The sequence below is a fragment of the Mustela lutreola genome, chromosome 3, assembly GCF_030435805.1.
Source record: "Mustela lutreola isolate mMusLut2 chromosome 3, mMusLut2.pri, whole genome shotgun sequence".
Taxonomy (NCBI): domain Eukaryota; kingdom Metazoa; phylum Chordata; class Mammalia; order Carnivora; family Mustelidae; genus Mustela; species Mustela lutreola.
Window position 1 is genome coordinate 183136598 of NC_081292.1, and position 51477 is coordinate 183188074.

At 53.2% G+C, this 51477-nt stretch overlaps 2 protein-coding genes and 2 long non-coding RNA genes across 11 annotated transcripts; 2 read left to right on the forward strand and 2 right to left on the reverse strand.

The window, feature by feature from the left end:
* Positions 1 to 1751: 1751 nt before the first annotated feature.
* On the reverse strand, positions 1752 to 15902 carry LOC131827467 (C-X-C chemokine receptor type 2). 3 transcript variants are annotated; one of them, XM_059168075.1, is made up of 3 exons: positions 15775 to 15902; positions 11534 to 11613; positions 1752 to 5026 (listed from the first exon to the last, which is right to left on the reverse strand). In XM_059168075.1, the coding sequence occupies exon 3, from the start codon at positions 4999 to 5001 to the stop codon at positions 3931 to 3933; it is 1071 nt and encodes a 356-aa protein (XP_059024058.1). In that variant the 5' UTR covers positions 5002 to 5026; positions 11534 to 11613; positions 15775 to 15902; the 3' UTR covers positions 1752 to 3930. The 3 variants fall into 3 exon arrangements, with proteins under 3 accessions (XP_059024058.1, XP_059024057.1, XP_059024056.1); XM_059168074.1 differs by lacking the exon at positions 15775 to 15902 and adding an exon at positions 11807 to 12272; XM_059168073.1 differs by lacking the exons at positions 11534 to 11613; positions 15775 to 15902 and adding exons at positions 8914 to 9122; positions 9830 to 10990.
* A 1006-nt stretch (positions 15903 to 16908) lies between these two features.
* RUFY4 (RUN and FYVE domain containing 4) lies at positions 16909 to 37528 on the reverse strand. 6 transcript variants are annotated; one of them, XM_059168091.1, is made up of 13 exons: positions 37227 to 37528; positions 35648 to 36441; positions 34353 to 34513; positions 34116 to 34222; positions 32564 to 32689; positions 32208 to 32314; positions 31718 to 31861; positions 31238 to 31307; positions 29740 to 30366; positions 29042 to 29148; positions 23228 to 23374; positions 18247 to 18357; positions 16909 to 17718 (listed from the first exon to the last, which is right to left on the reverse strand). In XM_059168091.1, exons 3-13 carry the CDS (start codon positions 34390 to 34392, stop codon positions 17616 to 17618), a joined length of 1689 nt encoding a protein of 562 aa, XP_059024074.1. In that variant the 5' UTR covers positions 34393 to 34513; positions 35648 to 36441; positions 37227 to 37528; the 3' UTR covers positions 16909 to 17615. The 6 variants fall into 6 exon arrangements, with proteins under 6 accessions (XP_059024074.1, XP_059024075.1, XP_059024073.1 ...); XM_059168092.1 differs by lacking the exon at positions 37227 to 37528 and having other exon boundaries at positions 35648 to 35778; positions 35979 to 36694; XM_059168090.1 differs by lacking the exon at positions 37227 to 37528 and having other exon boundaries at positions 34353 to 34491; positions 35648 to 36694.
* Positions 18208 to 27185, forward strand: LOC131827471 (uncharacterized). Its single transcript, XR_009352031.1, has 3 exons — positions 18208 to 18344; positions 25380 to 25434; positions 26778 to 27185. It is a non-coding gene; the product is annotated as an uncharacterized LOC131827471 (long non-coding RNA).
* LOC131827472 (uncharacterized) lies at positions 37100 to 51225 on the forward strand. The gene is made up of 3 exons (XR_009352032.1): positions 37100 to 37164; positions 49771 to 49928; positions 50296 to 51225. It is a non-coding gene; the product is annotated as an uncharacterized LOC131827472 (long non-coding RNA).
* The last annotated feature ends 252 nt before the right edge of the window (positions 51226 to 51477 follow it).

A 51477-nucleotide genomic window follows, 5' to 3' on the forward strand; every position in this document is an offset into this window, starting at 1 on the left:
CCCCCCGCGGGGGGTGGAGGGATGCTCTAGGTCTCCTCTGGCTCTGCCAGGGCAGGGTGGCCATTTTCCACATCGGTCAACACGGGATGAACGTCAACGTGACATGCCCCTCCTGGGGGTTACGTCTTCCTGTCACCCAGGAGACACTGGGGCTAATTTCGTGAGCAAAGGGAGCCCATTCCTGCACTGAGGAGGGACTGCGTCAAGGAAGATGTCATAAACTGGGGAAACGGAGCAACAAGACGGGGGGTTCATGTAAGGGGGGGAGGTAGCTCAGAAGCCAGAGGGGCAGGCTCAGACTGAGAAGGCAGATCTAGGCAGAACAGAGCTGGGCCCTGAATGTGGGACTTAGGCCTGGAAACATCAGAGGGAAGAAGGAAAGCAACAACTCGAAGACAGACCTTGGATTTGCCTCCTCCCAGTGATGTCTTGGTTGGTAGGTTTTTTGGTGCCAAAACTGTCTTTATGTGGGAGAAGAAGGGAGGGAGGGAGGAAGAGAGAGAGAGAGAGTAACAGTTTACACAAGTGCAGCTCCTAGGCTTATTTTATCTCCTCATTTCCCTTGAGAAACATGCTTCCTCTAGCCCTTGTTAGAGGAGCAAAGAGCAGAGCCCCAGAACCACAGCGACACTTGGTCTGGCCTCTTCCCACTGACAGTGATCTCAGAGAGCCATCTGGCCCATCAGCCCTGCCAGGTCAGAACACCTCCAGTCCCTCTGGCAACTGGGGTGTTCCCTCCAGTTAACACACGTTGGCCTGCTGAATCAGAAGCTGTTTGGAAGGCTTGGCCAGAGCAGCTCAGTCAAGCTTGAACCTGAGCTTAGCACAGTGCCTGGCAAACAATGAGCTCGAGACAAGGGATTATTAGGGCTGGATTAATCCTGTTTGCACTTTCATGAGTCAGGACTGGTAGTTACCTGTCCCTTGAGCACCCCAGCTCAGAGGTTTGCTCCTGCCTCCCTGGAGAGGTCTTTGGTCAGAGCCACAGCTGCTGTCTCTTTGATTTAGTGGTTGGAGAATTGTTAACAGGAAGGGGATCGGAGCCTGGTGACGTTTGGGGACTTCACCAGGGAGCCGTCGGACTCCCCTTGCTGTCCTACTTCCTTAGGGGGCTGCTCCGAGCCCAAACCCCTCCTGCCAAAGCCCCCGCAGGGACAAGGCCTGTGAACGGGAGCTCTGCCAGGGTAAGGCTCTGCCATGTCCCAGGGCTCTGGGAAGGCAGGTCTTCAGGAAATACTGCCCAACCAAGGCAGATCCTTGGTTTTGCCTGGATATCATGTCCCTATTCTGCAAGGTGTGCTTTTGATGGTCCTGCATGTCGGGTGTGTATGTGTGTGAGTGTGTTTTGAGTGGGAGAGAGAAGAGAGTGGAGACTCAAAGTAGGGTGGCTGGTTGAGCTCAGCAGAGCTGTCTGGCTTCCTGCTCCCCAATCCTGCTGATTTGGTAAAACACACTGACCCTTGGTACTCAGGACTCTGGTTTCACCCAAAGACACAAGAAACACTTTGTGATCCTGGGACACATCTCCTTCCATAACACATGTCCAGCGGCCACAGATTTGGGCTAGGGGTGAAGGAAGTAGAAAGGCTGGGTTCTCTCTCGATTTCAATCCTTGTCTCTCTCTGTGCACCCAGTAAGCAGAGAAGGGATTTAATTATTGTAAATAAATCTACATTCAGGACCTCTGCCCACCCTTGCCTGTAGCAGTTCAGATGCTTTTGATCACAAGTAATGAAATACACAACTCTAAGTGGCTTGTACAAAGAAAAAAAGACATTTAATTATCTACTCGAACAAGAAGTTACAGGTAGATGGTTCCACAAATGGTTCAATTGCTGAAATTTGTCGTTTGGGAACTAGTTGTTGTTTTTTTTCCTTTCCAGTAAGATACACACAACATAAAATTGACCTTTTTTTTTTTTTTTTTTTTTTTTTACCAGTTTTAAGTGTCCTGTTTAGTGGGATTAAGCACATTCCTACTGTCCTACCCCTATCACCACTATCCATCTCAGGAAACTTTTCATCGCCTCCAACTGAACTGTGTACCCATTAAACAACTACTTCTTACTTTCTCCTCTGCCTGGACCTGGTAACCACTGTTGGACTTCTTGTCTCTATGAGCTTGACTATTGTAGGTACTTCTAAAAAGTGGAATTATACACTATTTTTGCCCGGCTTCTTCCACTTCATATCATGTTTTCGGGGTTCATCCCTGTTGTAGCATATCCCAGAGACTCATTCATTTTTAAGACTGAACCATATTCCATCGCATGTATACCCCACATTTTTTTTGTCCATCATCCACTGATTGACATTGCGTGATTGTCACTTTTTGGCAACTGTGAATGATGCTGCCATGAACATTAGTGTACTGTTTGAGTCTCTGCTCTCAGTTCACTGCTTTCAGTGTACACTTAGACATGGAAGTGCTAGATCATACAGTAGTTCTGTTTCATCTTTTGAGGTGCTGTTTTCCACGGCAGCTGCACTACTTTACTTTTCCACCAACGGTGCACAAGCGTCCCACCACTTTTTCCATATCGTTGCTGACACTTGTTATTATCTGTCTTTGTTGTTGTTGTCATTGATGTTGAATTGTAAGAATTATTTGTGTATCGTGGAGAGTAAACTGTATAAAATTTGATTCAAAAATATTTTCTCCCATCCTATGATTTTCCTTTCCACTCTCTTGATCGTGTCCTTTGATGTACAAAGTTTTTAACATTGGGGAAATCCAATTATCTATTTATTCATTTCTTGCCCGCGCTTTTGGTGTCATATCCAAGGAATCACTGCCAAATCCAATGTTATAAAACTTTTCTTCTACGTTTCTAATAAACACTTAGTAGTTGAAGCTTTCCTGTGTAGGTTATGATCCATTTTGAGTTAACTTTTGTATATGGTATGAGGAAAAGGACTAGGTTCATTCCTGTGCATGTGGATAACTGGTTTGCCCAGCACCATGTGTTGAATAACTATCCTTTCTCCCATTGAATATTCTTGGTAACCCTTGTTGAAAATCATTGACCATTTCTGCTTGGGTCTCCTTCTGGGCTCTTTGTTCTCATCCACTCCATCTGCCCAAGTGTGTTGAGCACAATTTTTGCCTCTTTGTCACATCATATCCCACAACCATATTGGGAAGAACCATAAAGGCAAGAACCAAGGACATGTGGGTGTGTGTGCCTCTCTCTCTTTTTAAATCAGGAATACTTCCCAGGAGTCCCTGGACCCAGCAGACTTCCTCTTAGGCATTGGTGTCCTGAAGCCAGTTTGTACCTGCTTGTGAAAGCAGCCCATTCATTTCCTAAATTTTTGTGAGCTAGTTGCTAAACACATGAAAACCTTTGACATCGCCCTGGTGGGAACATGCTGATGCAGGCAACTTGGTAAATGCTACAAACCCTGACTTCTTTTCACCAGCACACTATTGCCCTGAAACCTTACTAGTCAGAAGTGGATGACAGGGCCTCTCCTAGCTAAGGGAGTCTGGGAAAGTGAGTGTCTGTCCTTCTTGGCCTCCCTCAAGGGAGGTGGGCTTTGCCAGCAAGCAAGAAAGGGAGAGTCAGGAAAGCAACGACTGCTGTTTGCCACTAATGGCTCCCCGTGGTAGGAACTTTCTGTCGTCACCTGAAAGGATGCCTTTCGAATGTCTTTAACTGCCCCAGACACCAGAGTGCTTGAGCTCAGTGCTAGGATGGACTGAGCTCTAGCAGCTGGCATAGGAAGTATAGGGAGGCGTGGGGAACGAGGGCAGGCTTTCTAAACCGTCCAATGGGCTTGAAAAGGACGTGGCCCCAGTAGCTTCCTGTAACCACAGCCGGGAGCTGCCTTGACACAGAGACTGGAAACAACCAGTGGACATGAGGCTCGGGATGGATGCCGACGGCGCGGGAGGTGCCCTGAGGCGCTCCAGCAGGGCCCAGGGGCTTAGAAGGTGGTAGAAGTGTTTGCTGAAGAAGAGCCAACAAAGGAAGGCCTGCCGTCCTTGGACAAATACTCCTTGCTGATGAGCCCGTGGAAGGCCATGATCTTGAGGAGTCCGTGGCGAAACTTCTGGCCGATGAAGGCGTAGATGAAGGGATTGAGGCAGCTGTGGAGGAAGCCCAGAATCTCGGTGGCATCCAGGGCCCGGCCGATGTCGTTGCGGCGCTCGCATGTCTCCGCGATCACCCGGAGCCTCATGAGGGTGTCTGCGACCAGGACCAGGTTGTAGGGCAGCCAGCAGAGCAGGAAGACGAGCACGACGGCGAAGATGACCCGCATGGCCCGGTGCTTCTGCCCCATGTGGGCCTGGAACAGCGTACGCAGGGTGAGTCCATAGCAGAACAGCATGACCGCCAAGGGCACGAGGAAGCCAAAGGTTTGGGGCAGGGCCCGCATCACTATCCGCAATCTCGTGGTATTGGCGCCCATGTCCTCATAGCAGACCGGGCTGGAGTAGGGGGGATTGATGGCCCTGCGGAAGATGAAGATGGGCAGGGACAGGATCAGGGACAGCGCCCAGATGCCTAAGCATATGAACTTGACCCAGTGCCGCTTCTGGGTCAGTGTGCGTGTGGCATGGACGATGGCCAGGTAGCGGTCCATGCTGATGCAGGCCAGCAGTAGGATACCACTGTAGAAGTTGACTTCCTTCAGGAGCGAGACCACCTTGCACAGGGGTGTGCCAAAGATCCAGCCTTTCGCCTTGGAGGCAGCCCAGATAGGCAAGGTCAGGGCGAAGAGCAGGTCGGCTATGGCCAAGTTCAGCAGGTAGACGTCAGTGACAGACTGGCTGAGCCGACTGTATAGGACAACCAGTATCACTAGGGAGTTTCCCAGCAGGCTCAGCACGAAGACCAGGGCGTAGATGACCACCACTGCATACTTGTTGATTTCCAGAGATTCTGGCCTGCATGGGGCAGAGCCTTCTGGAATGAAGGGCAGGTCTGTGCTGTAACTGTAATTTTCACCAAAGAGATCTTCCAAGCCGTAAGCCTCCCAGTCCACGTCTTCCATATTGGAGGCAAACTTAAGTCCTGGCCTAGAGAAGAGAGATGGGAGTTACTGCATGATACTCTCTCCCCAGATTCTAGCCTATTTGCCCATGAATCTCGGACAGGATTCTTTGCCTTGGCTTGTATATTACACGGAACCTTCACATTAGGAAATAGTTGTGGCTCTACGTTATGAGCCACATTTTGTGATAAATGGCACGTTGCACAAAACCTGTAGTTCCCTCAAAGCCAAAGAGGTTCTGAGCTCTCTCCATGACATCACCATCACCCAAAACATTGTTGAAATCCCAATCCCTACAGAACATATCTCAGATTCTTCAGTGGTGAGCCTCTCTGGCTAATGAAGCTGGATTTAATGTCAGAAATAGGAGGTGCCATTCAGTTCTTGATGTGGGAGATGAAGCAGGGTTTGACTGCTAGAGAAAGATAGAGGTTTGACTAGAAAGCTGAGGGAGGAGCCCCTCTGTCCCACTTTTGGGAAGTCATTAAAAGAAGTTTGTGGGAAAATAGATTTAGTGGTAACAGCAATACAGCTGCAGGATACTGGACCTAGAAGAAAGCTTATTTACAGCCCTGCATTTTTCTTTCCGGATGCAGGAGACCTGCTGTGGGAATATTTGTGCAGTCTGAAAAAAGTATATTAAAAATCCTAAGCAGGTGGCTGATTGATTCTCTAAGTGGGTGAAATGTGACAGACTGTCACAGCCGTGGACTGCCACGTGGAGGTGAGCAGAGAAATCCAGAGTGCTCGCAGCAGTGGGAGAGGCAGAAAAGACAGGTCGAGACAGGTGCAGGCAGTGGCACCTGTGCCATATCAGGAGGTGCAGATGGGTGGAGACACACTATCCTTGTTTTGGTGGCTTTTTCATTCTGGTGGGGACACTTTCTGTCATGCCAGTGAGTACCTTCATCCATCCCTCACTCCTCAGCACCCCCAGACGAAGTCCAGGTAAACCCGCTTCTGTTGGCTCGGCCCTTGTTTTGGGGATAGCCCAAAGCCTGCTTTCAGGGGAAGCTGCAGTCACTCTGAAATTTTACCCAGTTTTCAAAGAGGATGTAAATGAAAGTAAACCAGCTCCCAAGTGAGTTCCTTGTGAACCATAAGATGCATCAGTACTGTGCCATTTCTTTATGAAAAGGTATGACAGTCCTGGGACCACATGCAAGGAGGTAACCCATCTCAAAACGGAACCAGCGTTAAAGAGAAAAACACGAAGTACTAAGGCTCCAGAATAACTTCAATACTCAATAGGATCATCATTATAAAACAAGAGGGACAGTAACGCTGTTGATGAGGATGTGGGGGATGGGACCCTTCTTATATTACTCGTGGAGATGCGCCAGTGGAGCGGCTGCTTTGAACAGTTTGGCAGTTGTTCAAAATGTCGAACATAGTTACCAATGACCCAGCAATTTCACTTCTAGATACGTGCCCAGGAGAATGGAAAACCTATGTCCCCACAAAAACTTGTACACAAATGTTCACAGCAGCGTGACAGCCGAACAATGGGAACAATTCAAATGTACATCAACCGATAAATGGAGAAATTAATGGAGGTGCACACAGACCATAGGCTGTTATCCAACCAACGACAGGAATAAAGAATTGACATCTGCTGCGACGTGGATGAACCATGAAAACATTATTCCAGGCCAAAAAAAAAAAAAAAAAAGCCAGACATAAAAGGCTTCATACTGTACAGGTCCATGTATGTGAAATGTACAGGAGAGGCAAATCAGTAGAGACAGAAAGTAGATCTGGGTTGCCAGGTGCTGGAGGGAGGGGTTTCCTTCCAGGCTGATGAAAGTGTTCAGGAATTAGACAGTGGAAGGATTGTATAGCTTCACGCGAATACTAGGAACCACTAGTTGTACCCTGTGAATGGGTGACTTTTACAGAGTGTGAATTCCATCTCAATTAGAAAAAAATTAACCAAAGGGGGACACCTTTGAGAAGCAAACACAGATAGTAAAACAACCACATCAACAATGAAACTCTCCAAAAGCTTTTCTCTTTAGCAGAGGGAGGTCTGTCACTCTCAATCATATATAGCAAAGAAGAAAGCCGAATAGGGTTAGGAGAAACTGGAAAAGCAATGCCCTTTCCCCTGGAGGGACGGAATTCTTAGTCTAGGTGATTGTGGCCAGTTAAATCAGCTTCTAAGCCCATGGAGAGCATAGAGCAGACTCTGTGAACCTAGAAAGATCTGATGCATTTGGGGAATGTCTAGCCAGGGAGATAAAGTAATAATGGGAAAGGCCACCATACAACTTAGCCAGTGTTGTTGGCGAGACCTGTGACAAGTCACTAGTTCTGCCATCCCACGGTCAAGAGGTTGTTTATCCTAGGGTTCTGTCCAATGAAATCACAAGGTCAAGAATGGGTCACCTCTGGGAACAGATGATCAGAGATGCTCTCAAGGGAAGAAATGACCTAGAGAAGGCCCACTTTTAGCAGAGCATAATGGGACAGAGAGCTTGTGCCCATAGAGGACAGGCCCGTATTTAGGAACACTGACCGTGAGAAGGCAGGGCCAGGGCAGAAGGAGAAACTGCCCTAACAGGAGACAACAGCAGCCAAGCATACTTCACTGGTAAGTCCTCATTCTAAATAAGCCAGTGCTCAACTGTATGGGGGAGGGGCTGGAGATACACAGGGGAGCTCCCACTCCCAGACATGGAAGATCTGCTTGAGGGTCCAGAGGAAGACCCTGAAAGTCAGGACAGGAGGTGGAGAATTCCTGTCAGAATTCTGACAAGAGAAACAGGACAAGAAGAAGCAGGCAAGAGAAACAGGACAGGGCAGTGACCTCCAGCCACTGGGGAGACAATGCTTTGTGGATGCTTGTGGGTTTTTCAGCTTACCAGTCTCTAGAAAGGATGTGTTGACAGTCAAAGGGAGAAACTAAGGGAAGGGAGTTGATCTGTCTGAGGTCTGCTTTTTGCCTCGGAGGTACATGACCTCCCTGGAGTGTTAGAGATAGATATGATTAGTCCTGACTACAGATGAGAAGACAGGCACAGAGGAGCTCAGACGTCAGCCCATGGTCACAGAGCCTACAAATGCTACAGCCCGGATTCCATGTAGGTGTGGATCAACTTAGAATCTACAGACTTGCTTTATTAAAAAAAAAAAAAAAAGTCATACCTCCTATATTAAATATTTTTGAAATATATTTGTAAGTTAAGTTTTCAAGATCTCATGAAGTCAGACTGCATACAGTTTACTCCTATTGTTTGCTATTTTGTACATTGTTTTCTTATCTATTCAGTAGGGCCAGAACGAAAGAAATAGTTCTTGCAAGAATGATAAACAAAACACCCTTAAACTGGCTGACTCCCACCGACCTCCTGGTCATGTTCTCGGTGAACAAGCGGGAGATTCCCTCATTGAGTGAAATGGCAGGACCCTAATGACTCACGGTCATTCAGAAACTCCATGGATGGGATGATTCTAATTCATTTTATAAAAATGCTAAACAACGGAGACGTACAAGATCCCAAACATTGAAGGCAATCTTTTCAATCACAATAGAAAATTCAGGAATTTTAATACAATTCTAGCATGCTTTCTCTCTATAAATATAATCCACAATATTCGCATTTAATATAGGGAAGGGGGCCTGGATGATGTCTGGCCCTTCCTTGGACCCCATCCTAGTCAAAGCAGGGGAGCTGGCTGAGTCAGGAAGGGAAGGGGCTGGGCAGAGAGTTGCCCTAAGTGGTTGTTGGAGAGAGGAGTAAGGAAGAGGGGCAGGAGCTCTCCCTTTGGGGATCTAGGGAGGTCTTAAGAGGAAAGAAGCCCACCCCGGGGTGGGGAGAGATGTCTGGGGTCATTGGGGGCTGGGTGTCAAGGGGGTCAGAGAATAGAGACATTCTGGAAGGTGAGAAGGGTGGGTGTTCCAAGACTTACCAGGAGCCTGGGCCTTTCACCTGTGGGACCCGTCCAGGAGGGCAGATGTGTCTGACTGACAGGGCGGGGTGGTGAGAAGAGAGTGGAGGAAGTGAGCGGTGGATTACATTGCTCAACTCGAGGGTGGAGTCCTCAGGCTGCTGGATGCTTTTGATAACTTGAATAATTAATTCTCAGGTCAGCTCTTGGATGGCGAGTTATTTTCTGACCTGGTAGAGTTTCATATCGGTAAGGGACCTGTGGTGTTTTCTAGCCAATCTTTCCATTTCACAGAGGAGCAAACGGAGGCCCATGCCAAGGCAGCGGTTTAACCAGGACGGCATGGATTTCTCTCATCTTTGCCCTGGTCTCAGCAGACCCTGGCTCTTTCAGCAGCCTGGTCTGACTGTCCCCATACCCTAACTGCCTCGGGCTGCCCCCTGCTTGGGAGCCCCCCCCACCCCCCGCCGTCCTGCTTTTGAACAGTTCTCCCATCTCAAAGGAGAGCAGCTCATGAATATGAGAGAGATGGAACTTGGGCTTCTGGTGATCCTGGACCTAATGTCTCCTGTCCCCACCCCATGCACTCCCAGAGCCCTTTCTTGGCCTGTACACTTGGGATTGGGTGTGTATGGCTGGCCACTTTTGGAGCCAAGACCATCTCATTTGGAAAGAAAGGCTTTTGGTAAAAATTCACATCTTATCCAAGTCCAAACACATTTTCGAAAGCAGAGTTGAGTGACACTGAGAATGTACATTTGTTATTAATTACCGTGGAAAGGATAAATACAGGCAGAACAGTGAACACTGATTCACGGCTCCCTCCCAAGCTCCCTCTCCCTCCAGCAAACCATGCCTCTAGACCCTCCACTATGCCCCTTGACCCCTGCATCCCAGGACCCGTGGAGAGCTCGAAGCCTGTAACAAACTTGCTTACCCCTAGGAAAGAACCTTCAAGTCCAACTGTTTAGCAAACATTCTTTGTCACTTCTCTCTTTCCCATGCTGGAGAAGAATGCAGTGACTCCTGGCCCGGTGATGCTAAAACCAGGCAGAGGCTTGTTATACACAGAGAGAGGCACAGGAAAGCAGTGGTTAGAGACTGAGTGAGCCCAGCAACTCGGGGCCAGTGACTTTCCCTTTCCGAGTCTTGGTTTACTCATCTGTAAAATGAGGCCAGTGATAGCATCTAACCCACTGGGCTGTGCTGAGACTCAAACGAGGGATTACCCATAAAGCACTTAAGACATACAGCAAGCCTGATATTAGCGTTTGTTAGGGCGATCTTCGTCTCTGGAACAGTTTATCAACTAGTGCCGTGACTGTCTGTCCCACTACACCCCCCCCCCCCCCCAGGGAAGGAAAAGCAGTGGGTCTGCTTCCCGGGCAGACTTTGATGTACAGCCCCATCGGCTCTGGCCTGGATAACAAGAGTCATGTGAGCTACAGTGTTGGGTCCCTGCTAAGGTCCAGCTTCTGGGAAAAGTGCTTTTCGGAACTTGTGCACTGAGGGGCACTTGGCTGGCTCAGTCAGGGGAACATGCAACAACTCTTGATCTTGGGGTCTAGAGCCCCACCCTGGGTATAGAGATCAGTTAAAAATACGATCTTGATGGGGTACCTGGGTGGCTCAGTGGGTTAAAGCCTCTGCCTTCGGCTTAGGTCATGATCCCATGGTCCTGGGATGGAGCCCCACATGGGGCTTTCTGCTCAGCGGGGAGCCTGCTTCCCACTCTTTCTGTCTCTGCCTGCCTCTCTGCCTACTTGTGATCTCTGTCTGTCAAATTAAAAAAAAATCTTAAAAAAAAATACAATCTTGAACAAAAAGAATTGGTACATATTTAATCCTCATAACAAAGGCGTGAAGTGTGCACTTTCTGAATGAGGAAACCAGACTCTGGGAGTTAAGCAACCTCATCAGAGTGACACAGGGAACTGGCGTTTAAACAGTTTTTAAGAAATGTTGTTACCTGACCTCAAACTCTGTATTCTGTCCACTGTAACAAGGGGCTGGAGCCTAGTTTCAGCTTTCCGAGCTTGGTTAGGAACCTTTCAGTCCCAGACAACGGAATGAAAAGGTGTAGAAAGAGGAGCCCAGATCTGACATCTGCCCCCCCCCGCCCCGCCCCCCCACTGGCCCGCTTCTTGATATTCATTAGGTTGGTCTGGCACCTGCACGTGGATGGTGGGGTGAGTAGAATGGGCTGATGCCGTTGCTGGTGGTCAAGATGAGCTTGGACGAGTCAATTCTCGCTGGGCCTTGATGCAGTCTACTGGAAAATGAAGCGATCATTCTAGATCTGTATTGTCCAGCACGAGAGCCACTGGATATACATAGCTACTGAAACTGAGTTGAAAGAGAACGAAAAATGTAGTTCTTCGGTCATACTGGCCGCCTTTCAAGGGTTCAAGGCTCGCACGTGACAAGTGGCTACCATATTGGACAGTGCTGATATAGAACACCCCCGGGACTGCAGAAAGTTCTTTTGGGCCACACTGTCCAGGTGAAGATATCTTTCTCTTTAGCTCTATGTTCCTGCTCCTGCAGTCCAACCCATCAGTTCTCAGGGGACTCAGAGAGGAGAGTGAAATTCCACCAGACACGAGTCCCTGACGGCCCTCGCTCGGAACAGCTCACTTACCTGCTATTTGCCACGACAGTTGCTGTCGTATGAGTGGCTCCTGATTTCTTCCGGGGCTAGGGGCTTGGGAGCAGTCAGCACTGTTTGGCCGGAAAAAAAGTGAAGCAGCTTTAGAGGGAAACGTCTGACCTGGGGTCAGCAGGGTGAATTCCAGGAGGCCCACCGGGGAGGCGTCCCCTCAGAGAAGCAATGAGGTTGGTCCTAGGACTCTGACTCCAGGCCAAAGATCTGCCTGGAGATTTTGTGGTGAGCACTGGGGATTTTCACACTTACCTGTCTGAGGCTTTCTGGAGGAGCCTGCCAGGCTGAGGAGAGACTGAGCCTGCTCAGGCTATCTCTGAGCGTTTCCAACCTGCACATCCTTCTTTACAAGGAAGATGCAGGCAACCCCAGCCCCTGGTGAACAGACTTGCCTGCACTTGTTACACACTTTCTTCCTTCCTTCTAGGGTCAGCGTGAGAAGCATCCCTTCTTCTCTTTCTGGTGAATTCCTGCCCCGGCTGTGGGACACCCTGCCTCTCGCGTCCTTGAGGGGTCTGTCTCCTGGCCCTTCTGCCCCATCCGCCATCTCGTTCCCTGAGTTTGCTCATGTCTCTGTCACTCGCCCTCTGTCGTAGGACCCCTCCAGCTACTGTGCCCCCAGCGCTCTGCTCACGGTGGACTTCTAGAGAAAGTGGCTACTTCCCCCTCGCCTCCTCTCCTTCACTGCTCAGCCCACTGCTGCTAGCTCCCTTCCCGTCCCTCTGCTGAAACAGCTCTTGCCAACACTACCAACAACCTCAGGCCACGACGTCCAAAAAGCCCCTTTCTTAAATATATCTGCTGCCGAAGCAAGCACGCCCATTTCTTAAATAAAGCGGTTTTACGGTTATAACAACAAAGCCCACATACTGTAAAGAATAGAGGAACCACCAAAGGACCTGAAGTCGAACTGGAAGGACTCCTTTAAGTCCTTAGATTCACACACAGATCTTATGTCCATCTTTCCAGACTTTTCCACACATGCATGTATGGACATGCTTTCCTTCTTCTTCTTCTTAAAACAAATGATATGGAACTGATGATATCATTCTGCACTTCACCACGCTGTTATGGGCTGCACAGAGGTCCACCTTTCTTTTTTCCCTGACAACATACTAGTCCACGGGGCGGATGTATCATGATTGATCCGATAATTTCCTTGTGGATGAATATTTAAGTCTTGCTACGAGCATCTTTGGATGTACGTCTCTGGGAATTTGTATGATGGTTTGTGTGGCTTAAGTGTAATTTTGCTGGGTCATATCGGTGCCTCTTTAAATTTTGATAAGGCTGTATCTGCTAATGGTGACTACATGTATTGTGGTGGCGTAATGTACAGAACTGTCCAGTCACTGTGTTATATACCTGAAATTAATATAACATTGTGTATCCACTATGCTTCCATACGAAAAGACTGTATCGGGGCACCTGGGTGGCTCAGTGGTTAAGCATCTACCTTCGGCTCAGGTCATGATCCCAGGGTCCTGGGATCAAGCCCTGCCTGCCTTGGGCTCTCTGCTCGGCGGGGAGCCTGCTTCTCCCTCTCCCACTCCCCCTGCTTGTGCTCTCTCTCTGTCTCTCCCTCTAACAAATAAATAATAAAGTCTTGAAATTAAAAAAAAATTTAAAAAGAAAAAAAGAAAAGACCCTATCAATTTATTCTCCCACTGGCAATTCATAAAAGGGTCTGTTAGTTACCCTATCTACTCATACTATCTCACATTTGTCAATTATGTTAAAATGTTTTCTCCCAGCCTGCTGTATGCCTCGTAACTGTATTTATGGGGAAATGGTTATTGTTCAAGTCTCATTTGACCTCTGCAGTATTTAATCCCACTGACCTCATTCTCTTCCTATTTCTCCTGAACCTTGGTCTCATTTTGTGGCTGTAGTTCTCCATTCATCCCTCAAATCTGGATGTTCCCTGGATGTTCTCCAGAGGAGAGGACCAATGCAGGTCCTCTTCTTTCCCTGCCCTCACCAGGCCAGCCCATCTGTTCCCCAGGCTTCAGCCCCCACCCCATAAGTGCTGGGGTCTCCCCCACCTTCAGTGCCCGGCTTCCCTCCAAACTTCTCTTTGCAGCTCAAACTCCTTGTGCAGCCTGAGCCTCGTGCAGCCTCTCAACGTCTCCCCTGAGGTCCCACAGGTGCTGCAAGTAGGTCCACAAGGTGCAGCAGGTAGAAAGCTTGTCTCTGGGAATTCTGACCCCACCCTCCTAGCTGGGCTACTAGCCTACAGGAAACAGTCTGGCCCTGGCAGGCCCCTCACAGGAGGCTATCTCTTAGCATCTCTCTTGATTATCTGCCCCTTGCCATCTTCAAGGACAGTGTTAGGCAACACTTTATTCTCTCTTGCCTGAACTAAAGCAATACATGGGGGAGAGCTGTGGATTTCAGAGCTGGACTGCAGACCTTGGGCGAGTTACTCAGTCTCACGGGCCTCAGTTTCATCATCTGTAAAATGGGGCTACTGAAGCACCTACTGCATAGTGTTGTCATGTGGATTAAATGTGTCTGTATTGAAAGATTTTTTATTTGAGAGAGAGCGGTGCGCGCGCCAGCGAGCGTGCGCAGTTGCGGGGTGGGGGGAGGGGCGCGGAGGGCAGAGAGCGAGTCGAAATAATCTCTGCCTCAAGTCTTTCTACCCCAAACCATCCTCCACTCTGCTCTCAGAACAATCTTCCCGAAGCGTGAATTTGATCAGGCTCTTTTCCTTTACAAACCCTTCAAGGACCTGCACTGCCCTCAGGTAGAGCCTCCGCATGGGACCTTCTGTACCTACCTGGCCTTGTTCCAGGCCACACCTCCGGGACTCCTCAACCCCAACCACAGAGAACCAGGGGTGGCTCCCAAAGAGCCCTGTGGTTCCCCGCAGAGCCTGGCATGCCTTTCCCTCCCTGGGCTATGCTCGTTCCTACACTCTTGGTCTGGCCAACTCTTCTTTTTCCTTTAAGATTCCGCCTGGTCAAGACCGCCCCTGAGCCATGCAGCCCTCTCTCTGTGCGGTCTGCACAGCCCCACTCCCCCGGGGCATATCTCTATCATGGCTTCAGTTATGGGATTGGTAATCATCTCTGCTGCTCCTGCCTCCCCACTGTGACGTTCTTAAAAGTAGGGATTAAAAAAAAAAAATAAAAGTAGGGATTTTATATCTTTTATATGTAATACATAAAAACACATAAAAATAATATATAAATCGATGGTACACAATATAGAAAAATATATAAATATTATACATAAATAGGACTAATCTATGATAAAAATCTCTGAATCCCCAAACCAACCACAGTGTTTTCTGGCATGTCCTGGGGGCTTCATAGCATTCTGTCGAGCATGGAATGATTTGACAAAGTCGGGGAACTCGTGTACATTGGAGGATCTGAGTGACATCTGGTTTCAAGAAATAATGACCTTGTCCAAGTTTTCCAGCCTGGTAACAGCGAGGTCCCATCAAGCGCTGTGACCACAATCACGTTGGCTGACAGTCTCTGCACTCATGCAAGCTTCACCGCCCCCCCTCCCCATAAATTCTCCCAGGAATTTGAGGGAGTCTGTTGCAAGTGCCCCCCAGGTGCTCTTCTGGGTGCTGCTGGGCTAGACATGTGCTCTGGAGTCACTCCTATGTTCCATGCACGTCCCCATGCAGCACCAGGGGTGGCTATGGTGACTGTGGAAGCTTCTGCCAGGGGTCCCCAGTCCTCTAATGTCTGTGGAGCTTTTGCACTCTTCCTTGGACTTGGCGGGGACTCTTTGGGGTGGGGACAGTGCGGAGCTAGAGGCTGGACCTCAGCACTGTCCTTCCATCCCTCCCCAAATGGGGAGAAGGTCCGTTTTCCCCATTCCCAGCCCCCGATTTCCTTCAGATGAGTTCTGGTCCAGGAGCAGAACTCTTTGCCTCCTCTTTGAACATAGGTTTCTGCCAGGTCTCTCCTCTCCCTCTGTCTTAAGGCAGACATGAACTCGACACTGGAGTTCCACTAAAACATAATGTCTTCCACTAGAATATGAACTTTGCCCTAATACAAATTTCTGAGCAAATCAGACTTGCGGGAAGGGACTGCTGCCCCTTTGGGTAGGGCTGATTCTGTTGCCCTGATTGCTCTAGAGCTCTGGTCCTGTCCCCCTCCGCTCCCTCCCTGCCCCTCCGTTCCTCTGTTGCCCTAATTGCTCCAGAGCCCTGGTCCTGTCCCCCTCCACTCCCTCCGTTCCCTGCCCCTCACCTTGTTGCAGGCTTTACTAAGGAGAAGTTCTCACCAGCTCTCCAGGGCAGGAACTGCTATTGCAAAACTCTTGCTCCATGCAATGGTAATGGGAGGCAACTCTGAGTGGCCTTGACCCCAAAAGGCGGTGCACAGGCACTGGCCAGAGCCACAGGGTTGCCCAACCCTTGCAGAAGCTCTGACTGCCTGTGTGAGGCAGAGGGGATGGGGATAAGAGCACGCAGGGCTGCTTGGGGCCACAGAGTCTGCCCTGGAGCTCAGATAGGGCAGCTAATCCCCTTGATGGAGAGTGGGGCCCACGCTTCCTCTGAAATGGTATTAACATGGAATTTACTGAAGAATTCTCAGGCAGTCAGGGATATGACCTTGTACTGTGGAACTACACAAGCCCTTGTCAACCCTCTTTATTAAAATGTAGCTCTCTGAGGCTCAGTGGGTTAAAGCCTCTGCTTTCGGCTCAAGTCATGATTCTAGGGTCCTGGGATGGAGCCCCGTATGGTGGGGGGGAGACTCTGCTCAGCAGGGAGCCTGCTTCCCTTCCTCTCTCTCTGCCTGCCTCTCTGCCTACTTGTGATCTCTGTCAAATAAATAAATAAAATCTTAAAAAAAAATGTAGCTGACTGAGTACTGTGCAAAGAGAGTCACCTGGTCTCTGCCCCTCCGTCCAGGCACTCCCCATTTGGGACTGACCACAGTGGTTGGGAGGAAAGAAGACCGAGGGAGGCCCATGCAAGCCCTGTGTCCCGGCTCCGGGGAGCATCTGGGACTCCCAGCGCCCGCTGGTGGGAAGGGACGATGCGCAGCTTCTTTGGGAAACAACTCAGTTTTTAACAACAACTGTTAAAAGTTAAACATATACCATATCAATGATATGGACGTGGCCATATCAGTGCTGGGTGTTTCCCCAAGAGAAATAAAAACCGATGTCTGTACAAAGATTTGTATGCAGCTGATCGCAGGAAATGTATGTGTAACAGCCTCAAACTGGAAACAATCCAAATATCTGGCAACAGCTGAACATGTCAACAAAATTGTGGTCTCTCCATGCAGTGGAGTTCTACTTAACAGTAAACAGGGACTACGGAAAAACCCCAAAATAAGGACGCCGAGTGAAAGAAGGCAGACCATAGAGAATGCATGCCACATTCCGTTTATATAAAATTCCGGAAAACCAGTGTCTAATGGTAGAAAGTAGGTAAGGGTTTGCCTTGGGAGTGGGAGGGCGAGATTGGGAAGGAGAGCTTACAAAGGACATGAAGAAGGTCTGGGGCTGATGGATGTGCTCCTGAGTGTGAATATGGTGATGGTTTCATGGGTGGATATTAAAGTCAAAACCCATCCAGTTGTGCAATGTGTGTGAAGTGTGTTCAACGTCCATAGGACCTCAAGAAAGCTGTAAAAAAGGAAACCTTGCCAAAGCAGACCTTCAAAGCCGACTCCAGACAGGACACTGCTGCTTGAGGTGAGCAGTGGCTGGCGAGGTGGGCTGCCCAGACACGTCAGGGCCCAGGCGTCTTCTTCTCGGTCCAGGATGTTCTGAGCATGGAAGGCCTTCAGGGAGGCGGATGGCTGGCGCCCTCGCGGACAGGAGAAGCACGGACAGCTGTGGGCTTTGTCAAGCCGCCCCGCTCGTGGGTGGGGGGTGCAGGGCTCCAGCAGGCCTCCTCACTCCCGCCTCCTGCCGGCCAGCCGGCTGCTTCCGCTCTCAGGTGCGCACAAGGGCTGTCTGTCTTAGGTCATCACCTTCTAGAAGGCAGGACTGGTCAGACAAGAGGAATGGAAAGGGTGGAGGGGAGGGAGGTGACCGGAGTGGGGTGGGTGGCCCGTCCTGGGTGAGCCGGTCAGCTGGATTGAGCTTCTCCCTTCTCAGAGCAGGGAGGGCAGCGGCGTTCTCTCTTCTTGTAATCCACAGAGCAGGCATGGCAAACCAGGCCTCCGCAGAGCCTGGAGCAGAGGAAGGAAGAGTGGGGGGCTCCTGGGTGTGTGCGTGCAAGCGGAGCATGGGGTTTGCTCCTAGCTCCCAGCAGAGCAGCCCTGGGTCTGTCCAAGGAGGCCTGCCCTTTCCTAAAAGGTGTCTCAATGCTCCACCCCCTCCAGAGTCCTTTAAATCCAAACGACAGGGTCTCCTGCTCGCCCCCTCCCATGGTTAGCCCTGCCACCCTGTTCCCAGAAGAAGGTGAGGGGAGTAGCTTCCTCTGTTCAGATCTCCTCCCAGACCAGAAGCCTGTTCATCTGTCTCTTCTCGGAAGGATTGCACAGTCCCATCTTCCAGACACTGTTGCTTATCTGACCTCTTCCCACTGTTCTGGTTCATGTCCACGCTAACTGTTGTGTAAAGTGAGTGGCCAACATTAAGTGGTTCTCATAAACCCCCAGTTCCTGGGTCCCTCCCTTCTGAGCAGGGGCAGAGTACTGTGGGCTGGTGGAAATAGCACTTGTCCCGGAGCAAGACTTCTGTGCCCTCTCAGTTACCTGCACGGGTATCGCCGAGACAGCCGGCCAAAGATCTTGCTGCAGTCCACACAGCATCCGGGGGCCATGGAAGACAGCTGCTGGGCTTTCTGCCACAGGTCATCCTTCTCTCTGACGGGCGGGTTGGGGAGGGGGGGACACACAAAGCGATGGGAAGATGGAGAGACCAAGACGGGGAGAAAGAGAAATATGGAGACCAAGAAGAGATAGAGAGGGAGAGAGAGTCATCCAGAGACACATACAAAGGGAAAAAGAGAGAGAGAGACAGCAAAGCAGAAAGAGACATAGAAAATGAGAGGGAGACACAAAGGGACAGAAAGAGAGACGGTCAGAGAGAAAGGAGGTCAGGGAGATGGAGAGGGAGATAAAGAGAGGTAGATGGTGAGATAAATGTAGAGAGAGAGGGAAAGACCAAGAGAACAAGATGCAGAGACAGTCAGGGACACACACAGAGAGGGAGAGACAAATACAGAGAAAGACGGAGCGACAGAAAGAGACAGTGATAGAGAAAGACAGAAATGAAGAGACCATGAAAGACACACACACACAAGAGATGAGGGAGTCTGTAGTCTTTGGGAAGACAGATGGTGACACCCGGGTCCCCCTAGCCCCACATAGCCTTCATAGCCCACTTCCTCCAAGGAGACCCCAGCAGTTTCTTATAATGCTCCTAGCTTTCATTTGGCACTTGATACAAATCCTTCTGGTTACGTATGCTACACTCCGGCAAAACTATCCTCACTGTTTTTTTTTTTTTTTTTAAAGATTTAATTTATTTATTTGACTGAGATTACAGGTAGGCAGAGAAGCAGGCAGAGAGAGAGGAGGAAGCAGGCTCCCCGCTGAGCAGAGAGCCTGATGAGGGACTCGATCCCAGAACCCTGGGATCATGACCTGAGCCAAAGGCAGAGGCTTTAACCCACTGAGCCACACAGGCACCCCCTGTTTTTTTTTTAAAGGATGTTTAGGGGGCACCTGTGTTCATCAGTAGGTTAAGCTCCCACTCTTGGCTCAGGTCACGGTCTCAGGGTTTTGCAAGATTGAGCCCCGCCCCCAGCTCTGAGCAAGGTGTGGAGCCTGCTTCAGATTCTTTTTCTCTTTCCCTCTGCCCCTCCCCCTCTGTTTTCCTCTTCAGAAAAAAAATATTTTTTATTTTAATCAAAATGATTCATAAAATTCAATAGTACAGAAGAACTTATACCAGAAGGAAACAGACACCCTCCCTACTCCTTCTGATCTCAGTGACAAACCACTTCTTATACTTTTAGCTTTTTCTCCTTGATGTTACTTTCACACTTAAGTAATGTGCTCATATCCTCTCTCTTTGACACATCAAGAGAGAACACCTTACCTTGATGTCAGGGGGTTAGCTTAGTTAGTACCATCCCCACTGACTCCATCTCCTTCCTCTCCAGAATATCCCATTTCTGGGTCCTCTCTCACGATTGTAGTTTTCCAGAATATGCTCACACATTTATTTCTCACTCATCCTATGAAGCACAGATAGCATCCGGACTGCCATTCTGTAATATGATGATGCTAGCATCCCTTCCTCTTCGGGGGGCCTCCTCTTCTCCTCTCCTACTCATCTTTTCCTTCAACATCCAATATGGTAGCCACTAGGCCCATGTGGCTACTTTAATCTATATTTAATTTGACTAAAATGAACCACAAGTAGAACTTCAGTTCTTCAGTCCCACAAAACCCATGTGGAGTACTCAGTTGCTACACATGAGTGGTAGCTACCATATTCGACACGGCAGATAGCAAACATTTCCATCCTCACAGAAATTCTGTTGGATTCTATTCTATATGTAATATTGTTTAAGTGCTAATGGACATTTGTTCTGTAATTGCAGTTGTTTTCTGTGCTTGGTCTTTAGGTTAATTCCAACATTTAAAAAAAATCGATAAATAGTATTTACTGTATTAGACAACATATAAATATATTGCTTCAAGGACAGCTAAGATGTGTTCTACACATTTCCTTTCTTGGAAGTTTTCTGTTTTTCCAGGACTTTGCAATTGCCTTCCTTTGCTCCTTGCATGACATACCTTTCACATAGCCAAATTATTCCCTCCCCCCAACAAATTGTTCATCATATCAGTTATTCTGTTGATTCTCTTTCTCCCCAGAGACTTTCCTCCTGGGTCCTCAATACTTCTGCTGAAGTCTGTACTGACTGTTCCCTGGGCTTGCTGTCCTCTTGTCATCTTGGGGATTCCCTTTTCTTCTCTCCTGGGCTACCACGACTGTTCCCTAAATCCCACATCTTCTCCTTTCTTGGCTTACTTCCTTGTTTTTCTGAAGTACATCCTTAATTAACTTCCCAGGAAAGGCTGTGTGGGAGGTGCATTTTCTGTGACCTGTCTTTCTGAAAAATGTCTTTCCTGCATCACCTTCCCTACTGGCTTCATAGTTTGGCCGGACCTAGAATTCCAGGGCAAAAGCTATCTTTCCTCAGAACTTGAAAGTATGACTACATTGATGATTATTATTTTTTAAGTAGACTTCACATGTAGTGTGGAACCTAATGCAGGGCTTGACCTCGACCCTGAGATCAAGACCTGAGCCAAGATGAAGAGCTGCTTGACCTACCGAGCTACCCAGGCGCCATTGACCCCTAACATGTTTTTCTGTGTCCTACTTCTTTTATAAGTGATGTGTCTGAGTATATTGCCCTCATCTTTATTTCACTGAGATTTCACACACTGTATCTCAACATGCATTTCCCTTCCTTTCAATTGTTGTGCTGATTACTCAGTGACATCTTCTACATCTGGAGACCTGTGACCCCAAGAGCTGGGAAAGTCTCTCAGCTTTTTATCTGATAATATCCTTGATTTTATTTTGTCTTTCTTTGGAATTATTGTCAGTTGGAGAAGACAGTGAAACTCCTGGATTGATTCTTTATGTTTGCAATTGTTTCTCTCATGTATTCCATCTCTTCATGCCCTGTAAGCTATGCCCTGAGGGACTGCCTCCTTTTTCTTTTCCAGTCCTTATGAATTTAAAAAAAAAATGAGAGATATTTTTAATTTCCAAGAACATTTCTCACCTTTGGATGGTCACTTTCCACAGCACTGTGTTTCATGGGAGATGAATTTTTTTGGTTTGCTTATCTTTGTCTCCCCCCTTTATGTTCTAGATTCTTTTCAAACATCTGGGGATCTGGTTACCATTTCATGTTCAAGCTGCTGGAGCCTCAAGTAGTGGACAGGGCGGTTGGTTGGTTTATGGCTTCCCTTTAGAAAGGACTGGGCAGGGAGCTACTTGCCCCATGGACTATCGAATGTCAGAACACACTGCCCTTTCATTTGGCGGCATCAAACTTTTTTTAAAAGAAGGGCATTTTAATTATTTGCCTGAGAGATAGAACCCTCAGTGTTGACATTCTGCAGTCAGGGAGGCAGGCAGAAAGCAGGGTACACTGCTCTTTCTAATGACTTTATCAGTTATTTTTTCCTGATTTCTGTCACCCATGTCATTTCTGCCATCTACGTCCCTGGTGTTTCTGGGCCCTGAAGTTCTAACTTGGGATAAATCCAGTATCTACTTTTTCATCCATTTTCCAGTTTCTGGAAAGTAGCTGAAGTCTCTTCTCTGTTGTTGGCTCCTCTACCTTTCTGTTACAAGTTTTCTTGCTTTCTTTCTTTCTCTCTCTCTCTTTCTTTCTTTCTGATCATTCAAGTGAGATCTCAGGATGGAAAATATGTGATGCATTGTGTCATCTTCACCATCATCACCATGGTGTCATCATCACCATCTTGATGCAGAAGTCAGTGTCTAGGGCTTTCCACTGCCTCTTTTGGCTTAGGGCCAGATTTTCCATAACGCTTCTGCAAGGGACATTATACTGTGTAGCCTGGGATCTTGGGATGAGTTTCTTTAACATGAGGAAAAGCATTTTTCCCTCCTGATGCACTGGCGTATTTCCTTGGAATGCCTAGTGACGTTTAGTTAACTTTCTGTGTTTCCATTTTATATTCTGCTGCCAAGATGCTCAGAGTTAAATTTCAACCCTAACACTAATCCTAATATCTTGGGAGTATATATTTTTTTCTCTTTGATTTCATCTATTTTTCTTTAACAATCATATATATTATATATAATAATTATATATATGTGTATATATGTGTGTGTGCATATGTATGTGTGTGTGCATGTGTGTGTGTGTGTATATATGTCTTTTATTGTTGGCTACCTCAAATTGTTTTGTGAGCTATAAAGCTAACATTGTATGTCCCCCTTTCTCTAAGTTGACAGCTCCTTGAAGATCACTCCTTAAATTCTTGGTTTGTTCTTTCCAGGTTGACCTCTGCCTTCTCTCATCTTTAGTATCACTTGGATTTTGTGCCAGAGGATTTAGCCCTAGATGATCCCTCCATGACCTTCCGATTCTAATGGAAGCTGAGTCCAGTGGTACCCTGCTTCCTGAACTGGGTCAAAGTATAACATTAGCTCCCCACTGGCCTGAAAGGCAGAAACCAGGCTTTCCACAACTCCTCCATCCCCCAGTGTGTTAGTGGTTTGGAATTGATCCTGGTGAGCCCAGCCTCTGGAACCTAGGACAGATGACCCAGGATGGCCCACAGGCCTGGTGTATGGAAGCCCAGCAGGCAGTCAGGCACAGGATATATGCTTTGCTCTTAGTTAACCTCCCCTTTCTCTCAATTCCTTCTCTATCCCTGGGCTCCTTTCCTTTCCTCTAACTTTGTAGGTGTGTGTATGTGCGGGTGCATTGGAGTGGTGGTGTCCCTTAGAGCCAGAGGACTCTCTGTAATTTATATGCTGTGTGTCCTTGGTGGCCAAGTCTGCCTCTCTGACCTTTAGTTTTCTCATCTATAAAATGAGGAGAACAGCTGGGGTGGCCAAAAGATGAGTTAGCATACAGAGAAGGTTCAGAATTTTCATTCCCCAGTCTCCACATCCCAGGCCATCCCCCCTTCCACACCCCAGCCCCACCGTGTCCGCCCTTACTGAATCAGCTCCAGCACCCTCCTCTTCATGGCGCGGACCAGGTCCTGCTGCCCTCCGAGCTCCTCCTCATACATGGCATTCCTCCTCTCAGCCTCCTGCTGCTTCTGTTCAAGCTCTGTCTGCAGCTGGTCCCTCTCCTCCTGACACCTGGGCACAGAAGGAGGACTCAGTTCTCTGCGTTTGTGCCTGAGGTAGGCCAGGCCTCTGCCTGCTGGGGAGCTCTTGGGGGAAGCTGGTGGTGCCTCCCACAGCTGAGGTGTGCACACACACTGTACATGCCTCACACATGTACACATGTCAACCACACACACGCTCATGTATATACACACACTACACATGTACTCCCGCCTCTCACAATCCCCCTGTGCCACACTGCACATACACACACACACCACATACCACATACACTGTGTACAATCCCAACATGAACACTATGCCACACAACACACACCACACAAGTCACAATACACCACACATACTACACACATCACACACAACATATAACACACATATCACATACTACATGCTGGTAGCACACTCACACACATGGGGCAACACATCATAGATACACACAACACACTCACAACACAACACATCTATACCACATAATACACACATACCACATGCGTGTGACAGAACACACGCATACCGTGGGCCACACACACACCATACACACTGCACATATACACATTTACACCACACCACACACACACTCACATAGACACACATTCTCCACATCCCCACACCCTCCTGTGCCACACATGCTCACACACACACAACACACCATACCACACACACCAAATGGACACTGTTGGTGTCTGGGGCCCCAGGCTGGTTGGGCTGTGCCTAGCTGAGAACAATCATTGGGTTGGGGGGGGATTAGTGGTAGAGGACTTGGGGTGATTTTTAGCTATTAAAATATTTTGAAAAATTATGGTACATTGTCTTTTCAATTAAAAAAAGCAATATGAAACATATGGCTTTCATAAATTTTTGTTTCAGTTTGAGCTGGCATTGCCTCAGCTCTGTTCTGGCTTCTTCCTTTTGTCTTTGGTGGCTTCCTAGAAGATTTCTTCCAAGAAATGTGCTGGACTGGAAGTAAGAAGGTCCCAGCCCTTCCCTCCATCGCTCAGATAGGAGGGTGTTGCAAAGGCGGGTCCACACATCCTGTGACCTCAGATGTGTGTGTGTGTGTGTCTGTCTGTGCGTGGTGCCACCCTGGGCTTCAATGTGTTTGAAGCTTTGCTAGAGGCTTCACAATGAACTGAATTATGATTTTTTACAACACTGCTGAGTAGCAGGCCTCAGAAAGAGCCGGGTGGGCTGTGAGATCAAATCGATTACAGATACCCATGGAAATTCCAGCAGACCCGGCAGAAGGCTGTTCTTGTGCTCAGGGCCGTGTTTGGACTTTTAATGAACATTCTGGTCTCCAGTATCCTTACTTAGTACTGGCGTTTCGTTTTGTCGAGCTAGTTTACTTGCACGCGTTACAGTGTGTCTTTGAGGTGGGAGGGAACATTTATTAAGCACCTCCTGTGTGCCAGGGGCTGTTAGAAGGGGCATAGGAGCAGTGCCTATGGCTCTTGGTGGAGCTTAGAGTGTGTCTGGGGCAGTGGTCAAAGCAAGTGACAGGCCAGTGACACGGTGAAGCTAAGGGTATGACCGGCATATAGGAGAGGCGGGGACAGACTTGAGAGGGTGCTTGGGAAAGGCTCCCAAGATGAGGTGACCTTTGAGCAGTTCCAAAAGATGAGAATTCAGCCATGTAGAGCCAGTGAAAGGCACATGCAAAGGTCCGCAAGTTGGCAAGAGCTTGTCTTCTTTGAGGAACTGAAAGAAGACAAGGGAAGCTGGAATTTCATGAATGGTAGGAGGTGGGGGTGGGCAAGAGATGAGGTGGGAAGGAGACAGGGCCTGATCTCTGCTTCGCTGGCCCGAGAGGAGGGGGCTTCGACCTCAGTGCAATGGAAATCCACTGAAGTATTTCAAGTGGGGGTTGACAGACACTCCTGGTGCAGGAGGGGACACGGAGGAATTCAAGTCTATTGAACACCTACTACATGCTAGACCCTGAGCTCAGTGTTTTATAGCCTGGCTTCATTTAATTTTCACAAACGTATGGACAGGTAAGACTGTTATCATTTTACAGGAAAGAAAATAGAGCTTCAGAGAGGAAATCACACTGCTGAGGGCCACAAGGTTTGGTAAGTGGAGGGAGCAGAAATCTGGAGGCAGACCTGTCAGGCCATCAACTCTTTCTGCCTCCCCACACTTTTATCCAGGCAGGGCCCTGGTCACCAGTGGTTTATAGCACCAGAGTGGAGTGGGCAGTGGCTGGGAGCAAGGGATGGGTTATAAGCCCCTGGTGTGCCCCAGAGAAGCTCACTGGGGAGCGAGAGGAGGAGAAGTGTGATGTTTGCCTAATTCCCTATCTGAGGACCTCTTCCACTCACACCTGATCTTTTGCTTTGAGGTATTACCCGGGGACAGAGGAAACCCACCTGGTTGGCAGGATGGTCTCAGAGAGCATCAGAGCTGTAGGAGGAACTCGAGCACCATCTCCTTTTGCAAATCAGGGACTGGAGGCCAAACAGGGAAGGCCAGTTTCCTTCCCGGGAAAGTGGTTAGCCGGGAAGCGGTTATCGCATGCACCATAGCTCAGTTCCAAGTGTATTTTCTTGGCCCCTGGTTGGTCTGCTGGGGTCTGGTGCTTGGCTGGTCGGCTGTGTCTCCCCTGTGTGTCTAGCCTGGGGCTCTGCACCCAGGGGCCGCACCCCTGCCCACCTTTAGTCTATTCTCCACACCACAGACAGATCAATCCTGAAGCCCTGGCGACTCCCCACTTCCCGCTCAAGACTCTCCTCCAGCCTTCCAGAGCACATGAGAGTGTCCCTCTGCTCCAGCCCCACAGGGACTTTGCATCCTCGGGCCCCCTTCAGGAGCACTCCTGTCTCTATCCCTATTCCTGGACTGATGTTTTCCCACAGCCCCCATGATTAGCTGACATCCCATTTCCATTTGTTGAATTATCATCTGTCTCCCCGGCCCCAAACCCCGCCTATTCTGCTCACTGCTGTCACCCCGCTCACGGCCTCAGTAGAGGGACAACACTATTGCTGGCTGACTCAGTGGGCCCCACGGCACTTCTGTCTGGCGGTGGTGAGACAGCCCATCCCAGCTTGGTGCCCACAGCCCCCGGAGTGTGACATTCCTCCCAAGCTCCCTGGACCCCAGGCGGCAGGGGAGCACATCCTCCGTCCTCCTAGTGGCAGGAGCTTCTGTTCCTGCTGCCCGAGTTCTTACGACTTTCCAGCAGATCCCCAGCCCATGCCTCTCCCCTGAGCTCTACACCCTCCGTGCTGCCCAGCGGCTCCACTTGCCCGTCCGACTGGCGTCTCAAATTTACATGCTCTCGTCCCAGCTCCTGACTTTCCCCCTACAAGCCCGCCCTGCTAGGGCAAACTGTCAGCGGGGACTCTGGACTCCGAGCTCGTCAGGCCGGAAAACAAGAATCATTCCTGATGCCTGTCTTTCTCTCTCCCACCAGGAAGCCAGGCCTCACTGTGGCTCCAGAATCCTGCAGCTTCTCTGCACCTCCATTGCCAAAGAACATCCGGGGGTTTCACCGTGCTCCCCTTCTTCATCAGCGCTCTTGCTTCCTTACAGCTTAGCCCCATGGAGCAGCAGCCTCCAGCCCCTGAGAGCACAGATCAGTCTGGAATAGGCAGGTCTATGGGGACAGATGAATGCTTGCCTAGAGCTGGCAGGTTGGGAGAAAATGGCAGTGACTGCTCATGGTACGGGATTTCTCTTTGCGGTGATGAAAATGTCCTAAACCATGGTGATCGAGGCACAATTTTATGAATACACAAAACCCCACTGAACTGTTTAAAAAAAAAAAAAAAGCAAACATACTTAACATTAAAGCCAAAAGTCAATTCTTGTCCCTTCTCTACTCAGGACTCTCAGCGGTTCCTGTCTCACTCTGAGTGCAAGCGAAGGTCCTCTGGATGACCTGTGAGGGTCTCCTGTTACCTGACTGACTTGCCCCTCCCTCCTCTCCCTCCTTCACTCCACTGGGCCTCTGTGATGTTCTGATGACCTGCTACGGCCATTCCTACCCCAGGGCTCTTGCTCTTGCTGTTCCACTGCCTGGAACGTTCTTCTACCACATATGCACATGGCTTATTCCTCACTTCCTTCAGGTCTTCGATCAAGCATCACTTTTTCACGGAGGCCCTCCCTGGCCATGCTGCCATATTTAACCTATACCCCTTGACACTCCCACCTCCTTTCTCTGCTTGACTTTCTTCCTTCTTAGGACTTGTCGCATCTGACACGATGCAATTAACTTGCTTATCGTGTTTACCATTGGCTTTCCCCGACTAGAAGGGACGTTCCCCAGGAACAGGGATTTGGTCTGTGTTGTCTGCAAGAGGATTTCTGATATGCTACAACAGGGCTGGCACCGAGTAGGCAATCTGAGTGTCTGTGGGATAATGGCTAGGATAACAGGTGGCAGGATAGTGGGCTATGAGACAGGGGCTCCCCCAGCTGAGGGAGCAGCCTGGGCCTGGTGGTCTCTTTGGGATCTCCCAGCGGCTCCCTCCAGCCCATCGTGATTCCCAGAGAAGGCTCCTGGGTGGGCAAGGCCCCTGGGTTCGCCTAGGGCCTGGGTCACAGGAATCTTTCCTGACCAAACTGCCAAGCTCAGCCAAGCATCCGGCGGGAGAAGCCCAGGGAGGGGTGCCTTTTGGGGTTGGTTTTTGGGCCCGCAGCCTCTCTCAGCCTTTTAAGCAGAGAGTCTGTCAAGCGGCCTGTGATTCAGTCTGAAGCACAACTACCCAGGCTCCAATGGGGTTTGGGCTGGCACCTCCCAAGGTGGGTGTCGGCCACACGTGAGAGACAGAGCCGGGTGGGCACACGGAGGCACACAGAGACCACAGGAGACAGACACAGAGACTGAGTCAGACCCAGGAAGACCTTTGCATGGCGGAAATATTTTTAAAATTCTGAAAGAGAAACTCAGACATGGAGAGAGTGTGCTCTGGGCTCTTGAGGTTAATAGCATGACGGAAAGTGGGAGAAGCTGGATGGTGAGAGGGGGCCGAGCGGGAGAGGCGGGGGGACTGAAATAAACACAGGCACTCAAAACAGGGCCTGAGGGTCCGTGTGTAAGCCGTCCGGTGCTGCAGTCGGCTGTTGGGGTGCGGACCTCAGCTCCTCTACTAAGTGGTGACATTGGGTGAATTGTGCAGCACCTTTGAGACTCAGTTGCCCTATCTATAAAATGGGGATTCTTAGAGAACCTACTTCATAGGTTAGGAGGGAACGCCTAGAACGGTGCCAGGGACCTAGTAAGTGCTCCGTAGGTGATAGTTATGATGACGATTGTGACTCACGAGGGTGAAGGAGAGGCTGGAACAGGGAGCAGGAAAATGAGAGGAGGGTATGGAGGGAAGATGGAGAGCAGGGAAGGAGACTGGCTTGAAAAGAGCGGAGTGGCAGCAGAGGGGCAGAGGGGAGCGTGGGAGGGGAGGGAGGGGCAGGAGGCATTCACCTCTCCTGCAGGCTCTCGGGGAGGCCAGCGAGGGAGGGGCCGGCAGGGCTGGGGGCCAGTGGGAGCTCCCCAAGGAGCCCCAGGAGTTATGCCCCGCAAACCTCGCCCTCCTGAGCCTGTGCCCCGCGCGAGAGCCACTCAGAAGGCGCTTCCCAAAGTGACCACGAGGGGGCGAGCAGGAGCCAGGGAGAGCCGCCGGTCCTGCGGACCTCCGGGCCAGGCCTGTTTGCGCCCACAGTTGCCAAGGTTACCTGCTGAACTGCTCCTGCAGTGTCTTCAGCTCCCCTTCCTGCTCCTTCAGCAGCTGCTCCTGGTGCCGGGCCTGCTCCTTGGTCTTCCGGAGCTCACGTCTCAGGCTCTTGGGGGTGGGAAGTAAAGGAAGGGGAAGGGAGGCTGAGGGAGGAGGGCGGAGATGCCAGCTCCGGGTCTGACCTCACGACATCTCCGGAGACCCCAGGCCGGACGAGACAGCCCTTGGGTGGAGGGCGGGACTGGGCGCAGCACCCGGAGCTGAGACGCCAGGCTCTGCCCCTGGGTGAGCCTGGGGCCATTTCTTCCTTGGCTGAGGGATGAGAGTTACAGAAGTCAAGGGGCATGAAGACCCCGCCCGGCTAGAGAGGAGGCCGAAGGAAAGCTTGAACTCAGTCTTGGTGATCTCCGGGAGAAGCAAGTACAACGAGGGCCGCTAGGCGGCTGTCCCGGCGGAGAGCTGCTGGGGAGGGGTCTCAGACTCAAGTGCCCGCAAGGGGCCAGGCACGTAGGACTGATGAATGAAGTGGCCCTGGCGAGAGCTCACAGCAAGAAGACCCCCTCGAAGAATAATCATCCTGTGCGGACCAGTCAGAATTGATCCGCACAGGATGCCCCTCCCATCACCACTGATGACTCCCACCTGGGGGGCTGGGTTGGGGGAGGAGAAAAGGCAGGTACAGCGCTCAGCAGCTCTCACCTTGACCACATCCTGCAAGGCCACTTCTGCCGGCTCCTTCCTCCTGGTCACACTGGTCACTCCCCTTTCCTCTTGCTGTCTCTCTGGGGTGGAGTTTTCCTTTGTTCCCAGGTCCGGTAGGACCCCAGGCATCCCCCCAATGCTAGATGCCTTCCACTTCTGCCAGCTCCCTGACATTGTGTCCTCTATTGTCCCTGTGGGGCTGGAGGCCAGCAGCCTGTGGACATCACCCCACTCTGTTTCCCCTTTGTGGGTCCCCTCTGCACCGGGCAGAACCCCTCTTCCCTCAGCCTCTGTCCCTATCACCTCCTTCGGAGCTCTGTTGGTCCCTTCCCCCTGTCCCTGGCTACTGGAGGTTGAATTCTCCAGGCAGACCCCAGTTCTTGGGGCTCCCTTCTCCTGGGCTGGCTGAAGCTCCTTCCCCTCCGGTTCCCGCATGCTCCGTGGGGGCCCGAGGCTCTTGGGATCTTCTCTCTCCTTTTCCACGAAGGGAAGAAGATGCTTGGGTTGCCAGGCCCCGGGAAGTCCAGCTAACCCATCTTCCCTGGGCGCAGCTTGCAGACCAGCTTGGCTAGTGTGTGGCTCTTCTGGCTGGGCTCCTGTGGGGTCTCCATATGTGGCTGGGATCTGCAGAGAAGCCCCCAAATCACCCCCAGTTACCAGCACCCCAGGTGGATCCGGGGGCTGAGTTCCTCTCTGGTCAGGGAGCAGTGATGCCTCTCAGTGTTCTTTCCTTTCCTCCCCACCCTGACCTGCGAGTTCTTCCCACCCTCTCCTCTCCTCCTTCCTGCCCCCTGAACTTCTCTGTGTTTCAGTTTTCTTGCCTGTGAAATGGGAGTAATAACACCTGCCCCATAGGGGCAGGTGTTAGAGACCCACAGCGGCCGAGAGTCCCCTCTCTCAAGCAGCCTTCTGTGTGCTCCCGTGTTCTTCTGCGCATGTCTGCATCACCTCACTTAACGGGCTGTGTTATGAGAGGTTCCCCCTTCTGGCCAAAGGCTGAGTCCTCCTGGTACCTGTTCCTGGTGCCTGGAAGCTAAGGGGTGGCAGAGTAAGACTGGGGAATGACAATAGCCACAAGCCACCACTTCCTGAACATGTGGCCTGGGGCCTTGCTCTGGGCTACACATGGTCTGTCTCAACTGTCTCAACGCTCCCGCAGAATCACCTTCAAGGCAAGGCAAGTACTTTGCCAAAGACCTTGGTTATTAGCGGCAGAGCTAGGATTTGAACCCAGAAACCTGGCTCTTCAGTTGCTCCCTTGGCAAACTGAACTGAGAAGTTTGCCCATTGTTCGACGGAGGCCTTCCTACTTACTTCTAGTTATCTAGCAGAGCGCTTCCCCTGACCCTGGGTCCCCTGCCTCCCACGGATGGTGCCAACGGTCTCCTTCTCTCTCCTTGATATCTGTCTGTCTGTCTGCTTGGTTACTGCTCATCCTGGGAGGCCCAACAGAGATGTAGAGCAGGCGATTTGGAATGAAGTTGGGCAGAGGCACCTGCTTTGGGGAATCTTTGGTCTTTTTGGGTCTTCTTCCCTGGGTCCGTCTGGGACTGGAGTGACAGGACCTGTGGAGAAAGGGCGGGGCGGGGGTGGCCGGGGGCCTCTCTCTGGTAGCAGTTGAACCACCCGGGCACCGCAGCACCCCTCCCGCCCTCATGGCCAACTCCGGCTCAGCTCGGCTCTCTCTATCCCTGCCCTACCCACCACTCATCCTCACGTCCCCCTGGGGTTCATCCTTCTGACCGCCCCCCCCCCCCCGGCATCCAGCGGCTCCTTAAGAGTGTGTACTGTGCGCAGCCTCACGGGACATGAGGGGCTTACCCCAGGAAAACAGAAGGCTGGGGAGGGGGGCATCAGGGGCTCAGACAGCAAGAAGGGAAGGCTAGCAGGCCGAGTTTGGAGCTTGCTTGGGGTGGGTGGTGGTCAACTGGCAGTAAGGCCCTAGAAAGAGGAGGCCTCCCTCCCCACCACTCACTCTGAGAACATGGGCCAGGCTTCATCCAGGTTCGGCCACTGCAGGTCCAGGTCGAAGGCCACCCCATTGAGAGCATAGAGAGAGTCCAGGAGGTCTTCCCGGAGCTCGGGGCACACCAGGGGGCTCCGGGGGCCATACCAGTCCCTGTGGTAATGGCGACCAGCGCCTTTGGCCTTTGGCTTTGGTACTATTGCTGCCCCCTGGACCCCCGAGAATCTGCTGTCCACCACATGGCATGATTCCCACGGTTGGGTTGAGGCCCTCGGGGAGCAGGTGGCTTGAGTATCATGGTGCTCCTGGGACTCTTGTGTTCCAACCACCCCCTCCATTTGCCCTTTCTTCATTACTTTTCCTTCATGGCTCTCGTTTTAGTTGTCCTTGACATTAACACATCCATCCGGGTGCGGCAGTGGGCGGGGGAGGGGCACGTTTCACGGGGAGGACAGTGGGCTTAGTGGGAGTCAGGAGGAGCATGTGCCGCGAACCCTACCTGGTGACCTCTGGGTTCAGGAGGCAGAGCTGCAGGGACTCGGCCAGCTGTCCCTGGGCCAGGCAGAAGCGGATGAAGGCACGGCCTTTTGCCAGAGGTGTCTTTGACTGCAGAGTGCATAGCAGGTGAATAGTGGTGGGGGGCGGGGTGGACAGCCCTCTGCTAGGAGAAGGAAGGGAACTCAGCCAGCACAGAGGCCAGCCGGGAGCTTGTACTGTCTTGGGAGCAGAGACGTGGTTGCAGGGATACTGAGGGTGGGGCTAACGAGACCTGAGGACCAGGTGAGCAGTCTGTGGTCAGCAGAGCAGAGATGGGTGGGAAGGGGGCCTCTGGAGGTCATCCCTGGCCCTGGATACCTTGTCCTGGGCGAGGATGAAGCGGGCCGGCTCCGTGCTACCCCGCTGTCGCCACAGGGTGGCGCAGAGGAAGTCCCAGTAATCCTTCCGAGGCCTCAGGAAGCTCTTCTGCTCTTTCTGGTCAAACTGGTAGTGGGATGAGGGACAGGAAAGCATAGAAATGTTTCCCTCCCGCCCCGCACCCACCTTGTATCCCAGCACACAGAGAGAGGACAGGGCTACTGTGGGCAGACCTGGCTTGGCCCTTACTGGCCGTGTGACCTCAAGCAAGGTGCTGGACCTCTCTGAGCCTTTGGTATTCTAGTCATGCACTCCAGTAACACTTGTGGAGCACTTATTTTGTGCCGGGCTTCGTTCTGTGCCCTGGGAATTCAGCAGTGGACAAGCTGCTCGCATGGGCTTACACTTGGTAGTAGAGACAGACAATGAACAAATCGAATAAGTAAAACATATGTTATGGCAGTACTGACTACTAAGGAGAAAAATAAAGGAGGGAAGGGGACCTGAAAGTATGTGGTGTGCGCACACATGTATGTATGTGTGGTGTGTGATGTCTGTGAGTGTGTCATGTGTATGTGTGGAGTGTATGCCTGAGTGTCTGTGATTTAGGGTATGTGTGCGTATGTTAAAAATTTGGATTTGAGGGGTCCCTGGGTCGCTCAGTCGGTTAAGCATCTGCCTTCCGCTGAGGTCATGATCACGGGGTCCTGGGATGGAGCCCCACGTGAGGCTCCCTGATCAGTTCTCCCCTCTCCCTCTGCTGCCTCTTCCTCTGCCACCGCTCCCCTGCTTGTGCTCTTCTCCCCCTTCTCCCAAATCTGAAAAAATTTGGATTAGAGAAACTAGAGAGAACTTCACTAAGGAACTGTGACTCAAGCCCAGATCTGAAGGAAATGAGTTGTGCCATCCACATTTCTGAGGAACGAGCAGTCTAGGCAGAGGGCATCGCAAGTGCAAAGGCCCTGAGGTGGGTGAGTTCCTGGCATGCTTGAGGAAGATCAAGGAGTCCAACGTGACTGGAGTGTAGCAGATGAGGGGTAGACCGGCAGGAGATCGACACATGCACCAGACACACCTCATGCCTACATATATGTACACTCACACCACATGTGCATCACACACAGAGACACACACAGGCTGTGAGTGTGTGTGCATCCGTGGGGGTGGCAGGGTCATCAGGCACCTCAAGGGGCTAGAATGAGAATGTAATAAGGTGGGACAGGAGGAAGGCTTAGCCTGGCCCATGGTAAGTACTAAGTAAAACGGCCAGCAGCAGGAAGGCCAGCCCAAGGATATTTTGCCTCTGAAACTTCAGTCCTCAGAGCTGGGTGACCGCCCTGCCCCACCCGTCCCCACCTGGCCCCAGCTGGGCCCCCACTTACTTCCGAGGCTATGGTGTCAACCCCCAAGAGTGAGGTCAGATGTCAAGAAGGGCTTGCTGACTCTGAGTGGGCTGAAACTAGTCAGTGGCTCTTCCTCAGTATCTGGGAAAACCCTCCTGGCTATCTGGGCCCAAAGAGAGGGGGTGGGAGGGGGGCAGGGAGGGGGTCACCTGCAGGAGCAGCTCCAGGCAGCCACAGAGTGTGTGCAGCTCAGCACTGGCATCTGTCACTGGCCGCTGCGGGCCCCGGTAGCCCTGGAGGATGGCCGAGACAGCAGCTGGAGGGGGTGGGGGCGGGAGGATGGTGGACATCAGGCTCCGGGTCGTGGGGGCTCTGACAGAGGGGCTCCCAAGACCCCTCCCTTCTCCCCCAACTCAAGCCCAGAAAATTTCTCCAGATGCACTCACCTTTCAGGTTTCTGGTGAGGACGGCCCCCTCCTCCGCCATGAGGATTTCAGAATGATGGGATTCCTCGTGGTTCTGGGAGATCAACCCGGAAAGGAGCCCCTTCCTGGATGGCTCCTTACCCAGGGGAGGAATCACAGCCTGGACCAGAAATGGGATATATCTAGGGACACACAGTGAGTTCACAGGTAGGAGAAACACTCCAGCTCTTCCTTGTAGGCTGGCGTGGGAACGTGATCGTGTGGCCCCCATGAATGGGGGTAGTTCCTGGGTATCAGGCGCCATGCTCCATGCCTGACATCGTTGTCTTACTCAGTCCCCATAATAATCTAGGAGGTCTGTAACTCCATTCGATACAAGATGAAAGGGGGGCTCAGACAGACAGAGAAGTCTTTGATCCGATATCACAAAGCTCTAAGCTGAGAAGCTAGAGTTGAGTTCGAACTCTGGACTGTGCGCCCTCACACGGGGCGACTTGGCATGAGCAGCCCCGTTCATGCTCCTGTGTGAGGACACTGGGCTGAGGGAGAGTCACTCCTGTTCCCCACAGGGAGCTTGTTGGAGCAGTCATCTGCCTTGAGACACACATTCATCCTTTCCGGGCCCCCAGCTGAGTGGAAAATGTGTGTTCTTTGAGGAAAGGGAGTTAGAAGTAAAATGAGACCCTAGAGCTGGGGCTGTGCCAGAATATAACCCACAGGGTATGTGTGGGAGCAGGGCAGCTGGTTTTAATCCCGTGGTCCTCTCCCAGGGGAACTGCAGCCTGTTGTTCCCTCAGTGGGTCCTGGGGCTCAGAGAGGAACCCTGGGGCTGCTGGGGTCCGGTGGCTTATCCTGATGTAACCTGGAGGAAAGGCCGGGCATGGGAAACCCACATGCCCTGCCTCCCAGGCTGAAGTTGCTGGAACCCAGGGGTGGGTGGGAAGGAAGAAGCAGGGGACACAGTGGAGGGGGAGGGAGTGAGAAAAAAAGGTAAATGAGGGAGGCTGCATGAGGATGGTGTTCAGGAGACACTGAGCTGGGAGTTAAGAGACCTGGGTCTCCATCCTGATCCTGCTACTAACTCACTGTGTGACCTTTTGCTTTTGCTTTTCCTGGGCATCAGTTTCCCCACCTGTAGACCCAAGGGCAGACTGAGGGTCTCTGTGTCCCCTTCTGGTCCACTCTACACAATCCATGAGCACTTAGATGGGCCTCCTCAGCTCCCTCTTCTCTGTCTAGGAGCCTCTGCCCCACGCCCCACCCCTGGTATTGCCCCCTTTCTCCAGCCTCCCCCAGACTCCCTCCCAGCTCCTCACCTGGGAAGGCCTGGAGAGCCGGCACTGCAGACTGAGCCTGTCCCTTGTGACTGCAGGTCCTGCACCTCCTTTCCCGGAATGCTGCCCGGGAAGTGACTCAGGCCCAGCCCAGCACTCTGGAGGGGGAAACCCTGCTCAGAGCAGGAGGAGCACAGAACATGGTGGGTGGGGGGAGAGGGGGGAGAGGCAGGGCCCAGGGTGCCAGGGCAGAATGGGTGAACTGGCGGGTGGTACCCTTCAGGCAGACCCCGTGCTAGAGTCACTCCTTGGCCACACACCAGCTCACTCTGAGGGACAGCAGCAATTGCCCCCCTGCAAGTTCCCTTGTTACCTTCCCCTTGTTACCACGGTCACTTGCTCTTGTCTTTCTTCCTTGTCCCCACCAGGCGGCACCAAGAGGCTGGGATTGCCCTTCCTCCGGCTCCTCTGCCAGGCTTCAGTCTCTCGGTGGAAGTCTGGTGCAGGTGGGGACCCTGTCCTCCCCATCGCCCTGTCCTCCTCCCCACCTTAGTCTCTCCGGGTCCCCAGTGCCATACTGCCCGACCCGCCCCCTCTCCCCCAAGAATGGAAGTGAAACCACTGCGAAGGCTTGGATCCAGGACCCGGCCAGCTGGGTGTCCCTGGGGCCGTGGCCCTTCCACCCTGGCTGGGCTCCGCCTCCTTGAGGCTGGGGTCTTTCCACCTCCTGGTCCCCGTTTTTCTAGGCTGGGGTGCCCCGAGGGCGGGTCCTGGGGGCTGAGAACAGAGGAGCAGGTTCCCTCGCAGACTCCGGTTTTCAAGACCTCAGCAACCGCCTGTAAACAGTGGCACACGCAGTGGCCGAGCCCGGCTCTGCCCTCCCGCCGCCCCTTCCTGCGCGTCTCTGCCTCTCTGGGACTTGGTGTCCCCGCGCAGAGGCCTCGTTCCCCAGCCCCCAGCCCCCGTCCCCCGGGTCCCCGCGTCCGCGGTCTCTTCCTCGCTCTCTCTTCTTATCTGCTTCCTGCCTCCCGCGTCGCGCCGTCGGTCTTTTTCTCGCGCTCCCAGACTCTGCGGGTCGCCGCCCCGGGCTGCGAGCCCCCGCCGCCGCCGCCCCCGCCCCTCCCCGCGCCCCTCGGGCTTCCTCCGCCCCCGGCTGCGCCCGGGCGCCCGCGTCCCGGCCCCTCGCCCGGCCCGCACTCCCCGGCTGGCTGGCGGCGCGGGTCCAGGACGCTCCCGGCGCGGCCGCGCGGAGGGCCTCGCCGCTTACCCCCTCCGACGTGCGGGGCGCCCCCCGGCCGCGCGCTGGCCAGGGCCGGGGGGGGGCCGGCTCCCCACACACCCCCCTCCCAGCTCCCCGCCCCGCGCCCGCGTCCCCGCCCCCGGCCCGCCGGGCGCCCGGCCGGATGGGCTGCACCGTGAGCCTGGTGTGCTGCGAGGCGCTGGAGCCCGGGCCCCCCTGCGGCCCCCAGCCCCCGGGGAGCCCCCCGGCCTCGGCGCCGGTCGAGCGCTGGGAGCCCGGGGCTTCCGGGCGCGCCGAAAGCGGGCGGCTGCCGCTTCAGGTAGGACGCCGCGGGGCGGCCGGGGGGAGCGGGTGGCGGTGGCCAGGCAGAGCCCGGCTTACCTGAGACAGGTAGGGAGCCGCGCCGGGCAAGCGCCCGTCAGCCCGAAGCCGGGGCCCATGGCCCCGGGGCGTGGAGGGGGTGGAGGCGCGGGTCGGGCCGCTACCGGGTGAGGAGGCCCGAGCTGAGCCGAGATCCCTCCTGAGTCTCTCGTGTCCTTGGAAGAGACGAATGTAGGATCGTCACTTAAAAGGGCAAATGGTTCAGGTCAGTTTTAGGGCCGGGCTGGGAATGCTGGAGAAAGGCTCTGAAAGAATTTATTTCCCCTGAGCTGGTCCAGAGTTGACCGTGGGTCCCAGGGTAGCTGTGGCGGTTGTCGCCCACCTCTATAGGCAGGAGGGAGGGGCCTTCTGAACCCGGGAAAGCCCTACCAGAGCAAGGACTGACCTAAAGATGATCTGGGGAGCTGGACCCCCCCTCCGACACCAGCCCCCTTTTCTCTGTTTCCGGTAAGTCTGGGCACCTTGCGAATGGGCAGCAGACCCAGAGGGTTAGGGATTGGCCCAGGCTGGGAGGTGGGCGTTTGTTCTGTTTGCCGGGGAACCACTATATGTGGGCACTAGATTTCTCCAAGGAGGAAGTGGAGGACAAGGAGACATTTGGGGTCACTAGGTAGGACTAGGTAACTTTGCTCTAGGCTACCTGCTTAATCCCAACTTACCTGCCGGCCTGGGGCTGGGAAGTTTCCAGCCTCCTCAGATTTGTTTTGCTGCTCTGGGTTTGGATTATGCTGGGGTCTTACATCCTACCACCTGAGGCACACGGAGTTCGGGCAACACAGTGTACCAGTGGGGCAGAGTACTTGTCCCGACCTTGTGGTGGTGGTGCAGGTGTGATTAGGATGGGAGCCTGAATTAGCTTAGTGCCCCAGGGTAGGGTGAGGCCTCTGGGGGTCAGCTGGGTATCCCAGACTATGGCTTCTCAGTCCTCACAAAGGGGGCAGAGAGTCTGGAGAGTGAAAGTGACCTGGCCCAACACCCTCAGGTCAGGCCCTTCGAGAGGTCATCAGGACTTCTCCTCTGACCCAGAGCCTCAAGAACCCGCTCTGTCCTTGGAGGTTTCAGGCAGACGTGAGTTCACAGTCTCCCTACCTCATCTGTTCCTATCTCAGACCTTTCTTCACTTGGCTTTCTCTGTCTCCCTACCTCTGCACTTGTGATGCGGGTGGCTGTGGACTAGGGACCAGGTGGGCCACTAGGCAGGGACAGGGACAGGTAGTCGGGTTTGGCATCTCTCCTGAGGAAGAAGCCAGAGGCAGTGGATGTGGGTGATCAAGGAGAAGGGAGGAGTGGGAAGAGGAGTGAGTGCGTGGGTGTGTGAGAGCCACAGGGACAGGGATGGGGACAAGTGTCTGTCTGCATTCGGATGAGCTGGTTTCTGAGCGGCCTCTTGAGAGGGCCTGGCGCTCGCCCATGACTCACTCCCTCCTTCGTCTGCGGGATGAAACCCCATCCCAGCCTCGGCCTGGCCTGTGGTGCGTGCTACTCTCCTGGCCCTGGCTCCAGTGGGGGACGCTGCCCCTGGCTGCTCTCTCCCCTCACCAGCGCACCCCCTCCCCCTTTATACCGCAGGTCTCAGGAGACCCAGGACAGAACAGCCAGGCAGCCTCTCAGCCTCTCGCTCCCTGGCCTGGCTCGGTTGGAGGAGGAGGCGTTTACCACGTTCTTGTGGCAGATAAACATCTCTTGGGCTCTCAGCTCCCCTCAGGAGTCAGGGCTTAGAAGTTACTCGGCCTCTGGGATCCTAGCCAGGGCACTCCCACTGACATTGTGCCACCGACATGTCACCGTTGCTGCCACTAAGCGTGTTCCCCTGTTCTCCTCCAACAGGACTGCTAAGCTTCTCTTCTCAGGCCATAGGCTCCTATGGCTTCCTCCGCCCACAGCCCGCTCCGCCCACCTGGGGCAGCCCCCTCCCATCCAGGTCACATTGCCCTCTTGCCCCCCCTCCCCAACAGGGCTGCCCCAGCTTAGTCCCTGAAGCAGGCTGTCCTCTGCTCAGAGCACACTGCCTTCTTCTTTCTGGCGGCCTGCTTGATCCTCCCAGGCTCTGTGGCCCACGCTGCTCTCCCCCTCCATCCCCAATTTGTGGCCTGCTCATGCCTGCTCTGGGGAGACCTGCGCACTTTGCCTCCCTGGCCTCAGAGCCCCAGCTCTGGGGTTTTGGGGCTTGGAAGTATAGGCTCTTCACCCCTCAGGTGGCCCCCTCAGGGGCGCATGATCGCCCTATGTCCTGAGCTCTCTTTGGTTCTACACATCAGCCAGCCGACCTTGGGAGAAGGGAAGGTGGGGTTTGGCACCCCTCCTAAGCATTCCCGCCAAGCCTTCTCTGACCTGGGTGCCAAGGGGCCTGGAGGGCATCTCCAGGTGCCAGCCTCGCCTCCTCGCTTTCTGCCGTAGCCCGAGACAAGTGGGTGCTTGTCCGCTGGTGGCAGGAGCCAAGAGGAGGAGACTTTGGGCTTCTTCTGCCTTCTGTCTTGAAAAACCAGCCCCCTGGGGTCATTTGCTGTGGCTTCTCCCCAATTGCCTAGGAGCCCCGTTGAGTTTAGGATTTCCCCAGGAGGTCATGTCCTGCAGCCTCCCTTGTGTTCCTATTGTGGGGTCCTACACCCCTGATGGAAGTTCTTGAACCCCCTCTGCTATGGGTTGAATTACTTCCTGTTTCTCTCTAGTTATCTATGATCATAGACACCCCCCACAAAGGCGAAAAGGATCTTGATTAGTGGTTCTGAACTGTTTGCAGTCATAGATCCCTTTAAGAATCTGACGAAAGCTATGGATGTTCTTGCTAAGGAAATGTGCACGGGTATGTGAACACACACACACACACACACACACACACACACACAAATGTCATATACCTCTTCAAGCCTACCTAGGGCCCCGCTGCATCTCATGCCTGCATTTCACAATGAGGACACTGAACCCAGAGAGAAATGACTTGCCCAAGGCCACAAAACAAGTAAGTGGCAGAGTGAGGACCATGACCCAGGTGTCCTGACCCCCAACAAGTGGAAGTTTTGTTTCCAGAGGCAACCTGGCCTTTTCCAAAGGCTGTCTGCCAAGGCCTGGCCATTTATGTGTTCAACTAGAATTTTTCTGGGGGCAGTTTGAGGGAGTATTTATTACCTTAGCTTTTAACTGAGTTTATTTCATTGTAGGTTAATGTACCTTTAAAAATTTATTTATTTATTTTTAAAGATTTTATTTATTTATTTGACAGGTAGAGACACAGAGAGAGAGGGAGCACAAGCAGGGGGAGTGGGAGAAGGAGAAGGAGAAGTAGGCTTCCCGCTGAGCAGGGAGCCTCATGCGGGGCTCGATCCCAGGACCCTTGGACCATGACCTGAGCTGAAGGCAGCAGCTCAACCAACTGAGACACGGAGGTGCCCCCCAAATTTACTTTTATTGAGATACATTTGACATGTGATACTGTATAAGCCAAAAGTGTACAAGGCATTGATGTAATACATTTATACTTTGCCATGTGATTACTGCTGGAATCTCAGCTGCCACATTTACAAGTCACATCGTTTTTTTGTGGGTTTTTTTTTTTTTTTTTGGTAGTGGGAACAATTAAGTCCTTTAGTCAACATGCATTTTTAAGCACCTGCTCTAAGAAGCCAGGCATTGAGCTAGGAGCTGGGGATGGAGCAGGAAAGCAGACAGTCCCTGTTCTTGCCTTCAGAGATGGTGTCAGTCCGGCGGGACAGACAGAATAGAGCGGAAACAAATAGTTGGCGACTAAATGCGGTACTGGAAACAGTGCCATGGGAGAGAAGTAAGGGTGTCATGGGAGCCAGTGGAGGGGTCAGATCTCCACTGGGAAGGTGGAGAAAGTGGTGTGTAAGTGAGGAGACCAAGTGCAAGCAGAAGGTAGGGAAGAGAAGCATCCCAAAGGGTGGGAACAGCGCAGTTGAAGGTCCCGAGATGAAGAGGTATGAGCCCTTATAGGATTTGACAGAGACTTTCTCTGGCTGCTCCTGGCTCTCCATGAACCCTGCACTCCATGCACTGTGGATATGGATTGGAAACAGTGAGGCGCAAAGCCAGGAGACCTGCCTGGAGTAGGCGGTTGCAGTCATCTGGGTGAGAGGGTGGCGGTTTAGGTTAGGCGGCTGGCCACAGGGAGGGCTTAGGGGAGTGAGGCCAAGCCTGAGTCAGGAGAGAAAGGACAAGGACAGGAGGTGGAGAGGGGCTGGGAATGGGTGGGTGCCAGGCAGAGATGTGTATGAACCTGACCCCTTTATTTTCAGTGCAGCTGCTAAGCCTTCATCAGGCACTTCTCCATTTCAGTTTAGTATTTTATTAATATGAAGTGTTTCATAAATACAGAAAAGCACATGAATTTTCCCAGACCAAACATGCCCATGTGCCCATGACCCAGTGCTCAGCCAGCAATGGGTTGTTACATCTGGAAGCCTTTCCCCATGCCCCCTGCCAGTGACTAATCCCCCTCTGAGGCTTCTTGGCTATCCTGACTTCTAACAACACAGATTTGCCTGTTGTGGAGCTTCTTATAAATGGAGCATGTCCTCTGGGTTATTTCGTGCCTGATTTCTTTCTTCTTCTTCTTCTTCTTCTTTTTTTTAAAGATTTTATTTATTTGACAGAGGAGAGATCACAAGTAGGCAGAGAGGCAGTCAGAGAGAGGAAGAAGCAGGCTCCCTGCTGAGCAGAGAGCCGGATGCAGGGCTCTATCCCAGGACCCTGAGACCATGACCCGAGCTGAAGGCAGAGGCTTAGCCCACTGAGCCACCCAGGCGCCCCTTGTGCCTGATTTCTTTTGCTCAACATTAGGGTTGTGAATTTCATCCTTCGTCTTACACCTGCTTGGAGGTGTTCCTTCTCATTGTCAGACACCATTCCACCAGGTGAAGAGACACAATTTATTTATCAGTTCTGCTACTGACAGGCCTTTGGGGGTGTTTCTGGTTTGGGGCTATTGTAAACAGCTCTGCTGTGAACATTTATTTTTTTAAGATTTTATTTATTTATTTGACAGAGAGAGAGGTCACAAGTAGGCAGAGAGAGAGGGGGAAGCAGGCTTCCTGCTGAGCAGAGAGCCCAGGACCCTGAGATCATGACCCCAGCCGAAGGCAAAGGCTTAACCCACTGAGCCACCCAGGTGCCCCTGCTGTGAACATTTTTGTGCCTGTCTTTTGGTTGTGCTTTCTGGCGGGCTGATTCATTCCTCTGTTTTGATGAGTGTCTCTGGAAGACCCCAGCATCCCAAGAATCAGAGGCATCATTCTACAAAGGGAGCACTTCAGGCATTTTGGGGAAGGGGAGATTCTCCAGCACCCTAATATGTTCCCGTCTCAAGATGAGGCTCAGGTAGGAGGAGAATGGGGAAGAAGCTCTGGAGGCCTGCACTGGAGTAGGGGTGGGTGGAAGTCCGCTGACCACATCTCTGGACTTACCTACTGTCTAGGGGCAGGTCTGGGTCCCTGGTGGGTCAGGAGGGTATGAAGCCGAGGATGGGCCATGCCTCCAACCGTCCCTCCTTCCCAAAGGGCAGGAAGCCAGTCACTGCCTCCCTGTTTGATGTATGAACTTGCCAAGGGCCCCTGGCACCAGGACTGAGTGTGGTGCCAAGGGCAGGCAAGCTACAGCAGCCCCTGGAGGGGCAGCAACCTGTGGGTGGGAAGCAGAGGCTGCTGTCTGCAGAAAAGCCAAGTGGTGGGGAGCAAAGGGAACATAGACAATGTCCAGGGTTCGGTCCCCCTGCTGACTGTCCTAGCTCTGGTCCCTAAGTTGACCCCCTCCCCACTGGACACAACAGCCCTGACATTTTGAGCCAGCCCCTCTCTCTCCCAGCCTGAAAAGTCCTAGGGCCCCCGAGCAGAGGCTGGGTCTCCAAACCCACCCTGGGATAAGGGATGGAGGACTTCGGCCTTACTGTTTCTTCCTGACTTAGGTTGTGAGAGCGGTAGGGTACTTCTGGTGATACCTCGTCACAAAGCTCTCTGTTTCCCCAGGAAATCGGGGAGCCAGGGCTTTTTATTTTTTTATTTTATTTATTTTTAAAAATTCTATTTATTGATTTGTCAGAGAGAAAGAACACAAGCAGAGGGAGAAACAGTTTCCCCACTGAGCAGGGCGCCAGATGCAGGATTCTATCGGGGGCCCTGGGATCATGACCTGAGCTGAGAGCAGACGCCCAACCGACCGAGCCACCCTGGTGTCCCAAGGAGCCAGTGTTTTTATTTATTTTTTATATTTTGTTAAATATTTTATTTTATTTTTAAAAGATTTTATTTATTTATTTGACAGAGAGATTACAAGTAAGCAGAGAGGCAGGCAGAGAGAGAGAGGGGACGCAGGCTCCCTGCTGAGCAGAGATTCCCAATTCGGGGCTCGCTCCCAGGACCCTGAGATCAGGACCCAAGCCGAAGGCAGAGACTTAACCTACTGAGCCTCCCAGGTGCCCCGGAGCCAGTGATTTTAGACCAGAGTCCAGTTCTTGAGAGCTTGGTATCCTAGGTACGTAGCAGAGGGTGGGCTCAATAAGGGTTGCCCAGCGGAAGGACGGCTGCATGTGAGACTGGAACAGACAGAGACCCCAGAGAGGCGAGAGAACCCAGGGGGAGGCTGGGCACAGGGTCTGGCCGTGGGCAGGTGTGGCCTGCTGTGCTGGGTGGGCTGTCCTGCTTGGGAAGCTGAGACCCCTGCTCCACCTTGGGGCTCTCCCTGGGCCTGAGCTCCTCTGGGCACCCCCTGGATGGGCATGGGTGTGGGGAGGGGATGGGACTGAGGATGGGACCACCGGGGTCAAGTTCAGCCATTGTCAGCAGTCCACTGATGGTGGCCTTTTCGAGGCTTGGAGCGAGTGGAAGGGAGTAAGACCCTGTGACCTGCCCAGCCTTCGTCCTCGTGCCCATTGCCTTTCTTCTCTGCCACTCACCTGCCTGCTGCCAAGTCCTGAGGACACACACTAGTCTTCCCCAGTAAGACCTCACCCTCCGTTTAGAGGCCCAGGTTGGGGGGCAGGGGGAAGATGCACTGGAAGGCCTGAATAAGCTGCCCCCTGGTTTAGAGCAGGAGTGGCCTAGTTTGCCTGGGGCAGTCTAGAAAGCCCTCCCAGAGGAGGTGACATGTTGACCTGGGTCCTACAGGGTGAGTAGGACCTCTCTCTCACTGACAGAGAGGGGAGGAAGGCTCAGGGGCATGAAAGTGTGTGGGAGCTCAGGGAGCTGGAGCATAGGGTGGGAAGGGAGAGGCTGCATCAGAAGCTGGAAAAGAGGTAGGTCAGCGAGGGCAGGGCCTTGAATGCCAAGCTAAAGAGTTTGGACTTCAGACTTAATGTGGGTCATAAAAAGCCCCTGGAAGGTTTAGCGGTCTGTGTGTAGGGAGCGGGTGGAGTCTGTGTTTTAAAATATCTCCGGCACAGTGTGGGAGATGGATGAGAGGTGGGTGCGGGATGCCTGGAGCCGGTGATGGGTCTTTCCCCTGTGGCTGAACCAGATGGGGATCTGCGTGTGTGCACCTGTGTGCGTGTGTGTGTGTGTGTGTGTGTGTGTGTATGCGTGCATGCATGTGTGTGTGTAGACGGGTGCCCTTGGAAGCTGGTTCCCCTTCTTTATCCCTGAGTTCACCTCTGCCAACCCCTTCATCCCCTAACTAATAGCCTCGAGAACTCTGGTCTGGCGGGCCAGGGGTTAAGCTGGGAACTCACCTGGAGGGCATACAGCTGGCTCTTGGCCATGTCCCTTTGGCTCACTTTTACCTTCTGCCCAGCCCAGACATCACTCCCACGGAGGCCGGGCAGGGGACAGGCCTGGCTTTGTTGGGACCCTGAGACCTGGCCGGGCTAGGCCTGCCGGCTCTGCCCGGGAAGGGATGGAGGGCGAGGAATGGCGGGGGTGGGGAGAGATGGAGATTGCAGGGACTGGGTGCTGCCAGGAGTCCCTTGGCTGACACCTCGGGCACACCCCAGTCACATGCCCAAGGGGGGTGCTTTGGGACAGGGTGGCAAGGATGGCAAGAAATGAACGGGGTTGGAAAAGGCTCCAGAGCCACCTTCTCCTTCCTCTTTTGCTCCCTGTGGTCCCCGGGCCTCGTCCTCGCCCTGGGGAGAGAAGGTGCTCTCGCTTGTGGGAATCAGGACCCTTTGGGGGGAGCCATTGTGCCTTCTTTTTCTCTCCGCGTGTCTGTCTTGCCCACTTCTCAGGAGTCGCGGTTCCCTTTTCTACCCTCTTTTTTTCCCCGGAAGGCAGAAAACAGGAGGGCTGGCACCTCTTTCCTAGGGGACGCAGTGTGAGGTGGTGGGTGGTGACCCAGGGGACTTTGGGGCGAAACTGTTGTCAGCTTTGGGCTTTGTCACTTCAGGGCTGTGCATCGCTGAGCACGTTATATAACCTCTCTGTGCCTCGATACCCTCTGCTGCCTCAGAAGCACTTAGAACAGTTTGGGGCTTGTTGTTGTCCCTTAACGAAGGGTAGCTGTTGTTGCTGTTATGGCTACTGAGTGGTTGTGTGAGTCTGGGTCCTCCGGGAAACAAGATGTCAGTAAAGGTGTGAAGATTTTATTAGGGGAAATGGCTGAGCGAAAGGAAGGAGCCACGGAAGGCTGGGAGAGCCTTCAGATGGCCACGCAAGTCCGAGCCTGAGTGAAGGGGAGCCCGAGTGAGCCCGGTGGGACGGAAGTGTCCTCGCCCTCGGTGCACGCCGGAGCCAGGCTGACAGGGGATCCATGAACCCAGGTTGGCCGGAAGTCTTGGGTCTGTCAAGAACAAGGCTGACAGAGCTGCCCTAGCCCTCCAAGAACGGCGGCCTCCTCTGGCGGCTTGGCCCTGGTGAGCGGTGAGCGAGCACCGGTAGTGATTTCAGAGTGCTCAGCTGGGGCCTTGGGGCCTTGGCTGGTCCTGCTCCCTCTGGCAGGACGACTGAAAGGTGCATTCCTGTGGCTGCCACAGGGCCTGGAGACCAGGAGGAGGAAAGGCCTTTGGTCCTGGGGGATCTGGGGCGGCTGTTGAGAGGGGTGGAGGGGAAGGACCCGTAGGTGTGGCAGGAGGCAGCAGACTGGGGCCCAGGCTGTCTTGCTTCCTCCCAGGCCTGGGCCTGCTGAGTCTGGCCTCAGGCTGGATTCTGGCTGTTGAGTTACTTGTCCTAGTCACAGGAAATGGATGCCCTTCTCTGAGGGCAGAGGGATGACCCCGCTGGCCTTTGGTATGACCCTCTGGTTCCCCTCCCCATCTTTCCTTTGTGCTTGGGGGTGTCTCGGTGCTGAGGAGGGAACTGAGGCATGGGCACCTCAGGCCTGTGAGAGCCTACCCTGGGGTGGGGGGCATTCCAGACTCTGTGTTTTGCTGTTCTCTTCTCCCCGCCCCTCCCCCCAACAGAGCCATCCATCCCAAAGTTCATCTTGGGGAGGATGGGCAGCCTGACACCAGGCCTGACACTACCCATGGGTGTCCTGGGGCTGGGGTGGGGAGGTGGGGTGGCTGGCTGGGGCCGGCCTGTGGCTAGTCAGAGCAGGGGGCAGGGGTGTGGAGAGCGCCAGCCCTGACACTACCCTTGGGTGTCCTCAGGGGCTGGCTTGGGGCTGGCTGGGCTGGCCTGAGCAGGGGGCATGGGTGCAGAGAGTGTGTGCCAAGCTGCGACACCATTAGGGGAATGAAGTTGGAGCAGGAGCGAGCTGGGCACTGAGCTGAGGCCATCTGTAGGAGGTCGGAGCAGGCCCAGCTTGGCCAGACTGCCCCCCCCCCCGCTACCCCCCACCCCACCCCGTGGGCTCTCTGCCTTTGCAGCTGCTGGCAGACTGCATTGAGATGCCCGAGCCACCCAGACGGCCTCTTGAACCCCAGCCACTCAATATGCTAAGCAGGGCTAATTTATTCCTTTGCCTCTTAATGGAATTGCACAAAGACAGCAGGGGGTGAGCAGGGTGGAGGTAGCCCTGGGGTGGGGGTGGGGGGTTCTTCGCTGGTTCTTCTGCATTCTGAGGCAAGACCCCTGGGCTCCCTGCAGGACTCCACACTGCCTTTTCCAAGGCTGCAATCCAGACAGGAAGCCCTGTAGCCCCGGGAGCCTGGATGGGAGCAGAGATGGGGGTCAGGCAGCTGGGCGAATCCTTGCTTACCGATTTTTAGCAGGGTGCCCTGGAAAAGCTGCTTGGTGCCCCTGAGCCTTCACTTCCTCTCCCGTGAGAATGGGCGCACAGAGCCCACCTCGCCTGGCTGTTCTGCAGGGCTGGCCGCACAGTCTGTGCCAAGCCCTGGGACACAGTGGGCAGGCTGGTCCAGCCTGTCCACACTCTGTTCTTGTTGGCATCTCCTGTCGCTCCTTGGTCACCAGCTGCAGTCCTGAATCCTGAGGTCAGCTGCGGATGGGTGTTGGGGGAGGGGCGGTTCTGGGAGCTCTGCTCTGGGTACAGGGATTGGGTGAGGGGCAGGGACGGGAGCGTAGAACACTACAATGAGGAAATGAGGGAGGGTTTGTGGTAGAAAAGCATGAGCCCAGGGCATGGGCTCCTCTTGTCACCAGTCTGGGCTCTGTCCCTCATAACTTTGTGAGCTCAGTTTCCTCATCTGGGAAATGGGAATGATGGCACTTGCTTCACAGGGTTAGCCGGGAGATTGGGGCGGCTGATGTGCGTCAAGCTCCTAGCACACAGGAGGTCCCCAGTAAACATCAGTGTCCTTCCCCTGGAAGGAGGCTTTGGGATCATCTGGTTGACCCCTTCCCTCGCTGCCAGAAGCCTCCCCTGGGAACTGCTTTCGGAAAGAAGAAAACAGGAGTAGGAATGAAGGGGAGCCCTGGGCTTGGGACCTCTGACTTGTCTGGCAGGTCAGAGGTCACTGGGTGATCATGATAATCAATGCTCTTAAAGACAGCCTCACGTGATGCTCCCAACAACCCTGGAAAGATGTGAGCCGGCACCATTAGCCTCTTTCAGAGATGGGGAAGTTGAGGCCCTGGGAGGTGACTTGTCAATGGCCCCGCTGCTGTTAGTGTAGTCAGGACATGAGCCAGGAACCTTAAGACCTCTTGTGCACATGGCCTCTCTCCTGCTTCTTACCTGTTCTTCTGAGTAGGACAGCTCCTCTCCGCCCCCAGTAGGACGGGTTTGGGGTGTGCAGTAGGAGCAAAGGAAAAGGTTCAGCTTGTTTCCTCTGGCCTCTTTGGGTCAAGAAGCTATGATCTTGCTTGACTGATCAGTCCTTCTCCTGGGACCCCTCACCCCCATGCAGGTCTGGCCTTCAGCCCTGAAGAAGGTATCCACCCTTCTCCAGCTAGACCCAAGGCAGCCTAGGGAAGGGGGAGGGAGATGGGGTGGTCTGCGGTCCTGCCCCCTTCTCTGGGGATAGGGTAGGCTTAGGCTTATTGCCCCCTCACTTAAGCTGGGCAAGGAAGCCCGGCTACCTCTCTCTCAATGTCTTCAGCAGGTTAGTACTTCTGACTGCCTCCTCCAGGAAGCCACTTTGGGCCCTAGCTTTCTCCCTGCCCCTTGAGCCAATGCCCCCTCCCCAGCAAGCTCTTCTGTGGCCTCTTGTGGCTATGAGAACAGCCCTCATTTTGCTTCCCAGACCCACTGATGGGCATTTCCAGCTCTGGGGTCTCCCCTTCCCTCCTGCTTCCCCCAATTTTCTCCCCTTCCGGGAGCCAGAGGCCCTTTGTGAAGCTCTTTATGTGGATTTGAGCTTCCAAGGCTGGGCAGGGGGGACAAAGGGACACCCCTCTCGCCCCTCTCCATTGTCCCATCACTTCCCAGGAGGCTGCACGTGTGCGTGGGTACCTGTGTGTGTGTGTGTGCGTGCATGCGTTCCAGTCCATGTCTGAGCTTGGTGACTTTTATATGTAACGTGGGTGTAGGGCGGAATCTTGAATCAGGGATGCCGAGCAGTCTTGGGGCCTCTCCTCCAAGGCTGAGAGGCCCTGGTAGGTGGAAGGAGATTGGGTGCTTTTGAGAGGGTGTGTGGCCTGAGGACAAGACTGTCCCCAGGAACCGGTGCTGTCCTCCCCGCCCCCCACGTCCCAACCTCTACCCAGCTGTTTCTCTTGTCATTTGTCTCTTTGTCTGTCTCTCGCTCCCTGTCCTGCCCCTTCTCTGTCCTCCTAGCTCACTCGGTCCATGCCCATCCCCATGCCCATCCCTCGCTCTCAGCCTGGCCTCTGCCTCCTTTGGCACAGCCCCCTGTCCCCGAGGAGAACAAGGCAGACCCCACTCTCCGTCCCTGGATGGCAGCTCCAGGGAGGCCTGTCACCTACTGCCTTCCCAGTCTCCTGTGCTTTTCTGGACTTCTGCCCCCAGCTCAGCCCTCTCTGGCCCTGACTCCTGCCCTGGGCTCTGCTCTTCAGCCCCTCCCTCAGGCCACGGGTGTCTCCTCCCAGGCGTGCCATTCCCACAGCCTCAGCCCTGGCTCCCCTTTACCCTGGCTAGCCTAATGTCCCCACAGCCGAGAATAACTCTGGGTGGCTGGCCACCCGCTGGGGACTGGCTAAAAATGGACCCATGCTTGGGGTGCTTTCAGAACAGTCTGGGGTGAAGGCAGGATCCACCCTGCAGGTCCCTCATCGTCTCCTTGGGGGACATATTCTGCCAGGGCTCCGGGGCCTCCCCACCACCCTGCTGCAGCCAGAAGACTGGTTGGAGGGCCATGGGCCCCAGCGACATCTGGGAGAGACTTTCCGGTGCTGGTGGGTGACACGTGGGCAGAGGGACGTGCACTGAGTGCTGGGATCCACCCGGGATTCCTCGCTGGTAAGTGTCAGGGGCCCGGGCTTGAACCCAAGTGGGTGGCCTCTGGCCCTCTCCAGCCCTTGGAGACCCTTGTCTCTTCCTGGCCTCTTGGGTTCCTCCCTGGGTCTGAGTCTTCATTTCATCTGGTCTCCAGACCACTCCCATCATGGACTCTGGGGCTCTGAGGGGGGTGCAGAGCTTCTCGGAGAGGAGAGCCTGGCCGGCTGCCTGCGTGTGCAGAGTGGGGAAGGGGCAGGTATGGGCCAGTGCCTAGTGAGGGCCTCAGTCTGGGCTCTGGACTTTTCAGTTAATTCCCAAGAGCTTTTTGCTTTGTTTTCTGAATATTCTTTTTATTCTTTGTTTTTTGCCTCCTGTTCTTGTTTCATAGATGTACCTTCTTCTCTGGCCTCTGTGAATGCCAATAACTTGATCTGAAGTGTTCTTCTCCCTGCGCCCCACCTGTTTCCTCCAAGTGGCTCCAAGTGGCTCTGTGTCTCTAGTTCTTCCCTTGTAAGCTTTCCCTGCAGCCTGGGTTCTCGCCTTGTATTTCAAACGGGAACCTAATGGGTGGATGCTTTGCTCTGAGGGTGGGAATGGACCCACAAGTGCCTGGCTTTTGGGTACCTGGCTGGGTGGCTGCACTGGGGAGCCTTCTGTCTGTATCTGGGTTCCTCCTTCTGGGCTTGTCAGGTCCAGGTCTGGCTACCTCATGCTCTGCAAACACTTAACTCCCCTTTTCCCACCAGTACTCACACCCGCAGCTGTGCCTCACGGCCCCCAGGCCAGGGCCCGCTGTTTTATCCTCTCCAGGTTCTAAACCTCCTGCCTTCCACTGGGGGAAGGTGGGGTCAGAGAGAGGATCTGGAAACCAACCGCTTCTCCAATGTCCTACCTATCTTCTAATTTAAGTTCACATTCGTCCCCAGCCCCAAAGGTATCTGCCTTCACCAGCTCAGAGCGTTTGGAGGGTCCTGTGCCCGAGGCTCTGGTGGCCTCCCGGCTTTGTTTTTTCTGGCCAGTTCAGGGTGCAGCTCTCTCTCGGGCTCACAGATCCTGCTCATCCCTCTGTCCTCCAGCTCCCAGAATTTTGATACTGTTGTCAAGGGTGATCATCAAAATATTTAACCAGAGATCCAAGCGACTGGGCTGGGAGGCTGGAGGAGTCCCGAGGCCCTTCCTGGGCCAGGAATGAGCCCCTCTGGGTTGGGGGAGGGGGTGCCCCCGACTGGAGCCCTGGGCAGGGCACGACTGGAACAGATGGGGTTTGCTGTCCCGCTGCTGGCCAGGGGGGCCTGTGTTGTGCTGCGTCTTCTCCTTTCTCGTTTGATTTATTTGTCCTTCTGGCTTTTTGCTTTAATTTAAAAAAAAAGAAAAAAGAAAAAATTTTTTTTGTGGTTGTTTTAGAGGAGTTTCAAGAGGGAGCACAAGTGAGCGTGTGTATTCTATTGGCCCACGTCACCAGAAGTACTCTCTTCTTGGCTTCTCGGAGCTTCAGCCGCTGTTGGCCTGCAGGAGAGCAAAGTGCGGGTGGGTGTGGGGCGCCTGGATGACTTAGTTGGTAGAGCCTCCG

Bases quoted from the DNA above. Each gene is read 5' to 3' on its own strand.
- RUFY4 (XM_059168088.1), bottom strand. From the start codon at position 34,635: ATGGCGCCTGATACCCAGGAACTACCCCCATTCATGGGGGCCACACGA. The intron at 34,223-34,352 runs GTGAGTGCATCT...CACCCCCTCCAG, and splicing joins CCTCACCAGAAACCTGAAAG to CTGCTGTCTCGGCCATCCTC. The intron at 32,690-34,115 runs GTGACCCCCTCC...TCCCACTACCAG, and splicing joins GCCTGGAGCTGCTCCTGCAG to TTTGACCAGAAAGAGCAGAA.
- LOC131827467 (XM_059168075.1), bottom strand. From the start codon at position 5,001: ATGGAAGACGTGGACTGGGAGGCTTACGGCTTGGAAGATCTCTTTGGT.